Source organism: Lepus europaeus, chromosome 19 (assembly GCF_033115175.1).
Source record: "Lepus europaeus isolate LE1 chromosome 19, mLepTim1.pri, whole genome shotgun sequence".
NCBI lineage: Eukaryota > Metazoa > Chordata > Mammalia > Lagomorpha > Leporidae > Lepus > Lepus europaeus.
Genome location: NC_084845.1, coordinates 11,566,406 through 11,634,795, shown reverse-complemented (window position 1 = coordinate 11,634,795; position 68,390 = coordinate 11,566,406). Strand labels below are relative to the sequence as shown.

At 51.7% G+C, this 68,390-nt stretch overlaps 2 protein-coding genes and 1 long non-coding RNA gene across 3 annotated transcripts; 1 reads left to right on the top strand and 2 right to left on the bottom strand.

The window, feature by feature from the left end:
* Positions 1-5,287: 5,287 nt before the first annotated feature.
* LOC133748341 (cytochrome P450 2A11) lies at positions 5,288-11,052 on the bottom strand. Its single transcript, XM_062177071.1, has 9 exons — positions 10,831-11,052; positions 10,489-10,651; positions 9,571-9,720; positions 9,271-9,431; positions 8,076-8,252; positions 7,029-7,170; positions 6,442-6,629; positions 5,998-6,139; positions 5,288-5,578 (listed from the first exon to the last, which is right to left on the bottom strand). Exons 1-9 carry the CDS (start codon positions 11,008-11,010, stop codon positions 5,397-5,399), a joined length of 1,485 nt encoding a protein of 494 aa, XP_062033055.1. The 5' UTR covers positions 11,011-11,052; the 3' UTR covers positions 5,288-5,396.
* A 36,777-nt stretch (positions 11,053-47,829) lies between these two features.
* On the top strand, positions 47,830-63,428 carry LOC133747804 (uncharacterized). The gene is made up of 3 exons (XR_009864408.1): positions 47,830-47,966; positions 62,949-63,039; positions 63,190-63,428. It is a non-coding gene; the product is annotated as an uncharacterized LOC133747804 (long non-coding RNA).
* Positions 57,059-67,350, bottom strand: LOC133747803 (cytochrome P450 2G1). The gene is made up of 9 exons (XM_062176142.1): positions 67,171-67,350; positions 66,460-66,622; positions 64,684-64,833; positions 62,898-63,058; positions 62,543-62,719; positions 60,954-61,095; positions 58,941-59,128; positions 58,698-58,839; positions 57,059-57,240 (listed from the first exon to the last, which is right to left on the bottom strand). Exons 1-9 carry the CDS (start codon positions 67,348-67,350, stop codon positions 57,059-57,061), a joined length of 1,485 nt encoding a protein of 494 aa, XP_062032126.1.
* Positions 67,351-68,390: the final 1,040 nt, after the last annotated feature.

Here is a 68,390-nt window from a genome sequence, read left to right as displayed (position 1 = left end):
AAGATCAATTTAGTATACATTAAGTAAAGATTTCAACAGTTTGCACCCACATAGAAACACAAAGTGAAACATACTGTTTGAGTACTAGTTATAGCATTAAATCACAATGAACAGCACATTAAGGACAGAGATCCCACATGAGGAGCAAGTGCACAGTGGCTCCTGTTGTTGACAAATAAACAAATCTTTAAAAGGAGGACAAGATGAAGTTAAAGACAAAACCCACACAGCAGCAGACAATCCACAGAAATTTGCAAAGAAGAAATGAATTTTGTCCCTGTCCTAATTCAAACGAGAGAAACACCACAGAGATCTAACCAGCTCAGCTTGCACAATTCTGACGGAAATAATAATAATAATAACAACAATAATAATAAGTGGACCAAGCTTCCAGTCACTGGGAGCCAGCGCTGTCCTCAGGCGGCGGTGCAGACAGGAGCCGAGCTTCCCACGGGACTCGCACACCAGCGGGGGCGCAGTCCTAACATTTCCTAAACCTGCAGGCCAGAGACGAACCCCGGCCTCACCGTGCGCGCTGATGCCAAAGCACAGACAGCCACGGCCACCGCCACGCGGGAGCTGCCAGGCGGCCGAGGGGGCGGCCAGGAGCGAAGGTCGCGGCCGCGGGTTCTCGTGGGGGCTGCAGTCTCCGTTTTGTTAACTTTACGGAGCTTTGTTGTGACAGTATTCTGTGTGCACGGAACCCCAGAGCGGTGGTGCGAGCGGGAGCGCGCAGCCGCGTGGCCGTGCACAGGTGAGGAGCCGGAGCTGCACCCTCGCTGGCCGTGGGACCCCAGCCGGGCTCCTCCAGCCTGCCGGCCCCCCTACCTCCCTTGTACAGGGAGACAGCAGCCCCCCCCCCACCCCCGCCCCGCTGCCGCAGTGACTGGTGCAGAACAGGCTCCCGGAAAGCTGCTCACCGGAGAGAGGAGTCCAGGAGCGGTCGGCGGTGGGCGGCTGTGCCCTGCGCACAGGGCCGCCCCTGGGAGCCCTGCTGGAGGAGTTTGGGAACCAGATGTCAGGCGGTGGATGCCTAAAGCTCCTGAACTGTGTTCTCGCGTGCTCTCTCTCTCTCTTCTATTTATTTATTTTTAAAGATTAATTTATTTTACTTGAAAGTCACAGCTACACAGAGAGGAGAGGCAGAGAGAGAGGGAGAGGTCCTCCATCCACTGGCCCACTCCCTAGATGGCCACAATGGCCAGAGCTGAGTGGATTCATAGCCAGGCCAGGAGCCACTTCCAGGTCTTCCACGTGGGTGCAGGGGCCCAAGGTCTTGGTCCAGCTTCTACTGCTTTCCCAGGCCACAGCAGAGAGCTGGATGGGAAGTGGAGAAGCCGGGACTCGAACTGGCACCTGTATGGGATGTCGGCGCTTCAGACAGTGGCTTTACCCGCTAAGCCACAGTGTCAGCCCCGGTGGTGGCTGTTTTGACGTGTCAACTTGTGGTCTATGGCCATAACACCCTGACTGGGCTGATCCTGTCTGATGTGTCAACTCATGTCCATCACCGTAGACCTCAGGTGGCAAACACTGATCCAGGTGTTGCTGGGAGATTTGGCAGGTTTGTTCACTTCTCAAAAACTCACAACAGCTGGGTCTCAGCCAGGCTGAAGCCAGGTTCCAGGATCTTCATCCAGGAGAGAGATCTTCTATCTGCTGGTTCACTCCCCAAACAGCTGCGATGGCTGGGACTGAGCCAAGCCAAAGTAGCCTGGAACTCCACTCGGGTCTCCCATGTGGGTGCCAGGGGCCCAGGCACTTGGGCATCCTCCGCTGCTTTCTCAGGTGCATTAGCAGGGAGCTGGATCACAAGTGGAGCAGCCGGCACTCAAGCCGGTGCTCATTTGGGATGCTGGCACCCCAGCGGTGGCTTAACCCACTGTGCCACAGCACCGCCCCTGCAAATGACTTTGCTCCACGCCCAGGGTCTCCCTGTGAGCATCTGCCAATAGGGAATGTTGGGGGATGGGGGTGGGGCGAGTGGAATCCTGGTGGAGGGACAGACTTCACTTCCTATTGCCTGTTACTGCTGTCAGCGTCCCCTTCCCTTCATCAGAGCCCGCAGACCAGAGGGCTGGGGCCGAGGTCGGGAGGCACACGGGAGCCAGGCACGGGAAGGGGATGTTTGGTGACCTTGGGGCAGGAGCTGCCTGGAGCTGCGTGGTGAGGAGTGGGCTCTGGAGGGGGGCAGAAGTTGGGGGAGGGAGGGTTTCTGGAACAGGTGCAGTGAGTTGAGAGTTCACCCCAAGTCCCCTGCCCTCTCAGCTACAGGGGATGATCCATGAACAACTCAGAAAGCGATCAGCAGGGCCAGCGCTGTGGTGCAGTGGGTTCAGCCGCTGTCTGCAACACCGGCATCCCACATGGGCACTGGTTCCAGTTCCGGCTGCTCCACTTCAGATCCAGCTCCTGTGGCCATTTGGGGAGTGAACCAGCAGACAGAAGATCTCTCTCTCTCTGTCTCTCCCTCTCTACCTGTAACTCTGCTTTTCTTTTCTTTCTTTTTTTTTTTTAAGAATTATTTATTTTATTTAATTTGAAAGTCAGAGTTACAGAGAGAGGAGAGAGAGCGAGGTCAGTCAGTCTTCACTCCCCGATTGGCTGCAATGGCTGAAGCTGTGCCGATCTGAAGCCAGGAGCCAGGAGCCAGGAGTTTCTTCTGGGTCTCTCATGCGGGTACAGGGGCCCAAGCACTTGGGCCATCTTCTACTGCTTCCCCAGCCCATAGCAGAGAGCTGGATCAGAAGTGGAGCAGCTGGGTCTCGAACCAGTGCCCACTGCAGGTGGCGGCTTTACCTGCTATGCCACAGCGCCAGCCCAACTCTGCTTTTCAAAAATATAAATAAATCCTTAAGAAAGAATTGTGAGACAATGCATTTCTGCTGTTGAAGTCACTCATAGTCACGCAGCCCTAGTACAAGGGGCTTAACGTGGTGTCTGGCGCGTGACAGACGCTTAGCAACATGCTTCCTGCTGTTGATTCATAGCAAGAACATGTGTGTGCATGTGCACATGTGTGTACACATGTATGTTTTGACTCTGTAGATTCTGAGCTTGGCAGAAAGGGGTGGTGAGGAGCCAGCTACCCAGAAACACCACCACTGCCCCTTGCACCCTCGAAGTCTCTGAGCTTCTCGAGCTCTCCAGCCCTGGGCTCCATGAGCAAGGAGCTGAGGAGTAAGCAGCAAAGCTTGGCCGGAGGGCAGGGCTCCTCTCCCATCTCTGCCCGGCGCGTGTGCGGGGAGCCGGCCCCGCAGAGCTCCAAGCCGGCAGCGTCCTCATTGGACAGGGGAGGCTGGGTGTGCGGCTCCTCTCAGCGCCTCTGATGACGCCCTGGTGGACTGCAGGCGTGAGTCTGGGGACCAGGGGGATTGATCCTCGTCCTCTCTCCCTTCCTCTCTCCTCCCTTGCAGGGCAGAGCCCTGCCTGCCAGTCTGTCTGTCCTGGAGGTGTCTCCTGGCGAACCCTGCCAGCTTCAGCCCCTACTCCCCTCTCTGCTCTTTCTCAGAAGGAACATTCCGCTTGCAGGACCCAGCTCGGAATGCTGGTCCCAAAGGAGCGTGCAGGGAGCCGTGGGAAAGCCCTGAGCACTGGGAGTCCCGAGCACCGGGGACCCAAACACACTGAGTCTGAGGTTCTGGAGGTCGGAGATCCCAAGCCCCACGCTTTTGAACGGCGCTCAGAATCGTGTCCAAGAGCTGACAGCTTTGTTTCTCCACAATTCTAAGATTCCCTGAGTTGAGATTTCTGGAAGGCTCTTAAGGAGACACGCACGTGGATGGACGTGCTTCAGTTCTGACCCTGGGCTCGGCCAGGGTGGCCCTGTGCCCTCACCCTCATCCTCATCCAGGGAGCTGGAAGCAGCCTCTGCGTGGAATCCAAGTCACAAAGCACACAATGGAAATGGCAAACACGTAGGGGTCACAGGAGCGTTCCCACCGCTCGATCTCAAACGCCAGTCCCCAAGGAGGACTGTGTGTGTGTGTGTGTGTGTGTAGCATTTAGTTTAAGAAACATGGAGGGGGCTGGTGCTGTGATGTAATAGGTAAAACCACTGCCTGCAGTGCCAGCATCCCATCTGGGTGCCAGTTCGAGTCCCGGCTGTTCCACTTCCCATCCAGCTCTCTGCTATGGCCTGGGAAAGCAGTAGAGGATGGCCCAAGTCCTTGGCTCCTGCACCCACATGGGAGACCTGGAAGAAGCTCCTGGCTCTTGGCTTTGGATGGGCCCAGCTCTGGCCATTGTGGCCAATTGGGAAGTGAACCAGTGGATGGAAGACTTCTCTCTCTCTCTGCCTCTCTGTAATTCTGCCTTTCAAATCAATAAATAAATCTTAAAAAAATAAAGAAACATGGAGGCCCAAGGCTGATGGGTACAGGTGTTCAGGTTGTGCACTGCTTAATGCCACTTCTAAGGGGACACACACTGACTAATTTGAGAGTCGGCAGGTGATCCTGAAACTCAGATCAGCAGAGTGAGCCCATGACAGGGCGGGCGTTTGGCCTGGTGGTTAAGCTGCTGGTTGGGACACTCATAGCCTGGGTTTGAGTCTTGGCTCTGCTACCGATTACAGCAGCAGGTGATGGCGCAAGGGACTGATTGGGTCCCTGCTCCCCACACAGGGCACCTGGACTGAGTTCCAGGCCCTGGCTCTGATCTGGCCCAGTCCTGACCATGTGGTCATGTGGGGTGGATGGGACCTCTGCCTACGTCTCTCTCTGTCTCTGCTTCTCAAGCAAGGAATAAGGAACCTACAATGGTGCATTCATGGTACACTCCAGGCAACACACAGTCCTACCCTTGCACACATGTGTGCACATGCTCTCTCTCTGACACACTCATGGCCCATCCAGAGTGTGCAGGCATTCTCTGAGAGTGTTTCTCCCTCACCCATGTCACCAAGAGGCCGTCCCCAGGCAGACTCTGGATTGGACCAGCCGCCCTACGTGGTGGGGCTCGGCCTGGGCTGCCCTGCTCCGGGTGTGTGCAGCAGTGGGCACAGGTGTGGTGAAGCCTGCCCAGCTGGGACCCCACGCACCCCAGCCAGGGCCCTTCGGGTCATGTGCGGATGCTCTAAGCTGCCTCCCTTTCCAGAACGAGCCCAGCGCGGGCAGAGAGGTCTGTGTTCAGGCGCTCGGCTGGACACTCGGGCTCTGGGGGACCTCGGCAGAGGCTCAGCTTTGTCACCTGTGAAATGGGCCTGGGTCCCATCCCCCCGCCCACTCCCACCCCCCACGGCGAGGGGAGAGAACACTGCTCTCAGCACGGCGCTGACACGGAGGACTTGCTCAATAAATAATAGCTGTTATTAGAATGCGGTGCGCGCATCTCCAGCAAGGCCCACCCCCAGGCACTGGCCCTCGCCCCGCCCCCTCCCGCAGCCCCGCCCCTGCCTAGCGCGGCACGAAGCTCATGGTGTAGGTTCGCGGGATCGTGGCGAAGCCCACGTGCTTGGGGGACACGTCGATGTCCTGGGGCGCCTGCTGAGAGCGGAAGCGGAAGTTCTGCATGATGGTGGTGAGGAAGAGGAAGAGCTCCATTCTGGCCAGGCCTTCTCCGAAACAGTAGCGCTTTCCTGGAGCGGAGAGGCGGGCGGTGAGGGCCGAGCCCACGGCCGCCCCGCGCCCGGCGCCCCGCGCCCCGCGCCCCGTCCAGCGCGCAGGGTCAGGGAGAACTGCGGGGACGGCGCTCGGAGCCTCACTTTCCCCGCGTGGGAAGTGCGGACGCCACTTCCCCTCGCCTACAAGTTCGCGGAGCACGGGGCTGAAAGATGGCTGTTCGCTGCAGTATTTGAAATCCATGTATAAACTTTGCTCCTCGTGTGCATTTTCCCGTGACCCTTGGAAGACCCCTCCTACGCCTGGATTTCAGTTTTTTTGTTTGTTTGCTTTTTGAGTGCCCAAATAATCACATCTTCCAATCCTGTTTTCCGGGAACTGTTTGACGCCCCCTCATCCCCTGGGAGAGGCCTGGCCGCCCTCCATGGTCTCTTACCGATGGAAAAGGGCACGAAAGCGTCGCTCTTCTTAAACTGCCCCTTCTCATCCAGGAAGTGCTGGGGGTAGAATTCCCGGGGCTTGGAGAAGAACTTGGGGTCTTTCAGCACGGAGCCCAGCATGGGGAACACTTCGGTGCCCTGGCAAGGGGGGGGGGCAAGTAAGTGGGGGGTTGCCCAAAGGGGCTGGCATGGGGGTCGGGGCCTCTGTGAGGGCAGCTTTGGCAGATAGAAAGCTCCTGTCCCTGAGAGGAGATTTGGGGGGTGCAGGGTTCGTGTCCTAAGGCAGGAGGTTCTAGGGAAATGGGCCTGGTGTGTGTGTGTGGGGATGTGGGATCCAGGAATCCCTGAGCTTAGTGAAGTCTTTGCAGGAGTGGGACAGGGGCTGGTACGAGGGGGTGGGGGGGTGGCTGCAGGTCCTTCCTGGCTGGGCGGGGCAGCACCTTGGGGAGGAGGAAGTCCCGGAACTTGGTGTCCCTGGTGACCCTGCGGGCCAGGCCCATGGGGATCATGTCTGTGAATCTCTGGATCTCGTGGATCACCGCCTCTGTGTAGGGCATCTTTGCCCGGTCCTCGATCTTGGGCTGCCGGTTCCTGCCAATCACTCGGTCGATCTCCTCGTGGACCTTGGCTGGGGGAGCAGAGGTGCGGGGTTTAGGGACTCACAGGGCTCGGTGCAGGGATGATCGTCCCAGTACCAGCACAGCAGGGGTCTGCGTACAGCCCGGAGCAGGGTCTGGTTACCCTGGCCAGGCTGGGGCCCTCGGGGGTGTCACGGGAAGGAGTGGGCCGTGGGTACTCAGTGGGCTCAGCCCAGGAGCGACTTGCTGACGGCTCACACGTGCCCAGCATTTTACCAGCTGGTGAGAGCCTGGTGCCCGCCAGCTGAAGATTGCCCTGTCGCTGGACAGCAGGGTGTGTCTGAGGGTCAGGGGTGCTGGGGACGTGGGGACCCTGCGGCAGGCTCAGAGGAGCTTTAGGGCCCTTGGCCCCCACATTGCTGCCCCCCCCCCCCCCCCCCCCGCCTCACCCTCCACATCTGGGTGTTTCATGAGCAGCAGGAAGCCATAGCGCATGGTGGTGCTGACGGTCTCCGTGCCCGCAAAGAAGAGGTTGAGCGTGGTCAGCACCAGGTTCTTCATGTGGAACTCCGACTTGGGGTCCTTCTTCTCCTGCAAGAAGAGCAGGGCTTCCAGCTGAGCCCACTCCCCAGACCCGGGCACCCTTCTGGGTTGCCACCTTTCAACCCATCTCTCCTAGGCCCACAGCTACGGTGGGCAGAGGGCCTGGGGACCTGTCAGGCTTTCAGCTCTGTGCCCCAGCTGCTGGCTCCACCTGAGGTTCTCCTGCTGTCCTCTGTGTCTGGCTGACCGTCCTTGGGGGGTCAGCCTAGTTGTCACTCTTTAAATGGTAGGGATATTTAGAGAGGGATCGAGAGAGCGAGAAAAGAGGACCGAGGTGGCAGGTGTGGTGAGGCGGAGAGAGATCTCTGGGGCTGCAGGTGCACAGAGGCAGCACCATGTCCTCCCACTCCCCAGACGTCCTGAAGAGGCTTCCTCCCTAGAGCCTGCGAATCTCAGGAGCCATAAAGCCCCTTTTCCTATCCTCACACAGGGGGACTGACCTCCAGATGGGGGTGGGGACCCTCCAGTGTCACCCAGGAAAGCCAGATGCCCTGTGCTGGCCATGTAGGCATCTCTGATAAACAGGATAGGAAAGGCCAGAGAACCAGGTGGCTAAAAGCACCAGCCCCAGGGTCCAAGGGGCCAGGATCTGAGCCAGAGCCACTGCTCCCTCGCTGGAGGACCCCACACAAGCCACTCACACCCTCGGGCCCTCGGTTTCCTTATTTGTAAAACTGGGGATGTAGCAGAACCTCGTCCAAGAGCCTCAGTGAGTTTTCCCAGGGGAAAACCACAATGCACGCCGAAGCCTGCGGAAGCGGCTGTGGCACAGGAGGATTTGCACGCACAGGTCCTGCCCCCGGACGGTGAGCTGGGATTACAGGGTTGATTATGATGAGGGCTCGTTTGAATGTTCTCCCCCTGTCCCCCCGGCCCCGGCTGCTGGGGCGCACCTCCTGCATGCGGATGAGGAAGGAGTCGATGAAGTCCCGCGGGGAGTTGGGGTCCAGCGTGCGCTGGTTCCGCTCCACCTTCTTGGCTATGAAGTCCCTCAGCCCCTCCAGCTCCTTGAACGCCTGTTGCTGCGGCCCTGGCAGGTGCTTCATCACTGAGTAGAACATCTCGTAGAGCTGAGGGCAGGCAGAGACGGGGCAGGGAGGGGCGGCCTCAGTGGGCGGCACCTCACGGGGGCAAGGCAGGCAGCGGCTCAAGGCACCTGTCCATCGTTTAGGTGCTGGGGGTGGGGGTGGGAACACAGGTTATTGAGCTTTTGCGTGGTTTGCACGTGGGTGCCACTGTCCAAGAACTTAGACGAGATGGGTGGGGACACACATCTGGGTGTTCAGATATTCAAGTGAGATTGGGTGGGAGTTTAGCTATCCAGGTGAGGCTGCCATCGGACAGGGTCACCTAGTTAGGTGTTTAGGCACTGGGGAGGGCTTGGTTGGAGACAAGCTGTCCAGATACTTATTGGATCCGTGGGTGGGTGGGTGGGGCTTCTGTGCCGATGCTCAGGTGTTAAAATGGGAGAGATACCTGTTCAGGTGTTCAAGTGGGCCGCAGAGAGGGCACCTCTGTGAGGTGAGTCAGTGGGCTGGGTTGGAGGACACATATTTGGGTGTCTGGGGAGCCATGTGCCCCCCAAATATTCACGTGTTGAGGATTCTGTCCAGGCATTCAATACCTATGTGGATGGAGCAGATATCCCAGGGGGCTGGTCTTGGACACCCATGCAGATGTCAGATTATTTTGCAGGGCTGGGTTTTGCAGTGCCAGGGGTTCAGGAAGTGGGTTGGAGCAGCTGCTGGTGGGGGGTGGAGCTACTCAGATGGGGCAGGTAGGGAGCCTCCGTTAGATGTTACAAGTGAGCACCACCTCAAGTTGAAGGTGGAGTTGAAGACATGTATCTTGCCTGCAGCCTCTGTTTTGGGGGGCACCTGCTGAGATACCCCGATGTCCCTGGAGACTGAATTGGGGCATCTGTCCCGGGTTTGGGAGCAACTGTCCAGTGTTCCAAGAGTGGGGGCTGGCTCTGCCCGGGGGGCCATGTTTGGAAGCAGATAGGAGTTTGGAGCCACGGGTGCCTCCTGGGTGGGCAGCTAGCAGGTGGCGGGAGAGGCGTGGGAGGGCCAGGCCGCTCTGGGTTACCTGCCCCGTGGACGTGGCTGTGAACTGGAAACTTCCCAGCATCATCCGCAGCAGCGACAGGAACTCCTTGTCCTCGTAGTCAAAGCGGTCCCCGAAGACAATGGAGCTGATGACGTTGGAGACCGTGCGGCTCAGGAAGAAGGTGGGGTCGATGAAGGCGCCTGCGGGGGGGGGGGGGGGGGAATGGAGGTCGGGGTGGGGCGTCAAGTCGGGGACCGCAGCCCCGTGCCGCATCTCCACCCCATCCCCAGAGCAGCCCCTAGGGCAGGGCAGAGCGCGCACCCCTGGACCCCAGCTCACCGCGCGTGTCCCGGAAGGCCTCGATGAGGAAGCCCGCCTCCTCCTGGATGCGCTCCTCGATGCCGCGCTTGCCCACGCCGAAGTCCCGCAGCGTGGAGATGGCGAAGCGCCGAAGCGGCCTGGCGCGCTCCCAGGTGCTGAACGCCACGCCTGGGGAGGTGAGCGCGGGGGCTCGGGGATCAGAGGGCAGCAGGGCACTGAGCAGCCCGGAGGGGCGCCCAGGAGGCGGAGGGGAGGGGAGGGGAGGGGAGGGGAGGGGAGAGAGAGAGAGAGAGAGAGAGAGAGAGAGAGAGAGAGAGAGAAACAGACACAGGCTGCTTCTCTCCGGGCCAGGCGGAAGCAGCGAGCCAGGAGCTCCGTGCGGGCTCCCAGGTGGGTGGCGGGGCCGGCTGTGCTTAGCAGGGAGCAGAGGTAGGACTGAGCCCAGAATCTGTGGTGGGGGATGCAGGCTCCCGGGGTGGGGCGGCTTAGCTGCTGCCCCCACAGCTCCGCCTCACCTGGGGGGATTTTGAAGCACACCCTGCGAGGGGTCACCAAAGAGTGAGTGGAAAATGGGTGCGGTGGGAACACCGTGCGTGGAGTTCCAAACGGTCTTTTAGGCCAAACCAAACATCTTTCAGTTCTGTTCCCCAGAAACTTAGGGAAGCCCTCTGGCGGTGCGGGAAAGTAAGACTGAGGGAGAAGAGGGGGGCAGGGAGAGGGAGAGCAGGCAGCTGGGGAAGCCCAGATCCTGGTGAGAGAGGCCGGGAGAGATCAGCATGGGGATGGAGACACAGACAGGCGAGAGAGTCAGGCCTGGGAGAGGGGGCAGGGGATGGGGCGGGGGCTCAGCCACAGCCTCTGCTGGGCAGGAGAATCCCCCGGGGAGAAGCCTGGGGAAGCTGGGGCCGGCTGCTTCCTTCCTGGGGTCCCCCTCACCGTAGCCTTTGAAGAGCCAGTCGAAGGTGGCCTGCTCGCCACGCCCACTGAAATCCTCAGCCTGGTCCACCAGCGCCTCCTTCACTGCCTCCTGCCCGCACAGCACCACGATGCGCCGCGGGCCCAGGTGGATGGTGAACACTGGGCCGTAGCGCTCGCTGATCTGATGGAGGCGGGGGGGTGGGGCAAGGTTAGGGGGAGCCGTCTCCACGTACCCGAGGGGCTGACACCCCAAGATCTGGCCTTTCCTGGCGGGGACCCTCAGACAGAGCATTTTTTCCCAAGACCCTGGTCCGTTCCCAGCCTCCCTGGCCGCCCGCACCCGGCTCCTGCCCGTGGTACCTTCATGAGGGAGTCGTACATCTGCTCTGTGTTCAGCTGCAGATAGTTCCCGATGAAGGGCAAGGGGGTGGGCCCAGGGGGCAGCTTCCCCCAGAGCTTCCTCTGCCGCCAGACGGACAGCAAGATCATCACGGTCAGGCATGCCAGCAAAGCTGCCAGAAGCAGCCCAGAGGCCAGCATGGTGGCAGTGAGAGTGACAGTCAGATGGCAGTGGCCGGGATGGCTTCCCTTTATACTGCTTGGGGACAGAAGGGCGGACTTTGATCCTGGTTATACAATGGTTTCATTTGACCTCCCAACTACGCCCCTCGCCCTGCACCCCGCCTTGCTTGGGATACAGCCAGCAAGGGGGGTGGGGACACGGGGTACCCGGGCAAATGAACAGAGAGAGGCTGCCAGACTGACTTGGTGGCGCCTGCAAGGAGACCAAGGCTGTGGATCTGGGGGAGGGTGTAGCAGACACGTTCCAGACTGAAGATGTTTTTTAGATTTATTTATTTTACTTGAAAGGCAACAAGAGAGAAAGAGGGAGAAAATGAGATTTTCCATCTACTAGTTCATTTCCCAAATGGCTACAATGGCCAGGACTGGGCCAGGTTGAAGCCAGGAGCCCAGAACTCCATCCGGGTCTCCCATGTGGGTGGCAGGGGCCCAAGCACTTGGGCCACCTTCTGCTTTCTTCCCAGGTGCATTAGCGGGGAGCCGGCACCAGAACTGAAGATTTTGGACACAGGGGAGCACCCGAGCTTCGGCTCTGTTGGTCTGTGAGAGTGTCGGAAGGGAACCCCGTAGTTGTGGGGAGAATTAGAAGGTCTGAATGGTTTCGGGATGAGACAGGATGCATGGCTTTTGGTGAGAAGGGACATAGGTTTAGGGGTCTCGGGAGGGCGGGTCCAGAGGTGTGGATTTGAAGCTCTGGGGGCACGGAAGGGCCCAGTGCTGTGGAGTCCCGGGAGGAGAGGGGAGAGAGCTCTAGAGTGAAGCTACTTTTTTTTGACAGGCAGAGTGGACAGTGAGAGAGAGAGACAGAGAGAAAGGTCTTCCTTTTGCCGTTGGTTCACCCTCCAATGGCCGCCGCTGCCAGCGCACTGCGGCCGGCGCACCGTGCTGATCCAAAGCCAGGAGCCAGGTGCTTCTCCTGGTCTCCCATGGTGTGTAGGGCCCAAGCACTTGGGCCATCCTCCACTGCACTCCTGGGCCATAGCAGAGAGCTGGACTGGGAGAGGGGCAACCGGGACTAGAACCTGGTGCGCCGGCACCACTAGGCGGAGGATTAGCCTATTGAGCCACAGCACCGGCCTCCTTTTTTTTTTTTTTAAAGATTTATTTTATTTATTTGGAAGAGTTACAGAGCGAGGGAGAAACAGGGGTGGGGGGGTTTCCATCCACTAGTCCACTCCCCAAATGACCACACTGGCTGGAGCTGTGCCAATCCGAAGCCAGGGGGTTCTTCCGGGTCTCCCACCTGGGTGCAGGGACCCAAGGACTTGGGCCACCTTCTACTGCTTTCCCAGGCCATAGCAGAGAGCTGAATGGGAAGTGGAGCAGCTGGGACTTGAACCAGTGCCCAAATGAGATGCCAGTGCTGCAGGCCGGGGCTTTATTCCTTGCAGGGGGGCCAGGGCGGTAGAATCCCCATCACCATCTCTGGCTGGGAAAGGGTGGATGAGCTGAGCACATTTTGGTGGAACTTGTCCCAGAACTGGAGAAGACTGACTCATGGCCACAGCTGGCAGAGGTGCCGGCCACACATCGGCAAACAGCAAAAACAACCACTAACATGGCGGAAAAGTCCCAGCCGCCCCGAGGGTCATAATTAGCTGGTTTCCCACTCAGGGCTGGGCTCATGGTGTCATTGCTATTGTCACTTTTTTATTACCAGCGTCTCCTGCTTTCTGGCCAAGCGTACTGAGGACAGGAAAGAGAGAGAGGACAGGGGGCGCTGTGAGTGCCCCTTAAGCCAAAGGCCTTGCACTCCCGGCGCTCCCACCCTGAGCCCCCAGCGTCCCCGTTCTGGGCTCTGCTTCCCCGACCTGTGGGAAGGGAGTTTTGGGGAAGCGAGGGCCTCGTCTCGTCCAGGGATGACCCCTGGGTTTTCAAGAGGCTGCTGTGGGCAGGCAGAGGGAAGTGTCGCAGGAGAGGTCTGGGTGACCCCAGTGCTGGGAGCAGCGTGGACCTGGGCCACGAGGGTGAGAGTGGAGAGGGGTGAGTGGCTCTGCTGGCTTCCTCTCCTCGCAGTTCCTCCTTGATGAGGACACGGCCAGAGCTTGCTGTACTGCGGGAAGACAGGGTCCATGTGGGCGGGGTCTTACAGAATCTTTGTAACAACAGGGCTGGATTGGCGCCATCCCCATGGGGTGCCACAGGTGGCGAGGGAGCTGGGTGGGGGGCGCTCTCTTGCCCCTTCTCCCTTCACGGACTGCCCAGCCCACGTGAGGACCAAGCTCAGCAGCAGCAGGGGACACAGTGTTAACGCTGGCCATTGGTTCTCCCCAGGGAGGGGACTGGCATGGCACATTGGCGCTGGACTTGATGCCAGGAGCTATTGGTAGAGGCAAAGGCCCTGGTGCCAAGGGGGCTCTGGGTGCGGGCTCGGGGGGCCAGTCGAGAGGGCGTCAGGGCACGGTACCGTGTTGTCTGACATGAGCGTGAGGCAGGTGCTGGGATGGGTAGGTGCTGTGTGGGCTTGCGACTGGCTTCAGCTCCACCCCAAGAGGGGCCCCTGGTGGGCCCGGGGCAGACGCTGGGGTCAGGCTCCTCAGGTTGCATCCTGCCTCAAGGCCCCTAACTCTGGACGTGTGGTGTTGGGTGAGGTTGGCACTCCCCAGCCTGGCATCCTATTCAACGTGTTCTGAGGTCTGTGGGGAGGGCACAGGGGGCAGGGCATGAAGCAGGAAGAGGAAAGCTGTTGATTCTGGAGGGGGAAGAGGTGGGGAAGGCAGATTAGCGCGTGCAGGTGTCAGTCCCCTAATCCTGGTCAGCAGCCTGCACCTGTGCTGGCTCTCAGCCTGGGTGCCTCCTCTCCCCCTGGAGCCTCAGAAAGCAGGGAGGGGGGACCCTGGGGAGTCTGTTTCTTAATGAAGTTGGCACCAGGAAGGGAACCGAGTGTTCAAACAGGCTGCTGGGAGCTGGCCAGGGAGGGGGCGGGGGGCGGGACGGGAGAACTTGGGGACAGTGAGGTCAAGAGGGTTTGTCCTTGTTGATGAGCTCAGTGCCTGCAGTCACATGGGAGGGACAGGTGCCGGTCTGCAGGTGACCGAGGGACTGGCTGCTGGTATGGGGGACCCAGGAAATCCTTTCCCCTCCTGGGGCCTCAGTTTCCCCTTCTGGATGAATGGGTAAGAGCAAGGTTCCCTGTTGCGACTCTGAGCAAGCCACTTCCCATCCTAATGACAGAGCGTGCCAGGGGCTTCGGGGAGGAGTGCATGGGCGGATGGGTGTGGGTGCTGTCAGCCTGGAGGAGAAAGGGGATGAGGTGGGCGCTTCCCAGAGCCCCCTCTTGGCTTTCGCACCCTCCGCCCTCCAGGCGAGGGGGAAGGGAGAGGGGCTTGTGGAAACGTCTCTCCCCACACCTTCCTCAGCACGGCCAAGCCCTCCAGAGCTCTAGGCAGGTGCTGAGCAGTGATCATCCAGGCTCGGAGGCTGACGCTGGAGCAGGCACCACCTAGGAGGGTCCGTCAGTGCTGGGCCCTCAGACTGAAGGAGCCTGGGGTGCGGGACTTCCTCCTTGCCTCTGTCCACCGTGGCAAGTCAGTCCTGCTCTAGCTCCCGCGTGCTCCTGGAGCTTGTGTGTGTGCTGTCTTCTCCCAGGTGCCCCTGTCGCATTCCTCCTTATCTATGCCTCTGTGTGGGCACTCCCAGGCGCGTGTGTGGCGTGTCCACGTGTATGTTTTGGTGTGTCTGTGTTGGCAGGTGAATTTGCTTGTGCACCAGTCTTCACGGGGTGTGTGCTTGAACATAAGTGGTCTCCAGGCCTGTTTGTGTCCACTGGTGTCCCTCTGAGCGCACGTGTCCATGGTGGTGTCCCTGAATTCCTGCCAGTCTCTGCAGCTGTCTGTCTGTCCAAGTGGGTAGCCTGAGGACACACGTGCTTTGGGCTTTGCCTGTTGGGGAGCTGTCTCTGGCGTATGTCTCCGTGTCCAGCCTGAGGAATGGCTGCACCCTCCCATCTGTGTGTTCACATGAGCCCGTGGGTGGTGTGTGTGTGCGCGCGCCCTGTTGTGTGCATGTGAGCGTCTGAGACCTGCCTGTGCCTGTTCAGATTCTCACCCGGCCTGGCCCAGCTCCATCTCTCATCTTAGAAAAGCAAACAGCTCCTTCTGTTTTTCAGAAGGTTGCCTTCCCTCAAGGTCACACTGAATGGAAAAGGCCTCCAGGGGAGGTGTGTCCTCAGGGTGGACACATTGGAATATCCTCTCTCCCACGGTATCGCTGCCAGCCTCTTAGTGTGTAATCGACACGGCCAACAGCGCCAGTGGAGCAGTGCTGAGAGCGCCCGTGCAGGCCAGCCCTGTGCCGGGTGACACAGAGGTGACACCGAGCGCCCACTCCTGGGGGAGGCGGGTTCATCTGCAGACAGGGACACCAGGGGGACAGTGCTGAGGTGGGGTGGCCCCAGCTGAGAGGCTGGGCCTGCCGTGGGGAAGGGCAGGTGCTGCAGGAATCCAGGACTGGCCCCTGACTGGGCCTCTGGGGTGCAGGGGAGGCCACTAGAGGGCAAGGCAGGGGTGCTCTCTGGAGAGGTGGGGTTCAGAGCTGGAGTTCCAGGTGGGGTGGAGGGAGCTGCCTGGACAGACCCCTGGGACCTTGTTCAGCCAGTTGTCACGGATTTGGGAACCCATGACAGAACAGACTTAAGGTAGCAGATGTGAGGTCTGGTTTGGACAGGTTAGAGAAGCAGGCCTGGTCACTGTTCTTTCGGATTTCTTAGTCCAGTGGGAGAGCACACCCAGATAAACTAAAGCCTCCAATGATACTATTACTATTTAAAAAAAATTGGGGGGGGGGCCGCTCTGTGGCGTAGAGGGTAAGGCCGCTGCCTGCAGTGCCGGCATCCCATATGGGTCCCAGTTCAAGTCCTGGCTGCTCCACTTCTGATCCAGCTCTCTGCTGTGGCCTGGGAAAGCAGTAGAAGATGGCTCAAGTGCTTGGGCCCCTGCACGTGGGAGATCCGGAAGAAGCTCCTGGCTCCAGGCTTCGAATCAGCTCAGCTCCAGCCATTACAGCCATCTGGGAAGTGAACCAGTGGATGGAAGATAGCTTGCTCTCTTGCTCTCTCCTCTCTCTCTGCCTCTCCTTCTCTGTAATTCTGACTTTCAAATAAATAAATAACCTTTAAAAAATAGGATGAAATTAATATAACCTAGAACGGCCTTGGAGCGCGCAGTTCAGGAGCTTTAGGCATCCACCGCCTGACATCTGGTTCCCAAACTCCTCCAGCCGGGCTCCCAGGGGCGGCCCTGTGCGCAGGGCACAGCCGCCCACCGCCGACCGCTCCTGGACTCCTCTCTCCGGTGAGCAGCTTTCCGGGAGCCCGTTCTGCACCAGTCACTGCGGCAGCGGGGCGGGGGTGGGGGGGGGGCTGCTGTCTCCCTGTACAAGGGAGGTAGGGGGGCCGGCAGGCTGGAGGAGCCCGGCTGGGGCCCCACGGCCAGCGAGGGTGCAGCTCCGGCTCCTCACCTGTGCACGGCCACGCGGCTGCGCGTTCCCGCTCGCACCACCGCTCTGGGGTTCCGCGCACGCCCCGTCGGCTCTCTCAGGACACTGTCACAACAAAGCTGTGTAAAGTTAACAAAACGGAGACTGCAGCCCCCACGAGAACCCGCGGCCGCGACCTTCGCTCCTGGCCGCCCCCTCGGCCGCCTGGCAGCTCCCGCGTGGCGGTGGCCGTGGCTGTCTGTGCTTTGGCATCAGCGCGCACGGTGAGGCCGGGGTTCGTCTCTGGCCTGCAGGTTTAGGAAATGTTAGGACTGCGCCCCCGCTGGTGTGCGAGTCCCGCGGGAAGCTCGGCTCCTGTCTGCACCGCCGCCTGAGGACAGCGCTGGCTCCCAGTGACCGGAAGCTTGGTCCACTTATTATTATTGTTGTTATTATTATTATTATTTCCGTCAGAATTGTGCAAGCTGAGCTGGTTAGAGCTCTGTGGTGTTTCTCTCGTTTGAATTAGGACAGGGACAAAATTCATTTCTTCTTTGCAAATTTCTGTGGCTTGTCTGCTGCTGTGCGGGTTTTGTCTTTAACATCATCTTGTCCTCCTTTTTAAAGATTTGTTTGTTTGAAAGGCAGAGTTATGGGGGCCAGCGCTGTGGCATAGCGGGTAAAGCTGCTGCCTGCAGTTCTGGCATCCCATATGGACGCTGGTTCAAGTCCCGGCTGTTCCACTTCCAATCCAGCTCTCTGCCGTGGCCTGGGAAAGTAGTGGAAGATGGCCCAGGTGCTTGGTATTGCACCCACGTGGGAAACCTGGAGGAAGCTCCTGGCTTCAGATTGGCTCAGCTCTGGCCATTGTGGCCATTTGAGAAGTGAACCAGTGGACGGAAGACCTTTCTCTGTGTCTGCCTCTGCCTCTCTGTAACTTTCAAATGAATAAATAAATAAGTCTTTTTTTTTTTTTCTTAAACAGCAGAGTTACAAAGGGGTGTGGGAGAGAGGGAGGGAGAGAGGAGAGAGATCTCCCATCCACTGGTTTACTCCCCAAATGGCCACAATGGCCAGGGTTGGGCCAGGCTGAAGCCGGGAGTCTGGAACTCTCTGGGTCTCCCTCATGGGTGTCAGGGGCTCATGGACTTGGTCCATCTTCCCCGTTTTCCCCGCTGCATTAGCATGGAGCTGCATTGGAAACAGAGCAGCTGGGACTCACATTAGCACCCTGATAATAACCCATGCACCACAACATAGCATCTGTGTTTTGCTTTTGTAAAATGGCTTTTGGTCTGAAGGCAGGCTCTGGGCTGTGCCAGAGAGAAACTTGCAGGGCAGGTGACTGCCACAGCACTTGCTGGCGGTGGTGGTGGCATCTAAAGGACAGAGCCAGGGATGAGTCCTGCATCCCATGTGTAAGCCCTGTCCCAAGTTGTGACGGATCGTGGGACTGTTTACGCGTTAGAAACCCCAAGGTCCGTAGCTAAAGCTCAAAGGACTGGATTGAAATCTCAGAGCTCGGAGAACTTAGCCAAGGTAACTGACTTCTGAAAAGAAATACATAGTATTTTCAACAGAACTTAAGAGAACCCAGAGTCTTTACCACGCGTCACCTGTCATAACCAGGGTCACGTCCAAGATTAGTGGGCATGGGAGACACAGGACAATGTGACCCACACCAGAATAGACCACTGCTGGAGGCCCGTCCTGGACGACCCTCATGTTGGATTTAGGTGGTAAGATTTTAAAAAATATTTACTTGTTTATTTGAAAGGTAGATTTACAGAGAGGCAGAGGCAGAGAGAGAGAGAGAGAGAGAGAGAGAGAGAGAGAGAAAGAGAGGTCTTCCATCCACTGGTTCACTCCCCAAATAGCCACAATGGCCAGAGCTGCGCTAATCTGAAGCCAGGGAGATTCCTCAGGGTCGCCCACGCGGGTGCAGGGCCCAAGGACTTGGACAATCTTCTACTGCTTTCCCAGGCCACAGCAGAGAGCTGGATCAGAAGAGGAGCAGCCGGGACTCGAACTGGTGCCCATATGGGATGCTGGCACTGCAGGCGGTGGCTTTACCTGCTATGCCACAGTGCTGGCCATGTGATAAGATTTTTTAAAAGTTGCATTTTTGCTTAAATGAAAGGCAGAAAGAGAGAGAGGGAGAGAGAGACAGAGACAAGGATGGAAACAGAGAGAGAGAGACAGAGAGAGAGAGAGAGAGAGAGAGAGAGAGATCTTCCATTATTTCACTTCCCAAATGCCTGCAACAACTAGGACTGAACCCAGGAGCCAGGAACTCCAGCAGGTCTCCCACGCGGGTGGCAGGGACTCGAGTACTGGTGCCGTCATCTGCTACTTCTCAGGTTGCACGTTAGCAGGAAGCTGGAATTGGAAGCAGAGCTGGAACTGAAAACCAGGTGCTCCCGTGTGAGCTGCAGGCGGCCCAAGCAGCCTCTTAGGTGCTGTGCCAATGTCTGCCTCTCTGAGAAGGTTTTGAAATCAGCCATTGTATTTAGGGTCAAGGATATAGAAGTGGTGCTGAGGAGCACAAGGATTTGATCCTTGACCCTACCTCCTGACCCTGCAGCTCGCTGGAGGTGGCAGAATGAGCAGCCCTCTTCGGAGAGGATGTTAGGGAAAGCCATGCTCCTGTGAGAACAATCCTAAGCAATACTGGGAAATGGAGAGCAAGTTTGCACAAGCAATGGATCTATTAAACAAATATTAAGGGATCATTTGCCCGTGCCAAGCGTTATCTATCTGCTGGCGATATAGTCCTCAACAAAGCGGTCCAAACTCCAATCCCTCTGAACAGTGTCCAGGAATTTAGATCAAAGAGTATTCTGCAAGAACATACTTTGGGAAACAGGCACGGAAACAGAGGGCCTTTGCTGGTTCACTCTTAATGCTGATCATGACAGCATGGGCTTTCTCCAGTATCTCCTTCAAGAGTTTCCAGGGCCAGCAGTGTAGCACAGTGAGTTAAGCCGATACCGTGACGCCAGCATCTCATATGGGTGCAAGTTTGTGCCCTGGATGCACCACTTCCAATCCAGCTCCCTGCTGATGACCTGAGAAAAGCCATGGAGGATGGCCCAGTCATTTGGGCCACTGCCACCCACGTGAGAGATCCAAATGAAGCTCCTGGCTTTGACCTTGCCATTGGGGCCATCTGGGGAATGAACAGGGGGCTGGAAAATCTCCCCCGCTCTCTGTCCCTCTCTCTCTCTCTCTCTCTCTCTGTGACTCTGATTTTCAAATAAATAAATCTTTTTTTTAAAAAGAATTTTTTTAGGCTCTACCTCTTATCCAGTCCCAAAGCCACTTCTGCATTTTAGGTATCTGTTATAACAACACCCCACTCCCGGGCCACCCTGGTACCAACCCACAGCTGCCAGGGCTGGGCCAGGCTAAAGTCAGGGTGCTGGAACTCAATTCAGGTTTCCATGGTAGAGAGCAGGGACCCAAGTATTGAGTCATCACCTGCTGCCTCCCTGGGTGCACATTAGCAGGAAGCTGGATTGGAAGTTGAGGCAGGACATGAACCCAGGTGCTCCTCTATGGGAGATGAGTGTCTTGGGATATGACAGAAGGCACCCGCAGAAGGCACCCAGTTAGGAGCAACAAACTTGGATATTTGGTGGAAGAAATCTAAGCAGCAAAATTTTGGAGTGCCGTATGCTTTTCCTAACTTTTTGGTAAAAAAAAAAAAAAGAAAAAGGAACCAGGTATCGATGGAATTCATTATCAAAAGGGAAGTGGAGGCTGGCGCCGTGGCTTAATAGGCTAATCTTCCACCTTGCGGCGCCGGCACACCAGGTTCTAGTCCTGGTTGGGGCGCCGGATTCTATCCCAGTTTCCCCTCTTCCAGGCCAGGTCTCTACTGTGGCCCGGGAAGGCAGTGGAGGATGGCCCAAGTCCTTGGGCCCTGCACCCGCATGGGAGACCAGGAGAAGCACCTGGCTCCTGGCTTTGGATCAGCATGATGCGCCGTCCGCAGCGGCCATTGGAGGGTGAACCAACGGCAAAAGGAAGACCTTTCTCTCTGTCTCTCTCTCACTATCCACTCTACCTGTCAAAAAAAAAAAAAAAAAAGCCAAAAGGGAAGTGGAACATTAATATTTGGAAGATTCTCCATCTTGGTCTCCATTTTGGAGAGAACACCAAGGGTGTGGCCAAGCAGCCATTTGCTAGAGATTAGTGGGGCTGGAAAGAACTCAGGTATTGTTCAACAAGATGGGGGTGTGGGTGACCCCAGAAGGCTGCCATGCCCATCACAGGCCCAGCATGCCGGGCCCTGATAAGAGAAGGATTTCCAGTGAGGGGAGCAGGACGCCTGCGGGATCTTGGCTCTTACCGCTCAGGGCCACCCCATGTCTCTCCAGGGCAGTGGACCTTGGCTGCCCCAGCGCAGCAGACCTTGGCTCAGGGGAGGCTGCACGTGGCTTGGGCTGCTGCTGTGGAGGGCACACGCGGTGAGCCGTGGCAGCCTCCGTGCTGTCCTGGTCCTGCAGCTGTGCAGAGTGCATGACCCTGGAGGTGCGGCTGCCTCCCCCTAGGGGTCAAAGGACGCTTCTGGAAACCACAGGGCCCAGGTAGAGACCAGCCTCGGGGGTGGGGACTCCCAACCATGTCACGGTTTTACGCTCGCCCCATCGGCAAACTCTAACCATGTCGTTAGCAGCGGCAGAGAGGGCGTGAGGCGGTGGAGACTGACGATGCTGTGATCGTGTTGGGACAGTCTGGCTTTGCTCTGCAAACCTGGCTCAGGCAACTCCTGTCTAAATCCGTGAGCCTCAAAGACACTCTTGCAAGAAAGGTGCGAAAGAACCCGAGGTGTCCATTGATGGTAGAATGCGTCAGTAGACAACGGTGTTTTCATAACGTGAATCCACTCACATGACAGTCATCCACGAATGAAACGAATATGGCCACACGTGTCAACAGGGATGGGCTGAAGAGACAGACGACTGCACACTGATGCATTAGGTGATGCTTTTTTTTTTTTTTTTAATATGTGACAGGTAGAGTTATAGACAGAGAGAGAGACAGAGAGAAAGGTCTTCCTTCCGTTGGTTCACTCCCCAAATGGCTGCTATGGCCTGCGTTGCGCCAATTCGAAGCCAGGAGCCAGGTGCTTCCTCCTGGTCTCCCATGCGGCTGCAGGGCCCAAGCACCTGGGCCATCCTCCACTGCCTTCCCGGGCCACAGCAGAGAGCTGGGCTGGAAGAGGAGCAGCCGGGACTAGAACTGGAACCCATATGGGATGCCAGCACTGCAGGTGGAGGATTAAGCAAGTGCCGGCCCGGTGATTGCTTTTATGTAATTTTTTTAAAGATTTATTTATTTTACTTGAAAGTCAGAATTACAGAAGCAGAGGCAGAGAGAGAGAGAGAGATCTTCCATTCGCTGGTTCACTCCCCAAATGGCCGCAACAGCCAGAGCTGGGCTGATCCGAAGCCAGGAGCCAGGAGCTTCTTCCGGGTCTCCCATGCTGGTGCAGGGGTCCAAGGACTTGTGCCATCTTCTTTTGCTTTCCCAGGCCAAAGCAGAGAGCTGGATAGGAAGAGGAGCAGCCGGGACTCAAACTGACGCCCATATGGGATGCTAGCGCTGCAGGCTGGGGCTTTAACCCACTGCGCCACAGCGTCAGCCCCTAAAGATTTTATTTATTTATTTGAGAGGTAGAGTTATAGACAGAGAGAGGGAGAGACAGAGAGAAAGTTCTTCCACCTGCTGGTTCACTCCCCAAATGGCCGAAATGGCCGGAGCTGAGCTGATCTGAAGCCAGAAGCCAAGAACTTCTTCCAGGTCTCCCACATGGGTACAGGGGCCCAAGCACTTGGACCATCTTCCATTGCTTTCCCAGGCCATAAGCAGAGAGCTGGATGGGAACAGGAGCAGCTGGGACTCGAACTGGTGCCCATATGGGATGCTGGCACCGCAGGCAGACACTTAGCCTACCAAGCCATAGTGCGGGCCCCAGAGTTCATGCATGTTTTATACACTCATCCATGGGTCAGCTACATGTAGTGGGCTGAATGGTGGCCCTAAGGATATGCTTCTACTCATTTCCAGAGCCTGCAGAAGTGAGTGTGTTTGGAGAAAGAGTCTTTGTAGTGTAATAGGTTAAGGATTTTGAGATGGGATTGTAGGGAAAAAGGTATTTATATACTTTTCCCACCTTAGGCTTTTTGCTGAGGCCCTATAACCAAACACAGATTATAAAAAAGTTAAAATATTTATGTACTTAATTGAGAGGCAGAGTCAGAGAGAGGGAGAGATCTTCCATCCACTGGTTCATTCCCCAATTGGCTGCAATAGCCAGGGCTGGGTCGAGCGCAAGGCAGGAGTTCCATTCAGGTCTCCCACATGGGTGCAGGGGCCAAGCACTTGGGCCATCCTCTGCTGCTTTCCCAAGTGCGTCAGCAGGGAGCTGGATGGGAAGTGGAGTCGCTGGCACTTGAACTGGCATCCACATGGGAGGTTACAGGTCGTGGATGAACCCTCTGCACAATGCAGGCCCCCAGAAACAGATTAACAAGGGAAAGAATCCGCATGTATCAAATGCAAGTCGCCAGCGACCTGAGAGGCCTCAGAAATGCAGCCAGAGAGAAATGGCGAGGAAGGAGCCGAGTCCGGGACAGTGGACTGTAATGGCGACACACGGCGGGCAGCTCGGCAGGCCCTGTCTGCTCAGATCCCCGGCCTTTGTCTCCTTGGCTCCTCTCCGTTGGGTGTGAGGAAGGGGCATCTTTAATAGGAGTCTCAAGACTTCTCAGAGAATCCTTCCTGGGTTTACAAGCTACTTGGGGCGGGAGGGGAGTGCTTTGCCGCTGTTTCCTGTCTTCTCGAGTGCCAGGGTGCCTGAGTGTCACCGTCGTCGTCCCGCAGTGCAAGTTCCTTTATAGGACGCGGGCAGAGAGACCAGGGACAGACACAGGGGAGTAGCTCACATGGAGATGGAGGCAGAGGTGTCGGATAAGCTGCCGAGAGCCGGAGACTGCGGGGCCTGCCCAGGGCCGGAGAGAGGCGCGCGATGACCTCTCGCCCAGACCCTTGAGAGAGTGTGATCAATTCTTTCTTTCTCTCTTTAATGCTTTCTTTCTTTCTTAGATTATTTATTGACTTGAAAGGCAGAGTTATAGAAAAAGAGGGAGAGACAGAGAGAGAGAGAGAGAGAGAGAGCGTTCGTTCTTCTATCCACTGGTTTATTCCCCAAATGGCCACAACAGCTGGGGCTGGGCCTGGCAGGAGCCAGGAGCTTCATCTGAGTCTCCCACGTGGGTGGCAGGGCCCCAGTCACTTGAAACATCCTCTACTGTTTTCCCAGGCACATTGACAGGGAGCTGGATCAGAAGTGGAGCAGCCGGGACTCAAACTGGCGCTCATATGGATTCCGGCACTGCAGACAGCAACTTGACCTGCTGTGCCACAACACTGTGGCTGAATGGGGAATTCAGACTCCTGGACCCCAGAATGTGAGGGAGTGAATTTCTGTTGTTCCAAGTCACCTAATTTGTTCGTGGTCATGGGTTATGACAGCCTCAGGGAACTAATATGATAAACTTTACCAATAAATTAACTATCTGAGAAGTGGATGATAATAGATGCATGTCAATACTGACCAGCTCTCTTTGACTTTATTATTTTTTCCCTGATGATAGAATGATGCACACTTGCTATAAAATAATTTAAGACATAGAGAAACAGATAAAGGAGAAAGTCAGAGTTCTCCCATGGTCGACTGTTTTTCAGAAGTAGGTGCTCATGGACCAGAGGACATCCTCACACCATGACTTTGGCCTTGGCCCTGCGGCACTGTGAGTCATGGATGTGGAGGGGCTGATGTAGGCAGGAAGGTAGCTGGGAGGAGAAGCTGACCACTGCCCACATGTGTGCTGCAGCCCTGTGTACACTGCCCAAACCCCACCCCTTTCAGTGCAGACCACTGCCACCCAGTTTCGCTGCTTAAGAACCAGGTAGAGGGGCTGGCGCTGTGGTGCAGAGGGTTAAGACCCCAGCTTGCAGCTCCAGCATCCCATATGGGCACCAGTTTGAGTCTTGGCAGCTGCACTTCTGTTCCAGCTCTTTGCTGTGGCCTGGGAAAGCAGTAGAAGATGGCCCAGGTGCTTGGGCCTCTGCACCACTTGGGAGACCCAGAAGAAGCTCCTGGCTCCTGCCTTTGGATCAGCTCAGCTCTGGCCATTGCAGTCATTTGGGGAGTGAACCAGTAGATGGAAGACCTCTCTCTCTCTCTGGCTCTACCTCTCTGTGTACCTATTTCAAAAAAATAAAATAAATCTTAAGAAAAAAAAAAAAAGAATCAGCTAGAAATATCCAAGATGGTTGCACTGCTTTCCCACAGTGACTTTCTGGTCATCATAATATCACTGAAATGAAATTACCATGGTGGACATGCCTACTCCCATCATGCGCCTGATGCCATGGCACCTCCAAGATGTCCAAAAAAGGGCATAGAAAGTGGTGATGGAGCCCCGGATCCTGGCTTTGCATTGGTGCAGCTCCGGCCATTTGGGGAGTGAACCAGTGGATGGAAGACCTCTCTCTCTCTTTGCCGCTCTTCTCTTTTTGTAACTCTGACTTTCAAATAAATAAGTCTTAAAAAAAAAAAAAAGGAAATGGGTGATGCTAAAGCCCCGCCCCCAAGCCCCATGCTTTTTGAATATTCAATTACACCCCACCCAAGACGCCCCCCACTGTGCCTCCAGACTGTATGGAAGGATGCCCTGAACTCTGATCATAACCCACTCCTGAGTGTGTACTTTCACCTGCAGTGACTTGCTTTCCTGCTCACATTTATCCAGGTCCCTTCTTTGAATTCTCTGTCTCGGGGAGAGAAGAACCCAAACCATGCTTAGCCAGACTGACCACAGCCTGGAAAAGCAATTGAACAAATGGGCTTTCACTCTTGTGTCCGCTGGACATCAGGAGCCACCCAGCTGAGCCCAACATAGGCCGGCCGTTCTCTAGCCCATCCGCTGAGCCCTGAGCTAATGTATGCTTATTGTTGACAGTGTTTATATGGAAAAGATGCTGTTACATAAAATCCCTCACGCCACGGAGACAAAATGTGCTGTTTAGGATAACTCTCCCAGACTTTCTTGAATGCACTTACATCTGCTATTCCTTTTTTTCTGGAATGTTCTTCACATCTCCTTGTGGTAGGCTACTTCATGATAGTCTAGGCTTATCAGAAGCTGAGTTTTTATCAGAGAGGTTTGTCCTACCTACCTAATCTCAGAAACTTTCTCGTTCCTAAGCATCTGATTAGAGTTTTGTTTTTTTTTTTTCTGCCATCTGGCCTCCTGACTAGAATATGTCCTTTAAAAAATTTTTTTTTTATTTTCTGAAAATGTTTGATTAGCAATTAAGTACATTTTTTATGAGGTAGCGTGCAATATTTCAACATAAGTACACAGTGTAAACTGATCAGATCAGGTGATTAGTATGTATGTCAACAGCTAATGCCTCGAGCAGCTCACAAGGCTTCGTTGTGATTCATTGCTATTTCAATACCTAAAAGCGCCTGATGTTCTACAAAGTTGCCGTTCAGGTTTTCAGGCACGTTCCAGGGAGAGCGGCAGGGCCCAACCAGCTGCACTGGTCCCTTCCCTCCTGCAGAGCAGTGCTTTGCAGACGGCTCAGAAAGTGTGTGAAATACCTCTGCTTCGTTTTATTTGTTTATTTTTCTAAAGATTTATTTATTTATTTGAAAAGTAGAATTACAGAGAGGCAGAGGCAGAGAGAGAAAGAGAGATCTTCCAGCTGCTGGTTCACTCCCTAAATGGCCGCAGCAGCCGGAGCTGAGTCGATCTAAAGCCAGGAGCCAGGAGCTTCTTCCGGGTTTCCCATGGGGTGCAGGGCCCAAGCACTTGATCCATCTTCCACTGCACTCCCGGGCCACAGCAGAGAGCTGGATTGCAAGTGGAGCAGCCGGGACCCGAACCGGCGCCCACATGGGATGCCAGCACTGCAGGCGGCAGCCTTACCCGCTACTCCACAGCACCGACGCCATCCTCTGCTTCATCTTAGTACTAAGATCTTTACCCCAGGAGGAGCTGAAGCCCCATCACCCTAACATCGCGATCTCAGGTGACACATGTTTCTGTGCTGTGCCTGTGTGGACGGGTACCCACCCCTACGTGTGGTGATGAGAATGTCCCCTCTTACAGATTAATTTACTCCAAAAATTAAAGCTCTCTGTTTTTCCTGTTCATGGAGTTATGTCTTTGGAAATTCTTTACTATGGTCTCCTTATTTGCTCCAAATAAATCACTTTTTGAGACAATTCCTTCTGTGTGTGTGTTAGAACTTGCCAGAAAGTGGGCTCACAATGTTGGACGAGTAACATTTCCATCAGCTTTTCTTTGTTTGGAACTTGCCAACCCCCTCAGTTCTTTATACAGTAGCATAACACATTGTTGTGAACTATAGCTCCCCGCTCTGCAGTAGACCACCGAAGCCCAGTACTTCTTCTTCTTCTTCTTCTTTTTTTTTTTTTGACAGGCAGAGTTAGACAGTGAGAAAGAGAGAGAGAGAGAGAGAGAGAGAGAGAGAGAGAGAGAGAGAGAGAGAGAGAGAGAGAAAGGTCTTTCTTCCGTTGGTTTACCCCCCAAATGGCCACTACAGCTGGCACACTGCGCTGATCTGAAGCCAGGAGCCAGGTGCTTCCTCCTGGTCCCCCATGAGGGTGCAGGGCCCAAGCACTTGGGCCACCCTCCACTGTACTCCCTGGCCACAGCAAAGAGCTGGACTGGGAGAAGAGCAACCGGGACAGAATCTGGCACCCCAGCTGGGACTAGAACCCGGGGTGCCGGCGCCACAGGCAGAGGATTAGCCTAGTGAGCCGCAGCACTGGCCAGCACAGTACTTCTTTTAAAAAATGTATATTTGAGAGGCAAAAGGAAAGAGGGAGAGAGAGTAAGTCCTTTTGCTGGTTCACTCCTCAAATGTCCTCAAAGGTCAGGGCTGGGCCAGGGCCAAAGCCAGGAGCTAGAAGCTCAGTCCAGCTCTCCCAGGGGGGTGGTAGGAACTACTTGAGCCTTCACCACTACCTTCCAGGATCTGCATTAGCAGGAAACTGGAGTCAGGAGCTGGAGTTGAGTATCAAACGCAGGTTCTATGACGTGGGACACGGGCATCCTAACCACGTCTTCATGCTGGGCTCAACACCCACCTCAGAACCTGTCCTGTGTAATGGTGCTTGTCGTGAGCGTCACTCGCCACGCAGCTCAAGAAGGCTAATGTGATGTGTCGGAGCACGGGGAAGAATCACACAGAGTCAATATAATTTCAATATAATTCATTATTCAATATTCAATACCACTCAATATATATATTCGATGCACACATCTAAAGCTCAATACCACTCAATATGTTATTAGTCCACAGGCCATAACACACGTCCAGGAATAAGACAACTTCTAGGAAATATCCAGCGATAGTAATACGTGTAACACATACACAGTGTAGAAGCATAGCCAATCTAAGCACTCATGGCAAAGGTGTTATATGAATGCTGCATTCTCAAGGTTCCTGTCATGGTCACGAAAAGTCAAAGTCCAAAGTCCAGAGCTCAGAGTGTCCGTTACCACTCGGAGAGACGGATTTCAGAACAGTCACTTATGGACAGACAGCAGTCGTGGGGTGACTGGCACTCTGGGCAGTAGGCTCAATGGTGAAGGGTTGAAGTCACCGATGAGAAGTCTGGTCCGGCTCTGATGTCAGCTCCGGCAGTGGTTGGGACGTCCAGGCGAGGTGGGCTCCAGCGAGTGGGGAGCAGAGCTTCAGTCAGTGGAGACGCGGGCAGAGTTTCACTTGCACTGAGCCGTGGTCCCCCAGGGGATGAGAGCAGATGTGAGGCCTGCCTTTCTATCCCCCTCTGGGGTAGGTGGGCAGTGAAGGTGCCCTGGGGTGTCACTAATCACAGACTCAACTTGTTGGGTGTCACCAACCAGATGTTGGTGTCTGGGAGTGGCCAATGGTGTGTTGGGGGTCTCCTGGGTGTGACCGATCATGGTGCAGTAGTGTGGGTGAGGTAGCCAGCTGATTGGCTTCTTCTTAGGATGGAAAGTCCCCCAGTCCTCATCAGGCCTCACCGCCTGTGTCTGTTCTGACAGATGGTCTGGGCAGTTGCGGGTGCTTAGTGGCCTTAGCTTAAGTAACTCCATTTTGGTTTTGCTTTTTCGCTTTCTTTTCGGGTTAGTGGTGCTCCGTAACTCTTTTGGGACTCCTGTGGGATTCCACACAACGCTTTGGTACTCATTATCCAAATCTCTTCTTTGCCCCCTTCTCCCATCCTCCCCAGCTTCTAGGTATTCCTGTTTTCAGTCCAGGTAGACATTTTAAAACGTCCATGCATGAGAGAGGATATATGGTATCTGTCTTATTTCACTTAACATAGTGATCTCAAGTTCCATCCATGTTGCTGCAAATGTCAGGATTTCATTCTTTTTTATGGCTCAGTAATATTCCACTGTGCTTGTATACCACATCTTCTTTATCCATTTATCCATTGGTGGATTAGGTTGATTCCATGTCCTGAGTACAGAGAACAGTGCTGTCGTGGACATGGAGTGTAGGTGTTTCTTTGACAGCCTGACTTCATGTCCCTGGGTACCTACCCAGAAGTGGGGTAGCTGGGTCATATGGTAGATCTAGTTTTAGTTTTCTGTTCTCCACACTGGCTCTACCAATTTGCACCCCTATTACCTGTGTGTAAGCGCTCCCTTTCCTCTACATTCTCACTGGCATTTGTTAGTTTTCTCTTTTTGATAATAGTTGTTCTAGCTGGAGTGGGATGATAGCTCATCATGGTTTTGATCTGTATTTCCCTGATGGCTCGTGATACTGAAAATTTCTTCATGTACTGTTTGGCTTTTTGTGTTCTTCAGATCCTCCATCTATTTCTTAACTGGAGTGTTTTTCTTGTTGTTGAGGGTTTTTTTAGTTCTTTATAAATTCTGTATATTAATCTTTTGTCAGATGAATAGCTTAAAATATTTTCACCCATTTCTGTTGGTCATCTCTTCATCAGGGCAACAGAGAGAGCGAGAGTGAGAGAATCTTCCATCCACTGGTTCACTCTACAAATGGATGCAGCAGCCAGGTCTGGGGAAGACCAGGAACTCCACCCTGGTCTCCCACGTGGGTGTCGGGGTTCTAAGCACTTGTGCGTCTTCTACTCCTTCCCAGGAGCATCTTCAGGAAGCTGAACTGCGAGCAGGGCAGCCAGGACTCAGTCTGCAGTCCACTGTGCGATGCCAGCATCACAAGTGATGTTCAACCTGCTAGGCCACAGTATTGGCCCCAGAAAATACAACTCCTGATGCTGAGGAGAATGCTTCTGAAATAACCCAGTCAGACAAAAACAAAGAAAAAAAATCAAAAGAACAAAGAAAGCCTACAAAACACATGAGACACCACTAAGCTAACAAATGCTTGTGTTGTGGGTATAGCTGAAGGAGCGCTGAGGAAAAAGGCATTGAGAACCAAAAAAAGTTAAATAATTAAATAATTGAAAATTTCCAAGTCTTGAAAGAGGTATAGAAATTCGAATTCAGGAAACTCAAAAGACCCCCAACCATAATCAATCAAAAATAACCCCTTCAAGGCATTTTTACTCCAAAAGTCTCAGGTACAGACAAGGAGAGAATTCTGAAAACAGAAGAGCATCAAGTTACATATAAAGAAAGCTCATTAGGGAGCATACTTCTCAGTGGAAATTTTACAGATCAGAAGAGAATAAGATGATATAGTCAAGGTCTTTTTAAGTGAAAGAGAGAGAAAGACCCTCCATCTGCTGGTTCCCTCCCTAAATGTCAGCAAAAGCCAGGGCTGTTCCAAGCCAAAGCCAGGACCCCAGAAATCTGTCTGGGTCTCCCAAGAGGGTGGTAGGGACTCAAGTATTTTGGCCATCTTTTGCTGTCTTCCCAGGAACATTAGCAGGAAGCTGGATTAGAAGTGTAGCAGTCGGGACTTGAACTCCAATATGGGATGCTGGCATCACAAGTAGTGTCTTAACCTTTTGCACCACAATGCTGGCCCTATTCAAGGTCTTGAAAGAAAAAAAAAGTACCAACCAACAATACTATATCCAGAGAAACTATCCTTTAGAAATGAAGGTGAAATAAAATCTTTACCAGAGAAGCAAAAACTGATGGAAATCACCACCAGGCCAGCCCTACACAGGGCCAGCACTGTGGTGTAGTAGGCTAAGCTTGTAACACTGGCATCCCATATGGGTGCTGGTTCGAGTCCCAGCTGCTTCACTTCTGATCCAGCTCCCTGATATGGCCTGGGAAAGCAGTAGAAGGTGGTCCAAGTCCTTGGTCCCTGCACCCTACACCCTGCCCTGGGTCTTGCTTAATCCATTCAGCCAGTCTCTACCTTTTGACTCAGGAATATAATCCATTTACATTCAAGAATCATATTGACAGATAAGAACTAGCTCCTTCATTTTGTTGACTCTTACTGATTGTTTTATATATTCTTTGTTTCATTCTGACTCTCTTTTATCTTTGTGTTTTTTATTACTTTTATGTGGGAGACCTGGAAGAAACTCCTGGCTTCGGATCGGCTCAGCTCCAGCCATTGTGGTCATCTGGGGAGTGAACCAGAGGATGGAAGACCTCTCTCCCTCTGTCTCTCTGTCTCTCTCTCTCTCTGTCTCTCTCTCTCTCTGCTTCTGCCTCTCTGTAGTTCTGCCTTTCAAATAAATAAATAAATCTTTTTAAAAAAATTAGAGCAGAAATAAATAGAAATGAAAAAGTAACAAAAACTTAACATAATGAAAAGTGTTATTTTTAAAAGATAAACAAAATAGACAACTTTTAGCAACAGTAACAAAAAAGAAATCTTACATAAAAAATTAGAAATGCAAAAGAAGACATTAAGGCTGAGATCACAGAATGCAAAGGATCAGAAGAGACTGCTATAAACAGCCATATGTTAACGAATCGAAAAACTGAAGAAAAGGATGAATTCCTGGGCACATACGACTTTCCAAGATTAAATCGAGGGTATGTAGAAAATCTAAACAGGCCAAGAACAAGCGATGAGGTTGAAGCAATGATTAAGAGCCTCCCATCAAAGGAAAGTCGAGGACCTGGCTGTTGGGGAGAACCACACCTGCCAAGGGGGAGGAGTCTGCGTGTGACCAAGAGCATCGCCCTTGCTGTGGGCTGGGTCCCTCAGGCCGGAGAGAGAGTTCTAATAGTTGCCTCCTGGTGAGCAAAGTCTTCTCAAAGAATAGCAGTCCCAAGGGCTGCTCCTTCGCCTGCTGATGCCAGCCCAATGATATCTGATGGACAGAGACGCCATCAAACATTCACCCCTGTGGATGTGATAGTTGTCATTGCCTTGGTGAGAAGTTCCAAGAGAGGCTTGGGTGGACTGCGGACCACTGAGCTCAGACGGGGAGTGTCTGAAGATTGTGCAGCATTCGGGGGGCACTGAGTCTTAAGAGCATGGAGGCATTTCCAACTCTCAGCACCAGCTTTACCTCAAATCTGCAGTGAGGAGAAGGTATGCCCTGTATGTGGTGGAATGAGAAGGTGAAAAGGTCATATCAAGATGGCCGCTGAAGTGAGAAGGTCATGCCAAGATGGCGGCTGACAACAGAAACTGCCTGGCAACAGGCTATGATTGGATGGCTTCGGAAACCACATGACAACAGAGCCTGACTGGCAACAGGCAGTGATTGGTGTGGGCATAGACCACCCCTTGACCGGATTGGCTGCCTTGGCTATATAAGCAGCTGTAGCAACTGAAATAAACGAGTCTGCAGGCTGCTTACCTCTGGCCTGCTTTCACCTGACTCCCGGGGTCTGTGTGGTGACTCTGAACCTCTTGCCCCCACCACACTCCTCCTCTCAGAACGAATCCTCACAGAAGAAATCAACTTCAACACCTGTAGACCTTCCCTGATTTCTGGCAGCCGTGGGCTGTGGTCGGTCTCCATATGCCAGGTGTTGGTGGAAAAACCCAGGGTTAAAGTCACCCCCCGATAGAACATGACTGATTCCTCTATCTACGGTGCCCCAGTGAGTGTAGTTTGGGGTGCAGTGGGAAGGACTTGATGGAAGTGTGGTGTCTGAGAAACATTCGTGTGGCCTCATTATGAGTTCCTTGCTTGAGGGAGGACATGGGGTGCAAGAAGAGGTGCTGCACTTAAGAAGCAGAAACAGGGGCTGGCGCTGTGGTGCACCTGCAGTGCCGGCATCCCATATAGGCCCTGGTTCGAGTCTCAGCTGCTCCACTTCCAGACTGGCTTCCTTCTGGTGTGTCTGGGGGAGCAGTGGAAGATGGCCCAAGTGCTTGGGCCCTTGCACCCATATAGGGGACCTGGGGGAAGATCCTGCCTGGCTTCAGACTGGCCCAGCCCTGGCCATTGTGGCCATTTGGTGAGCAAGCCAGTGGATGGAAGATCTCTCTGCCTCTCCCTTTCTCTGTAGCTCTGCCTTTCAAATAAAATAGGTCTTTTTTTTTTAAAAAAAGAAACAAAGGAGGTTTTGGAGGAAGACAGATTTCCCAGGGGTTGGGACCTATTGGGTGGTTGGGGATCATAGCCTGGTTCCTCACTCTTAGGTCTTGCACAAATCTATTTGCCCCATCTGACTTCTCTACAGGTAGAATGAGTGAGGTACAAGAGGACTGATATGGCCTTAGAAGCCTGGACTTGAGAACTTTGAGATTATGGGTTGCAGTCCCCATTTGGCCTCGAGTCAAACATTAATCCCTTAGCCATCGACACAAGACTCTGGGGTTTAAATGTCTGCATGAATTTTGGGAGCAAAAGTCTGTTGAGATCATACCATTTGGTCATATTTATCAAGTTTATTTTTTATTGTCCATCTTCCTCTCTAGACTATAAACTGCATGAGAACAGGGGGTGTTTTTTTTTAATCTCTTTATTTACAGATGGATTCCCAAGTACCTGAAAAGTGTGCTGGTCCATGTTGGGGTGTTGCGGTTGATTTCTTCTGAGATGATTTGTTCTGAGTGGAGGAGCGTGGTGGGGGCAAGAGGTGCGGAGTCACCACACAGACCCCGGGAGTTGGGTGAAAGCAGGCCTGAGGCAAGCAGCCCGCAGACTCGTTTATTTCAGTTGCTACAGCAGCTTATATAGCCAAGGCAGCCAATCTGGTCAAGGGGCGGTCTATGCCCTAACCAATTACAGCCTGTTGCCAGGCAGTTTCCAAAGCCATCCAATCATGGCCTGCCATCAGTCAGGCTCTGTTGTCATGTGGTTTCCTCTGTTGTCATGTGGTTTCCGAAGCCATCCGATCATGGCCTGTTGCCAGGCATTTTCTGTTGTCAGCAGCCATCTTGGCATGACCTTTTCACCTCCTCATTCCACCACATTGGGGTATTCGATAAACTTGTTAGAGTAAATGAATATGAGATGAGTCTTCCATCAGCTGGGCACATTGATGGCATTTGGAAATGGAATAATGGTAGCTATGAGCAATTTAAATAGTCTTCAGTTTGGAGTAGGGAGAATATGGAATTGGTTGTGATGGTGAGAGCACCTAGGGAGGCAGGTTTAGGACAAATGATGAGGTCAAGGGCAAGGTAGGGGCAGCCAGAGGGTCAAGCGGGGGAGCACACAGTGTGGCCAAAGAGTGGTAGCCAGTGCGGTTGGTCTGATGGGAAGGGAATGGGTAACAGGGAGGTTGAAAGGTTATAGCTCAAGGTTGGCGGTGCCCCACAGTGGTGCTGTACCATGCAGCACTGGTTTCACGGCTGCAGGACGGTCAAAGAGAAGCAGAAATCTGTTGAGTGCCTCAGAAATTGTACAGAACAAGTTGCTACACACACAGTGTGTCGTGAGCTGAGAATGGAGCAAATTGCTGGACTTTTATCAGTATCCCATGGGCCTTGAAAGATTCCAGACTGACCAGTCCGTCCCTGGCCTTGACAGTTCTCTGGCTTGCAACATTGCTAACCACCGTGATTAGTGTCAGGTTCCAGCACCAGGTTCCGCACGCACCCTTGCTGGTCTCTCAGAATCCTGGGCCGTCCTCCCATCGTTCCATTTTCTCCCAGTCAGAGTCCCAGTGACCCTTCCCCTTGGTGAAATGCAAGTTGGGTTTCTAACAGAACAGAAATTTATTTATTTTACTTGAAAGAATTACAGAGGCAGAGAGAGAGAGAGAGATGTCTCTCATTGCTGGTTCACTCCCCAAATGGCTGCACGGGCTGGAGCTGGGCCCATCTGAAGCCAGGAGCTTCCTCTGGGTCTCCCCCACACACAGGCGCAGGGGCCCAAGGACTTGGGCAAATCCTCTACTGCTTTCCCAGCCATAGCAGAGAGCTGGATCAGAGATAGAGCAGCTGGGACTAGAACCAGTGCCTATATGGGATGCCGGCACTGCAGGCAGAGGCTTTACCCTGCTACGCTATAGCACCAGCCCTAAAACTCCTTACTTTATGTTCACTTCTTTTGTGATCTTAGCTCACCATCCTGGTGATGAGCATGGATTCTTGAGGGAAACCCAGTGGTGTCCCTCCAGCCCGTGGGACCTGGGATGGTGTCAGATACCAGGAGCTCCCTTTTCCTGTACGAAGCCCCAGTGGCTCAGGGACTTCTGTGGGTGAGCCTGGTCCACCCACTTTGGGTTGAGGCCCATTTTCTGCAGGCGTCTCCCTCTGGGAAGGAATTCCTTCATCAAGGGTGAGGTGGGTCTTCTGGCCATCTTCAGGGGCGGTTCCCCCAGGTAAGGTTTGTTTTTCCAGCTGGAGCCATCTGTTTTCTTGGTGAGAGCTTGGCAAAGATAAATGTCACTTTCCTGTATCCTAGGGAGTGTGTAGGCAGAATGCAGCTCAAACCCACCTAGGGGAGCTGTGCCTGCCAGTGCTAGGCAGATCCCCACACTTACCTTCGTTTCTGCTTCATAGATCGAGCTCTCTGTGACATCCTGTGGACATCTCCAAAACTGCAACTGGAAATTTTGCGTTGCTTGTGTTGAGCAACAAACAAACAAAAAGATGAGGGCATTGGAAGACAAGAGGCCCCCACTCCTCTGACTCCCCAGGAAAGGGTTCCTAGGAGACCAGAAACCTCGCAGATGTGGGAATTCACAATCCCTAACACACAGAGGCCACAAAGGGATCTCCAGATAAACACATTGGTCTTGTAGGTCAGAAGGAACAGTCCTGGCCCAACAGTTAGGTGCCCATGGGAGACCGGCCATCCCAGCGCCTCGGCTCCCACACACCACGCAGAGGGTGGCTATCAACCCAGCTGGTGACACTCCTGGGAAAGGGGCGCCTGCAGCAGCGCCTGTCACAAGGGACTCAGCACTTGGGGTGACTGAAGTGTGCGTGGCCCACTTGGGGATCTTTCAGTATCCTCAAGTTAGTCTGTTTGTGCACTGGATTGGAGAAACCAACGAAAACAAAGCACCTGTCCCAAACTCTAAACAATCCCTGCTCAGGGGTACAGGATTTTCTTTGCTATCAAGAGATTGACAAGAAGCACAATGGGTTACCCACACGTTAAAGGATGCACAGGTCCACTTCTGGGAGCTCCAGCTGGATGTGCCCTGCTCTCATGCACATTGGGTTTTTAAAGTCAAAGAGAATTTTTAAACTACAGTTATAACGTTAGCATGAAAGGGCTTTTTAGTGTCTCTCTCTCTCTGCCAATTTTGAATCTGCTGACTTACATTAAGATAATTTTGTGGCCGGCACCGCGGCTCAATAGGCTAATCCTCCGCCTTGCGGCGCCGGCACACCGGGTTCTAGTCCCAGTTGGGGCACTGGATTCTGTCTCGGTTGCCCCTCTTCCAGGCCAGCTCTCTGCTATGGCCCGGGAGTGCCGTGGAGGATGGCCCAAGTGCTTGGGCCCTGCACCCCGTGGGAGACCAGGAGAAGCACCTGGCTCCTGCCATCGGATCAGCGCGGTGCACTGGCTGCAGCGCACTGGCCACGGCGGCCATTGGAGGGTGAACCAATGGTAAAGGAAGACCTTTCTCTCTTTCTCTCTCTCTCACTGTCCACTCTGCCTGTCAAAAAAAAAAAAAAAAAAAAAGAAAGAAAGAAAAAGGAAAAAAAGATAATTTTGTTACTTGAGGATGTGTGGAAGTTTGCTATTTCTGTCAGTTTTGGCTAAAACGTCAAAGAATTGACTCCTAAACCCACTTGAGATTGAAAAAAATGGAAAAAAAGAATAAAACAGGCGTTGCCACAAGCCGAGGTGCTGTGGGAAGCGCTCTACCTGACCGAGTGGCCCACAGCCTTCCTATGACCCCATGTCGGAGCAGATGGTCACCTTACAGGTTAGCCTTAGCGGCAGGTGACCTTACCCTGTCCCAACTGTCACGAATAGAATTTGGGTTCAGCTGTCTCTTTATAAAGTGCTAATTTTATACTACTCTATTTTTCTGTCTCATGGCTGAAATTTTAAAATGTAAGCTATCAGATCTTCGTGTGTGTGTGTGATGTATGTGAATGTGTTATATGTATTTTGTCTACATGGTAAAACCCTTAAGAACTTTGCTCTGAATTGGCTCTAAGTAAACGAGGGCCTACATAAATTAAAAGTATTAAGGTTCTGGCCGGCGCCACGGCTCACTAGGCTAATCCTCCGCCTTGCGGCGCCGGCACACCAGGTTCTAGTCCCGGTCGGGGCACCGATCCTGTCCCGGTTGCCCCTCTTCCAGGCCAGCTCTCTGCTGTGGCCCAGGAGTGCAGTGGAGGATGGCCCAAGTGCTTGGGCCCTGCACCCCATGGGAGACCAGGAGAAACACCTGGCTCCTGCCATCGGATCAGCGCGGTGCGCCGGCCGCAGCGCGCCTACCTCGGTGGCCATTGGAGGGTGAACCAACCGCAAAAGGAAGACCTTTCTCTCTGTCTCTCTCTCACTGTCCATTCTGCCTGTCAAAAAAAAAAAAAAAAAAAGTATTAAGGTTCTAGTAAGTAACCTGAACACCTCCTTGTTCACATGAAAGACTTTTGATCTATAATCTGGTCTTAAATTTTCTAGTAAAATAGAAATAAAGATGTCTCCAGAATTGTTAGCATTTATTTTTGTCTGGGCTTGCTGGCTAGATGTGGCTGTGTTTATCTGTCAGTTGTTTAAGATCAAAAGTAACTTTGACCCAAGAGTAAATATACAAACAAAGCACAGCACAATGTAGTTCACTGCTTCCTGGGTTTCATGTGCAAAGATGTCAAGAAAATAATTGGAGATGATGACTGTGCTTGTTCATAAGTAATCTAAGTATAATTGTTAAAAATGTATCTTGGCAATTATAACCGAGATAAACATTTATAAATTAACTTTTCATGTAATTTAAATTATTAAAGTTATGTTAAATTAAGTAATACACATAAAACTGCTGAGTCATTTCAAAGTATGTTGAAACACTGAAACATCACTTTCCAAATATAAAGTCAAGTCATGTTTCCAGAAATTATGAAATATGTTTTCATAAATTGTTGGTGCCTGGCAAACAATTCAAGATTTCTGTTTTCCTTAGGTCTTCACTGGAAATTAAGGTTACTAATGGTTAAAAATCCAAATTTATATTTGTAATATTAGAAAAAAATTTAGATGGGATTTTGATGAGAAAAAGTATAGGAAAGACATAAAAAATGTTTTTTTCCTTGAGAAAAAGAGTAATTTGGTCTAAATTCAGAGATTTTTAAAAAAGAATAGCTCCAAATGTAAATTTTTTAAAGATTTATTTGTTTATTTATTTGGAAGTCAGAGTTACACAGAGAGAGGAGAGGCAGAGAGAGACAGAGGTCTTCCATCAGCTGGTTCACTCCCCAATTGGCTGCAACAGCCGGAGCTGTGCAGATCCAAAGCCAGGAGCCAGGAGCTTCCTCCGGGTCTCCCAAGTGGGTGCAGGAGCCCAAGAACTTGAGCTACCTTCTACTGCCTTCCCAGGCCATAGCAGAGAGCTGGATTGGAAATGGAGCAGCTGGTCTCGAACCAGTGCCCATATGGGATGCCTGTGCTTCAGGCCAGGGTGTTAACCCACTGCGTCACAGCACTGGCCCCTAAATGTAATTTTTTAAAAAGATTTATTTTATTTATTTGAAATAGTTACAGAGGTAGAGACAGAGAGAGAGAGGTCTTTCATCCATGGTTCATTCTCCAAATGGCTGCAACGGCCAGAGCTGAGCCAATCCGAAGTTAGGAGCCAGGAGCTTCTTCCAGGTCTCCCACATGGGTGCAGGGGCTTAGTGAGTGCAGGGACCCCAGGACTTTGGCTGTCCTCTGCTGCTTTCCCAGGCACATTAGCAGGAAGGTGGATTGGAAGTGGCGCCCACGTGGGATTGCTGGTGCTGCAGGCTGAGGCTTTAACCCACACACAAAGTCAGCACCTGCCAATGTAAATTTAAGGAAGGAAATAAAGACAAAGCAGAAGGTAGGGGAGAGAGATGTGAAGGAAGTTATGAGGATGTCATTTTCGTGAAGGAAGTTAAAAAGAGAAAGAATTCTTTTTTTAAAAAAAATTTATTTATTTATTTGAAAGTCAGAGTTACACAGAGAGAGGAGAGGCAGAGAGAGAGAGAGAGAGAGAGAGAGAGAGAGAGAGAGAGGTCTTCCATCCACTGGTTCACCCCCAGTTGGCCACAATGGTCGGAGCTGCACCGATCCGAAGCCAGGAGCCAGGAGCTTCCTCCGGGTCTCCCACACGGGTGCAGGGGCCCAAGCACTTGGGCCATCTTCTTACTGCTTTCCCAGGACACAGCAGAGAGCTGGATCAGAAGTGGAGCATCCGGGACTCAAACCAGTGTCCATATGGGATGCGGGCACTGCAGGCAGTGGCCCTACCTACCACACCACAGTGCTGGCCCCTTTCCGCTTTCTTGAAAGCTCCCGTACAGGTCTTCCCCACCCCCTCCAGTTCTGTCTCTTGTTATTGTGGCCTGATGCTAAAAGCATTTCTCTAAAAAGCCCAGGAAAACTTGATTCTTTGCTTTTCTTGGTATTAAGAAGCTATCACCTTGCCGGAAAAGTTCAGAGCTTTTTACCGTTCCCAGAGTCACACGCTCCCCTGCACGAGGTACCGTTCCCCTGTCTACCTCGCCTTGGAGGACGGTGTGGATACCTCACTGTCCTGCGAGGTCCGGCTGCCCTTGCCTTAGGTTGGCTTCCAGGTTCAGTGAGTTTCTTGTAAGGAGAAGTAATCACACGCAGAAAATATTTCTTTACCTTTCAGTATCTAGCCTAGAAAGCACAGATTCTGTGTTCTGTCTCCCAAATGAAACTCTACATTCAGTCTACTTATTTATTTATTTTGCTTGTGCATAGGGGACACTGTGATATATCGATATACGTGTCAAATGTGTCCTGATCAAATCAAGGCAGTTAGTGTTTCCACTTCCCTATCGCTTCCTTATGTTTGGAGCCTCTGGGCTCCTCTCTGCTGGTTCCTCGTGCACACTGTAAGATGTTACCATGAATTATTGTCACCCCCTGTGCGGGGACGATAGAACATTTTCCTCTCTCTAACTAGGCCTGTTTCCAAATTCTCCCTCCCCCACTTTTTTTTTTTTTTGACAGGTAGAGTTATAGACAGTGAGAGGGAGACAGAGAGAAAGGTCTTCCTTCCGTTGGTTCACCCCCCAAATGGCTGCAATGGCCGGTGCCTCCACTGCCCCACCCCGGGCCACAGCAGAGAGCTGGACTGGAAGAGGAGCAACCGGGACTAGAACCCGGCACCCACATGGGATGCTGGCACCGCAGGTGGAGGATTAACCAACTGAGCCACGGCGCCGGCCGCTCCGTCCCCCACTTACCAGCCTCCAGTAACCACTGTTCTATGTTTGGATGGACTTCTTAGCTTCCACACATGAGGATACTTCAAAGTTTGTGGAAAAATGGAATTACAAGGTACATTCATTTTGGTGCAAAAAAATGAAATCTATGCACAAATTTTTTTATAATGCACATTTCTGTGAACTTTTTGAAGATCCCACATGTGAGAGAGAATTTCCAGTATTTGTCTGGGTCTGGCTCGATTCTACCTAACATGGTGCTCTCCAGTTCTATCCATTTTGCTGCAAATGACAGGATTTCATTCATTTTTTATGGTGGAGTCATGCCCCATTGTGTAGGTATGTACACAGGGATGTGCCGCCTTTTCTGTATCTACCCTTCCACGGGTGGACACCTGGACAGACTCCTTAGGCTGTCGTGATAACCATGGGAGTGCAGGTGTCTCTTTGGATATGCATTTCCTTTGGATATGTACCCGGCAGTAGGCCTGCTGAGACATATGGTAGTTCCACTTTCGGTTTTTAAAGGAGTCTCCCTCCTGGTTTCCATAGTGAGTGTACTAATCTGCATTCCCACCAAGAGTGAGTTCCCCTTCTCAGTGACCTCACCAGCACTTGTTATTTTTAATCTTTTTATTAGTAGCCATTCAATTTATTTTCTAACTGAAATTTCCAGAAGGTCCATATTAGACTTAGTTGATTTAACTTATGTGAAAAGCATTTATTTTTTTTTGAAGATTTATTTATTTTGCTTGAAAGTCACAGTTACACAGAGAGAGGAGAGGCAGGGCGGGGGGAGGTCTTCCACCCGCTGGTTCACTCCCCAGATGGCCACAAAGGCGGGAGGTGCGCCAATCCAAAGCCAGGAGCCAGGAGCTTCTTCCAGGTCTCACACGCAGGTGCAGGGGCCCAAGCACTTAGGCCATCTTCTACTGCTTTCTTGGGCTATAAGTGTGAGCTGGATCAGAAGAGGAGCCCATATGGGATGCTGGCACCACAGGCAGAGGCTTAGCCCACCATGCCACAGTGCCGGCCTCTCTGTGTATACTTTTCTCTCAATATGCATTTCCATGAACCTTTTGAAGTCCTCTTGTATGTGTCAGTGTTGACTGGTACACATTCTCATGGGGTTGACTCTTATAGAGGAGTCACGGTTATCAGAATTAGTAAAGTGTTTCCTGAAAAGAAAAAATTGTCCAAACTGGGAAATCCCATAGAGTTACAGGATGACAGAGCTTCTCATCTTACTGGAGAAGTTCTAGGGAATATATTATTTTTGGTGGAAAGGAGTAAAACACTTCAAACAAAGGGTTTCAGTACATTTTTGACTATATGTTGGTTTTGCATGACATGACTTGTTTTGGTGTTGTTCTTGCTCTTTGAGAATAATGTGGTTTCTCATGTCAAATTTGATATCATCTTGGCTAGTAATAGGTCCAGAGTATTATGCTTTCCTCCTCCTGATGGTTTCTCATTGCATGATTTTAGGTATGCTAACCAGATGTTTCTGGAACTCCAACAAACTTACTAGATCTTTCTTTATTCACAAATTTGTTTTAATAATCTATGCATTTATGATACATATCAATTATTCAAGTAAACAAACAAACAAAAAGGCCATGAGAGCTTTTCAGGCATGGAAAGCCAAGACACTGTAGCAAAAAATGATCTACATGAGGGATCTTGAGTGAGATCCCAGTGGAAAGAAGGGGCCACCAAAGAAGGAGGTACCTTTCTCTGCACTTCCACTTTGGTTATGGCCCTGTGTAAATACAGACGGAGTTTGTGGACTCAGAGGCTTCCATAACCTTGGCAGCTCATGACAAGAGCCTCGGGTGATCACTGACGTCATAAATAAGAGTGTCAGTTGTTAAATCAGCAACAGTAGTAACTTACTGCCCATGTTTACTTACTTCCCATGTAGGATCTCTGTCCTTAATGTGTTGTACTATAAGAATTAATGGTAAAACTTGTTTTCAAACAGTACTTGATACTCTGTGTGCCTGTGTGGGTGCAAACTGTTGAAATCTTTACTTAATATAGAGTTGGTCTTCTGTATATAAAGATAATTAAAAATGAATCTTCATGAAGAATGGGATAGGAGAGGAGTAGCAGGTGGGACGAGAGTGGGTGTGGGAGGGCAAGTAAGGGGGGAAGAACTGTTATATTCCTAAAGCTGCACCTATGAAATTTGTATCCATTAAATAAAAGCTTTCTAAAAAAAGAAAAAGGGGGCCGGCACTGTGGTGCAGTGTGTTAACGTCCTGGCCTGAAGTGCTGGCTTCCCATATGGGCGCTGGTTTGAGGCCCAGCTGCTCTGCTTCCGGTCCAGCTCTCTGCTGTGGCCTGGGAAAGCAGTGGAGGATGGCCCAGATCCTCGGGCCCCTGCGTCCACATGGTAGACCTGGAGGAAGCTCCTGGCTCCTGGCTTTGGGTCGGCGCAGCTCTGTCCATTGTGGCCAGTTGAGGAGTGGACCATCGGATGAAGGACCTCTCTCTCGCTCTACCTTTTTCTGTGTAACTCTGACTTTCAAATAAATAAGTAAATCTTTAAAAAGAAAAAGTTTCCAAAATTCTATGGAAGATGCTAGTTTTGTCACTCATTTCTGAAAAGGAGTGCTATTCTACAATAAATATTTGTAATTTTCCATCTACCATACCAAAAAAAAAAAAAATGTGCTTCTGGCACTTACTGTGTAATTACCTAACCCTTGTTATGTTTGGTTTAGTCATTTGGAGATTAAGTGAAACACGAGATCAAGGTGATAGCCAATGCAGAGTATTTATAAAAGAAACCTATGACATAGAAAGCACATTATAAATATTTAGGGATCATTGTTATTGTTGCCTAGCATGACTTTTGAAGCTTTGCTCCATTGGAGGCATTTGCCCACAGCCCCTGAATTCATCTGCTTACCTGTTAGAGCTAACAGGATACATTGAGCAAAGACAGAGCTTCCGGAGAACTTGGGCTTTAACTTTGAAAGTGTCCACCAGGCACATTGTGTACTTTGCTCAAGCCCTTATGGCTGCTCACGTCTTACGTTCCACCACACGCACCGGCACTCATACCTACGCACGGCAAGTGCCTAGTGAAAGTACCTGGAAGACAGAAGGAGCATTAGAAATACTCCATTACTGTCGCTACCTCCCACAGTCTTGGCATTTTGGTCTGCAGAAGGCATTGGTCCAGGGCCGCTGAAATCATCCCCATGGTGCTCACGGCCTCCTTAATTGTTTTGTGTCCACATCAAGCTCCTCCCAGCTGTGGACTTGTGCACGTGGTGATTGGAGCACATGTAGATTCCATTTCAGGAGTGGAGAGGGTGGAGGCGTCAGGAGGGTAAACATGCAGAAATAGTTGAGAAAGGTGAGCCTGGGCGTGGGAGGACTGCTGGGGGCTGGGGAGGAGAGACCACCCCCGCCCCAGTCTTGGGTGTCCTCCTCTGTACTGTGACAGATTTGCTTTAGGAATCCAAAGCTCACCCCACCCCCACTCTGAATTACTGAATTCCTAAGATTTCGTGATGTTGAGTCTCCATGTTCTAAGAGTACCAGAGTGCAAGAGCCCTTGTCTTTAAGAATTTCAAGGATTCCGATTCCGAAGTCCTGTGGTTTCAGAGTGTGAGTTTCAGTATTTGAAGAGTGTGTGTTTGGGATTCCAACATTCTAGTTTGACAGCTTTGTTTTTCCAAGGGACTACATGTTTCAAGCTATAGGATTAGTTGCTTCCAAACCCCTGATGAGTTAGATTCACCGTCACAGGAGACTGGAGGGTGGCGTCAGTGAAGACCTGCGGCAGGTGCCCCAGGAGTGGCACTGGTGTGGGACCTGGGGTCAGCTTGGGCCTCCTGTTGGTTAGTTTCTGGGAAGTGAGGATGAGCAGGAAAGACAAGCAGAGTACCAGGAAGGTGGAGAAGGCCCCTTTCAGCTCCGTGGTGCCTGAGGTTTGCATCCAGGGTGCCTGATCCTGTCTAAATCAGTTATGGGAAATAAGGTATGGATGCCGTTAGGGGAAACATTGCTTTTAGCAAGTGTGTCCCTGTAATCTCCTACTTGAGTAACAGAGGACTGAATCCATTCTCTGCTCAGATTTCTGGTCATTGGCTCTGTTCTTCTAGGTGTAAAGATAGGCTAGTGATTTGAAACAATTCTTTTTTTTAAAAAAAAGATTTTATTTATTTATTTGAGGAATAGAGTTACGGACCATGAGAGGGAGAGACAGAGAGAAAGGTCTTCCATCCACTGGTTCACTCCCCAAATGGCCACAACAGCCAGAGCTGAGCCAATCTGAAGCCAGGAGCCAGGAGCTTATTCCGGGTCTCCCACGCAGGTGCAGGGACCCAAGGACTTGGGCTGTGTTCTACTGCTTTCCCAGGCCATAGCAGAGAGCTGGATTGGAAGTGGAACGAACGGGACTAGAACTGGTGCCCATGTGGGATGCCAGTGCTGCAGGTGAAGGATTAACCTACTGGGCCACAGTGCCGGCCTCGAAACATTTCTCATACAGGCTTTCAACGTCCCTCTGAGCACTGCTGTTGCTGCGTCCCACACGTCTTGGATTGCGTTCAGTTCAAAGTGTTGGGGAGAATCTCTCTTGAGATTTCTCACTTTTCTCCTTGCCACGACAGAGAAGAGGGGATGGCGGCGACGGCGTCGCTTAGCACCCGGTGCCACTCCTGCTGTGCAGAACGTGGCTCTCTACGCTGATGTCAGTGGGAGGTCAGCCCCTGCCACCTGAGAAGGGCCCCAGGTCTCCACGGAGGTGCGGTCTACTTCCCGGCCTTCAGCGCAAAGCCCCGAATCCGGGCCCTCCCTGCTTCTTTATTGAATAAACAGGCACTGGTGTCGACAGCACCATGTTCAGGCCCCGGGGGGAAGACGAGAAATGGTCACTTGACCATTTCTCATCCATTGTGTGTTGTGGCAGCTATGATAATTTGACACTTACAGGAAGTAACTGATATCAGGCTTAAGTCTGTTGTTACCTAGGGTACAGTTTTTATGGTTTTGATATATCTAAGCTTGTTGAGGGGATAATTTGAAGTCTGGAGTGAGTTCTATTGTATTGGGGTTCTACAGAGAGACGGAATGAAGAGGCTATGTGTACAGGTAGGGGAAGGGAGACTTATTAGGGGAATTGGCTCACATCATTATGGCAGCTGCAATGTCCCAGGACCAGTTGTCTGCAGCGTGGTGGCCCTGGGGTACCAGCAGCATGGCCCTGTCCCAGTCTGAAGGCTGCAGACCAAGGGAAGCCAAGAGTGAGCTTCCTAAGGTGTGTGTTGAGTTCCCAGAGGGTTGGGTTTGTGACAGCTACACCCACATTTCTGGTCGTGTGGGATATGCAGGAGACTGCCGGATAAGACAGGGTGATGTCGGGGCTTGTGGCAGCTTAGCTGTGCTTAGAGCAGTGATGTGGGTGGGACCTTCTCTAGCTCCTGCTGGGTACGCGCAGTTGGTGCGGGCACTTATAGGCCTGACAGTCCGAGCTGCATCACTCTGGCACGTGAAGATGACTTATCCAGTCGTACAGGGTGAACACGGTGTGTGCTGGGGAGTGGCCCTGGCGGGTGTGGGCCTGGAGGTGTTCCAGGTCCTGCAGGGCAGGTAGGACCCGGACTCTGAGGAATGTGCACAGACAGCTGCGGGGCAGGAAGGGACCTTGTCCGGGTCCCACTGCTGGTTTTTCTGCAGCTTAAGCTCTGACAGCCGTGGACCTGCAGCCGTGGATACAGAGAGCACCTCCCACCGGTCTCACAAGGCAAAGCAGGTCTTCCTGGGGCTTCCAGAGCTGACCATTGCAGCCCTGGCACTTCAGGGCGCAGTGGAGACCTTACCCAGGTCCCACACTTCACATGCAAGTTATGCTGGGGGTTGTGCCCTGGCAGACATGGGTCTGGAGCAGTGGGATACAGACAGGGCCCTCCTCAGGCCTCCTAAGCAAGCGCAGGTGTCCTTGGGACTCCTAGAATAGTCACAGACCCAGACCTGCTGGACGTAGTGCAGTCCTTTCCTGGGTCTCTCAGGGTGACCTCGGGTGACTGGAATACGGGTCCAACCAGCACGGTCCAGGAGCTGCAGCGTCCTGGGAGTCCTCACCCAGGTCTCACAGGGCGAGTGCCAGCTATGTTAGGGACAGTGGACCAGCAGCTGCTGGCTTGAAGCAGGGGAATGAAGGCAGGGCCCTCCAGATCCCTCGGGTGAATGAGCTGCCCCAGGCATTGTAGCAGCCACAGCCACAGCCCCAGAGCTGCAGGACACAGAGAGGCTGCCCCCCGATTCCCACAGTACACACAAGGGTGATGCTCGGGCTTGTGCCCTGGCCACCCAGCTCCCTGCGCTGAGACGCAGAAGGGGCCTTCCTCGGTCTGGCTTGTGCAGTGGCTGCCGCTGGCTGATAGCCCTAAGAAGCAGAGGGGAACTTTCCTAACTCGCGTAAAGTGAGTGGGGTGGCTCTGGGTCTTGTGCCCAGAAATTCCACAGAGCCAGGATGTAGGGGCCGTTCTCTGCCTGTGAAGCACCCTGCCGCTGGCTCTGGGGGCCGTGAAGGGGCTCTTTGCTGTCTGCTAAGACAGATGGAACTTAGCAATGGCTGTAGGGCCGCGGTTTGGGTCCAGGGCTTTGCAGGTGGAGAGAGGTGATGTGGGTTCCTGTTTTTTCCTGGGGCACAGTAGTTTCTCAGCCCCTGTCAGTGTTCTAGGCTGGATATAAAGCCGGTGAGGGCCGTGGGGTGGTCCTGTGGCTGGAGCTGCTGCGATGCCGGAGTGGCAGAACTTCCCATGCACCTTTCTCCTGGCGAGATGGCGCCTGCCCACCCCGGGGAGCCAGGGCAGGAGCCGCTGCATGTGTGTTCCTCTCTCTGGGGCCTTCAGTCTCCGTGATGTTTGCAGCTCCCCTCACTTCTTTGCTGAGGTTTTCCCTCAGTCATGACCTTGAGTGGAAGTGGATTAAATTCTCCAATAGAAGACACAGAGTGACTGAATGAAGACACAAGGCCCTACTGTGTGGTGCTTCCCAGAAACCCACTTCACCCTAACGACATGCACAGATTGAAAGTGAAAGGATGGCGCTGGCGCCCGTGGTGTAGTGGTAAAGCCACCCCCTGCAGTGCAGGCATTTCCATATGGGCACCGGTTCGAGTCCCGGCTGCTCCACATCCAATCTAGCTCTCTGCTATGGCCTGGGAAAGCAGTAGAAGATGGCCCAAGTCCTGGGCCCCTGCACCTGCGTGGGAGACTCAGAGGAAGCTCCTGGCTCCTGGCTTCGGATTGACTCAGCTCTGGCTGTTGCGGCCATTTGGGGAGTGAACCAGTGGATGGAAGACCTCTCTGTCTCTGTCTCTCTCTGTAACTCTACAAATAAATAAATAAACTTTTTTTTTTTTTTTTTTTTTTTTTAAGAAAGACTGTTGGGGAAAACACATGGAAATCCTAACTCCTGTGATACTAGGAAAGCATTCCTTCCCCAAGGCTTTGCAACTTACTTGCAAAACCACAGACTTAACTAGAACTCCAAAGTCCATTCCTCTCTCTCCTAATCACAGAATTCCTGTGATGCAACAATTTCCTGACATTGAACCTCAAAGTTCCAAGACTACCAACACTCAGATCCTGTGTGTTTGAGTTCAGGCATTTAGATTCCAAAGTGCCGAGGTTTTCAATGTGTAGGTTCCAGTGTTCCAGGGGTGTGAGTTTTGAAGATGTGACTGCTCCTGGATGGGAAGGTTCTACAGCTGGGTAAGTCTGTCGTTCCGGGGTCTGCGTGTCAGCAGTCACAGAGGTCTCCACGTTGCTGAGCCCAGGATTAGCCGCTTCCAACCCGCAGCGCAGGTAGACAGACTCAGCTTCAGGAACGACTGGCAGGCGGCGTCCGCGAACACTTGCGGCAGCTTCCCCAGGAAGGACATCGGCATGGGACCTGGGGGGCAGCTTCCCCTCCTCATCTGTTCGTTTCCAGGCAACAGAGTGACAAGCAGAGCATCAGCAGAGGGTGCAGGCTATTGCCAGCTGCATGGTGCCAGACGGAGATTCTGCGTCCAGGTCACCCGTCTGTTAAACACCCTGGCAGAGCAGGCACAGAGACCTGATACGAGAGCATCGGGGAAGATCGCCCTCTCGGGGGCGTTTCTTTGCATTTATCTTTATGTTTATTTAAACTTGCACCTGTTTGAGGGCTGATTGAGATCAGCCAGAAAACTACTCTGGGGCCATTTCCCTCTGTTCATATTTGTATTACCCAAGTTGTTAGCCCCCATGTGAAATGCAAGATTTCTGTTTTGAGACTTTTCGTTCTTTCTTTTTAAAACCAGTTCTGTGGCTAGTAACTGAGTTTCCCATTTTAGTCTATGTTTTCTGTTTTTTTTTTTTTTAATTTTTGTGTGGTACATTTTATTGTGGATAATTTTTATTTATTTATTTGAAGGCAGAGATACAGAAGGGCAGAGGCAGAAAGAGAGAGAGAGAGAGAGAGAGAGAGAGAGGTCTTCCATCTGCTGGTTCACTCCCCAGATGGCGGAAAAAGCTAGAGCTGAACAGATCTGAAGCCAGGAGCCTCCTCTGGGTCTCCCATATGGGTGCAGGGTCTCAAGGACGTGGGCCAGGTTGTACTGCTTTCCCAGACCATAGCAGAGAGCTGGATCGGTAGTAGGGCAGCCAGGACTCGAACTGGTGCCCATATGGGATGCCGGCACTGCAGGCAGTGGCTTTACCCGCTGTGCCACCGCGCCGGCTCCTGAGGCTTTTTTCTACATTTGCTTTCAGTGTCATAGAGCTCGCTCGGTGACTGCTGTCGCTTCAGCCCACAAGGCTGAACAGTTAGATTTGCACTCAGTTCAAGGTACAGTGGTGCTTCAACTGTTAGGAAGAAGGGAATTAAAAGGTTATTTGGGTGAAAAATTTTGAAATCCATACACTTTGTCAAAATACACTTTTCTCTGAACTTTTTGCAGATCACCTATTTTGAAAACTTCTTAAGATGTTTTTTCTTTGATCATATCTTATTCCTATTTTATGATTTAATCTTTAAACATCTGAGGGTTTCCTATGTGTCTTTCTGATACTGCTTTCTAGTATAATTCTGCTTTTATATGAAAGTATGCTTTATATTATTTGAATTATTTTAAATTTGTTGGGGCTATTCTGAAGTCCAGAATATTGGCCACCTTGAGACATATTCCACATGAATTGGAGAAGACTGTTTTATCTGCCGTGGTTGGATGAAATAGCCAATGGATATCAACAGACCAGGTGACTTTCGGTGCTACGTGGTTCAATGACAGCCTCACTGATTTTCCATCTGTTGCATCTGTTAGAAACTGAAAGACAGTAGTTGAAACACCCACGTGTAATCGTGTATTTTTAAAATTTCTCGCTGCAGTTTTGTCACTTTTCCCCTTGCATATTAGGACTTTCTCCTGATAGGTGCGTGCACATTAAGGGTTGTCATATTGTCTTGACTAATTCACTCCTACGTCATTATATAATTCCCCTGTGCATCTCTGATATTCACACTTGCTGTGAAATCTCTATTTGAAAATCATACAGGTTCTCCAACTGTGTTTTAATTTGTGTTAACATGGTCTATCTTTCTGATGACCTGCATTTTTATATTTGAAGGGTGTATCTTATGGTCAACACTAAGTAGATTTTTTTATCCACTTTGACTTTTATTTGATGTGTTTATTGCATTAACATTAAAGTATTGTTGATGCAGTTGTGTTAGTACCTGTGATATTAGTAACTGTTTTCTACTGATTTTTTTTCTCTTATACCCTTACTTTTTTTCTCTCTGGTCTTGAATGAGCATTTTTATCTGCTTTCACTGTCTCCCTCTCTTTTTTTCTTTTTTAATATTTATTTATTTGAAAGGCAGAGTTGCAGAGAGACAGAGGCAGAGAGAGAGAGAGACAGAAGTCTTCATCTGCTGGTTCACTCCCCAGCTGGCCGCAATGGCTGGAGCTGTGTAGATCTGAAGCCAGGATCCAGGAGCTTCTTCCTGGTCTCCCACATGGGAGCAGGGTCCCAAGGACCTGGGCCATCTTCTACTGCTTTCCCAGGCCATAGCAGAGAGCTGGATTGGAAGTGCAGCAGCCAGGACTCAAACCAGTGCCCACATGGGATGCTGGTACCGTAGGTGGCAGCTTTACCCACTCCACTACAGCTTCGGCCCCCTGTCACATATGTTTTTAGGAAACTGCTGCTCTGGCCAGTACCATGGCTCACTTGGCTAATCCTCCGCCTGTGGCGCTGGCACCCTGGGTTCTAATCACAGTTGGGGTGCCGGGTACTAGTCCTGGTTGCTCCTCTTCCAGTCCAGCTCTCTGCTGTGGCCTGGGAGGGCAGTGGAGGATGGCCCAAGTGCTTGGGTCCCTACACCCACATGGGAGACTGGGAGGAAAACCCTGCTCCTGGCTTTGGATCGGCGCAGGACTGGCCGTAGTGGCCATTAGGGGAGTGAACCAACGGAAGGAAGACCTTTCTCTCTGTCTCTTTCTCACTGTCTATAACTCTCTCTCTGTCTCTCTCACTGTCTAACTCTGCCTGGCAAAATAAATAAATAAAAATAAAAAAGAAAACTGCTGTTCTTTCATAAAGCAAAGCTATTGAGACATTTTACAGTCCTGTCAGCAATATATGAGACTTCTAATCCTTTGCTGTCTTTGCCTATGGTTGCAATTTTAAATTGTCTTTATCTTGGCCTTTTGATAATGTTTAGTATTGTTTTCTTAAAGGTTAAACTTGTGTTTCTCTAAGAAATAATAATATGAAACATGTTTTCTTGTGCTATCTGCCACCTGTATGTGTTCTTGGGTGCAGGATGTGTCCAAATCGTCGACCAATTTTAAAAGCTGGACCGTTCCTTGGCCGGTGCTCCGCCTTGCGGCGCCGGCACACCGGGTTCTAGTCCTGGTCGGGGCGCCGGATTCTGTCCCGGTTGCCCCTCTTCCAGGCCAGCTCTCTGCTGTGGCCGGGGAGTGCAGTGGAGGATGGCCCAAGTGCTTGGGCCCTGCACCCCATGGGAGACCAGGAGAAGCACCTGGCTCCTGCCTTTGGATCAGCGCGGTGCGCCGGCCGTAGCGGCCATTGGAGGGTGAACCAACGGCAAAAGAAGACCTTTCTCTCTGTCTCTCTCTCTCACTGTCCACTCTGCCTGTCAAAAAAAAAAAAAAAAAAAAAGAAAAAGAAAAAAAAGAAAAAAAAAGAAAAAAAGCTGGACCATTCCTCACTCTCTCTATTTCATGAATGATAACATTTGTGTGGGGCATTTGACCCGGTCACCCGTCCTTGGGATCCGTCTAATCCCTTAATCTTCTCAGAGATCTTGGCTGGTGGTAGAGAAGATCACAGCATTAAGTGTGACCGGTGGTGCAGGTAATAGAACAGTTCTTGGCAAGGCACCATTGACAACAAATATGTGGTTATTTATATTAGCAAAGGTCAGGCGATGGAGGTGAGCCTGGAGAAGTTGAGTGGGCATAGTTCGTCTCTTCCACTGTATCTATCAGGAGAAAGTTAATGGCTCGTTTTAACTTGTGTTTGACAGGAGAGGGGGCAAATTTGGGGAATTATCTCTAGAATAATGATGAGCTCTTCTTCTCTGGGTCTACCCAACAGACCCTGGTGACACATATTGGAACTGGATTTTAGTCATCTTGGACACTAAGTAGACAGTTAAATCAAATGGGGTTCCAGTGTTGGGACTCCAAGGCTGTCCCTAGATCAGAAGGGTCTAAAGGGTGGGAGTCAAAGCAGTGAGATTCTAAGACTTGCAGAGTTCGCCTTCCTTCCTGGGAGGAGTGGAGGCCTCGGGGAGTATTTGCGCTCATCCGTCTTCCACCTCAGGACACAGCGCAGCAGTGGGTGGGGCTGGGGCCAGCAGAGGAGAGCTCCAGAGTGGTGAGCTTGAAGTTCTTGAGGTCGAGTTCGGGGCGGATTATTTTTATCCTGAGAGTGAGGGGGATGGTAAACGTGTTTGTTTTGTCTTCTTTCCTCCTCCTGGTCAGGGAAGCATTCTGGGGAGGAGCTGCTGCTGGATAAATCAAGCTGGTGCCTGGTTAAGAAGCAGCAAGCAGGCAGGGCACAGGCCCTGAGGCAGGGGCGGGATGGCAGAGGAAGGCCTTGGCAATTTAAGAATCTGAGGACACAGGGCTGTGTGGTCCCAAACTTTGAGGTGCTGAGTCTCTGCCATATAAAAACATTAAATTCTAAAATTCTGATGTCCTCAGATTCTCTCAGTTGTATTAAACTTTGATATTTCTTTTTTTTTTTTAAGATTTATCTTATTTATTTGAAAGACAGAGTTACAGAGAGAGGTAGAGACAGAGAGGTCTTCCATCCGCTGATTCACTCCCCAATTGGCTGCAATGGCTGGAGTTCTGCTGATCTGAAGCCAGGAGCCTCCTCCGGGCCTCCCACATAGATGCAGGGGCCCAAGGACTTGGGCCATCTTCTGCTGCTTTCCCAGGGCACAGCAGAGAGCTGGATCGGAAGAGGAGCAGCTGAGACTAGAACCAGCACCCATATGGGATGCTGGCACTTCAGGTCAGGGCTTTAACCCACTGTGCCACAGAGCCGGCCCCAAGCTTTGAAATTTCTAAATCACTTAGATTGAACTCTTTTTTTTTTTTTTTTTGACAGGCAGAGTGGACAGTGAGAGAGAGAGACAGAGAGAAAGGTCTTCCTTTTTGCCGGTGGTTCACCCTCCAATGGCCGCTGCAGCTGGCGCACCACGCTGATCCAAAGGCAGGAACCAGGTGCTTCTCCTGGTCTCCCATGGGGTGCAGGGCCCAAGCACTTGGGCCATCCTCCACTGCCCTCCCTGGCCACAGCAGAGACCGCAAGGCGGAGGATTAGCCTATTGAGCCGCGGCGCAGCCTAGATTGAACTCTTTAACTATTTCAACTTATCTAACACTAAAATCATCAGTCCATTATCCTTTGATTTTTAAATGTTGGACCTATATGTTTAGGTTGCTGTAAGATTTTAAATCTCCATGATTCTACACTTTTAAGATTTAGTTTTATTCAAAGATATTCAAGGAGTTCAAACTTTAAAATTTCTGTATTTTACCTCTAGTTCAAGCTAAACTAGGTAAAACTATATGTGTTGTTTTCTACCTGAAATATTTACAAATGATTTTAGAGTGCTTGAAGTGTTCTTAAAGAACAGAGGAAGGGCTGGGCTGTAGTGTAGCGCACCGATGCCCGGAAGCCAGGGCCAGTTTGGGTCCCAGCTGCTCCACTTCCAACCTGGTTCCCTGCTAATGTGCCTGGGAAAGCAACACATGATGGCTCAAATGCTTGGACACCTGAGTGAACCAGTGCATAGCAGCTCTCTCTCTGCCTTTCAAATAAATAAATAAATCCTTAAGAAATAATTTCCATGGCAAGCAAATATTAAAAGAATGAATCACCACCACACTGGACCTACAAGAAATGTTTGGGAGCGACCTGCACAGAAGGAAATTGATGAGCTCGCTCCATCAGGACTCAGCAGAGTGCAAACCCGACAGAGCAGATACACACAGGAGGATGAGAGGTGGCTGGCGCTGTGGCGCAGCGGGTTAGCGCTCCAGCCTGAAGCATCCCATATGGGTGCCGGTTCTAGTCCCAGCTGCTCCTCTTGGATCCAGCTCTCTGCTATGGCCTGGGAAAGCAGTAGAAGATGGCCCAAGTCCTTGGGCCCCTGCACCTGGCTTTGGATTGGCACAGCTCTGGCCATTGTGGCCAACTGGGGAGTGAACCATCGGATGGAAGACCTCTCTCTCTCTCTCTCTCTGTAACTCTGACTTTCAAATAAATAAATAAATCTTTAAAAAAAAGAGGATGAAAGGAAAAACCTAGTTTCCTGTATTTTCTTTCTAATTTTTTAAAATTTTAATTGGACGTGATTTGCTATACATTGTAGTAAAGCTTTTCCACCTATCTTAGTGAAGACTGTAGTTCTGTGATTTTTTTCTTGTACTCACTAGGTTTTGATATCTGTATTATGTTGGTCTTGTAAAATGACTTGCAAAGCATTTGATCATTCTCTGTTTTGAAGAAATGTGTGATTGAGCTACATTAACTAATTTTTAATGCTTAGTGCAATTGCACCTTCTATGCTGATTCAGCACTCCAACTTTCCCAGGGTGCACCTGAGCCTCCCCCGTCATGAAGACACCATGATGAACACATGGATGCTGAGCTCCAAGTGGAGAGGCCATAAAATGTTCCCAAAGGTCACCTCACCTTTGCATATCCTGTGAAGGTGCCACCCCATAAAGGGGGAACAAAACTGGGGTGCAGGTCTCCTCAGGAGGCTACCTGCTTCTACCTCCAACTGGGTCCTGTCTCTTTAAGTAAATCCTGCCAACTGGGTCCTGTCTCTTTAAGTAAATCCTGCTTCCCGTTCTTGTGCCCTGTCTTTGTCTCTGCTTTGAACTCCTCTCTCCCATGGAGACCAGAACTCAGGATAGACCCAGCTGGAGTACCCTGGTCCACAACGGACAGTGGCAAGCCAGCCGGGAGAAACTGGGGAGTATGCAGTGCACACCAGCGCTGGCACGTGCATTCCCGTCTCTGTTCCTTGCACAGAAAGGCTTCTGCTGTGGCTGTTTGAAAATGTGTTATTTTTGCTCCTCAGCTCACACCTCTGGGCGGGCCTTTGAAATGCTTCCATCTTAAGAGCTTAGCTACAGGCGTGAAGTCATGGAGCAGTTACCAGGGCAGCCAGGTGTGACCCGGGGAAGCCGGGGAGAAATGTGTCCAAATGCGTGGCTGCTTCCCCATTCCCCGGAGCGCGAGAGCCAGCAGGGAAAGACAGCTGCCTCCTGGCCAGTGGGCGCATACATGGGCCGGGAGTGCGAGGCCACACGACCCATCACCGCCCGGTCCCTGGAGCCCGCACGCGGGATGCCAGCCTTCACGGGGGCTGCCCAGCAGTGGTCTGCTACTGCTTCTCCTCCCCATTTTGCTAAGCTGTATTCTCTTCTCTCTCTTTTTTTTTTTTTTACTTTTAACTTCAGAATACTCTTTTTTAAAGATTTATTTATTTATTTAAGAGGCAGACTTATAGGCAGAGAGAGGGAGAGATACAGAGAGAGGTCTTCCATCTGCTGGTTCACTCCCCAAATGGCCACAGCTGAGCCCATCCAAAGCCAGGAGCCAGGAGCTTCCTCAGGGTCTCCCACACAGGTGCAGGGGCCCAAGGAGTTGGGCCATCTTCTACTGCTTTCCCAGGCCATAGCAGAGAGCTGGATTGGAAGAGGAGCAGCCAGGACACAAACCAGTGCCCAGATGGGATGTTGGGGCCGCAGGTAGAGGCTCAGCCCACTATGACACAGTGCTGGCCCCTCAGAATACTTTTAAATTTACAAAACAAAAGTGTGAAATAGTGCCAAGGCTGCCCACGTAGCACACACACAGCCTCCCCCATTATTACTGTCTCATATCAGCAGAGCAGATTTGTCACTATTAATGAACGACACCCAACTTCCTTTACTCTCTCTCTCAACTCCCTCCACCGCTCCCACTCTTCCCAGCCTCTAGTGATCAACATTCTGTGTTCAGATTGAGGGGTTTTGTTTTGTTTCTTTGTCTTGTTCTGTTTTTTTTGTTTTGTTTTGTTTTGTTTTAGCTCCTATGCGTGAGGGAGGACTGAGAATGTGCAGTTGTGGTCTTGCTGTCTGGCTCATTTCATTCAACTTGATGTCCTCCAGTTCCATCCATTTCACAGATGGCAAATAAGAGGACCTCATTATTTTTTATGGATGAATAGTATCCCCTTATGTGTATAAATCACATTTTCTTTATCCATCCATCTGATGATAGACACTGGTTGATTCTGTATCTTGGCTATTGTGAATGGTGCCGCAGTTAACATGGTGGAGCAGGTATGTCTGATACAATGATTTCATGTCTTTTGGGTACATGCCCAGTGGTGGGATTGCTGTGTTATAACGGCAGCCCTATTTCCAGTTTTTAAAGAAATTTCCAGGGGCCAGCGTTGTGGTGTAATGGGTTAAGCTGCTGCCTGCAGTGCTGGCATGCTGTGTGGGCACCTGTTCAAGTCCCAGCTGCTCGGCTTCCAGTCCAGCTCCCTGCTCACGTGCTTGGGAGAGGCAGCACAAGACAGCCCAAATGAACTCTGGGGGAGGTTTTCATCAGCTGAGCAAGGCGGTGGAGTTTGGAACTGGAGTGAGGGAGGCTATAACTGAACTGTCTTTCAGAACGGAGTGGGGAGAGTTTGTCCCTAAGAGTTGTGATGAGGGTAACCAGGAAAACAAGTCTAGGAGAGGAGGTGGTGGAGGGGCGGCGTGGCGTGGGCTGGCCCGGCCACTGGGAAGTCACTGGAGGCCACGGAAAGGTCAGTAGGAGCCAGGGAGCCCAGAAGCCCCTGCCGAGGTGTCTGCTGTCCCCTCCCCTGGTGTCCCACACGATACACAACAGGCTCGCTGCACTCGGCGCGCTTGAGTTCTTTGTTGGCTGCTTTGGTGGGAGAGGTGAGAAGCAAGAATAAAGGACAGGATGTGGGCCACATTCTGCGATAATATCAGCGCAAAGACAAAGGGACGACATGAAGACAGATCTACAACCAGAGTCTGGGTACTGGCAGGAAGCAAAGCAGAGGCCAGCACGCATTAAACCTACAGGCTTCGGCCAAAATCTTGGAGAACGTACTGGCTGGAGAAGACACCCAGCTCCGCATCTTCAGGTCAGCTTCCCACGCGGTAGTAACAGTGCCTTCTCTCCGGTTTGTTGTGAGAACGTGGAGAGTGAGGACTGTGGCCGGGCACGACATGGGCAGAGCTCCGTTCTCCCCCACTTCTCTCTCTGCCCCGGGGAGGCTGCTCAGCGCGCGATGAGGCAGAGCTCATAGGTCGGAGGGATGTTGCCAAACCCCGAGATCCTGGGAGTGATGTCAATGTTGACAGGCGGCACCAGCGGGTGCAGAGAGAAGTTCTGGAGGATGGAGGTGAAGTAGAGAAAGAGCTCCATGCGGGCCATGGCCTCGCCCAGGCAGATGCGCTTTCCTGCAGACATGGGGGGGTGGGGGGGTGGGGGGTGAGTGACAGCTGCGCAGGTGACGGGGGCGTGGCAGGTGTTCTGATCCGACTACCTACGGGGCCCTGGCCGCCTGGCATCTCAGGGGCCGTGACTGCGCCCACCTTCCGGGGTGTTCTGAAGGCTCACCGCCTCCTGTATTTGCAGCACGCGGCTACCGGCTGTCACCCTCGGGCTCAGTGTTGGCAGCTACTTCTCTGATGACTCAGATTCCATCAATTCCCAGATGGGCTGGTTCGGAAGAAGCCATGGCTTTCAGAGCCCTGTGCATTCCCTTTCCTCAAATGCCTGGTAGGTGCCAGACGCTGGTGAGGGCGCGGGAAAAGGAAGGCACACTTATGTAGTGCTTGCTACCTGCCAGGTGTTCTCCCGGTGGTGTGAAGGGATTCGTCTTCACTTCACAGGTGGGGAGGAAGTGACACAGCCAGGGCCCCCCATCTGTGGTTGGTGCACGGGGGTCCGCTTTCCCAGCCACCGCACCGGCTCCCAGTCACACGTGGCTTACATTCAAAATGCGGCTGCACCCAGGCCGTGGATTAGCCAGTTACTGTCTGTGGGACAGGCTTGTTCCTGATGACCAGGAAACTGAGAACGCTTTCTACAGGTTGAAATGGTGGAACTCTCTGTGTCTCTCTGCCTTTCAAATACAGTGAAAATCAATCTGTTTTTAAAAGGGGCGAGGGTTTAGAGCAGCAGTGAAGATGCCCGTGTCCCGTACTGATGTGTCTGAGTTCGAGTCCCAGCTCTGCTTCAGATCCAGCTTCCTGCTAATGCGGGCGCTGGGAGGCCCCAGTGAGGGCTCAAGCACCTGGGCCCCTGCCACCCACGAGGGAGACACAGATGGAGTCACAGGCTCCTGGCTTAGTCCTGGCTCACCTCTGGCTGTTGTGAGCATCCGGGGAGTGAACTAGCAAACGGAAGCACGTTCTCCCCACTCCTCTGTTCTATCTCTCTCTGTTTCTCTCTCACCCTGTCTCTCTCTCTCTCTCTGACTCTTTCTCTCTCTGCCTTTTGAATAAAATGAAAGCAAACAAATAAAAATGTTAAATGATTGAAAGAATCAAAAGAGGAATCATATTTTCTGATACGTGAAAATTAAATTAAATTTCCAGTGTTCATAAGCGATTTCCCAGCTCAGTCTCACGCTCATTCACTTACATGTTGTCTGTGGCTTCCCTAGCGCGATGGCAGGAGTGAACAGCTCACTCTACGAAGGACCTATCTGAGAGCCCTTGGTTAATGCTGTTACTGTTCTAACGTATTTTCCCCTCTAGTTAGTGTAGTAGATGGTTCTAAAAGACCCTGCTTCTGGGGTTCTAGGATTTTATGATTCCATGACCTGGCCCTCAACTCCCTGTTCTGACTTGAATTTTAAGAAACAATCTGGCACTTAACCTGGGGGAGAGCGTGGACCATGGAAACCTACCAGAGGAAAACGGCACAAACGCTTCGTTCTTCTTGAAGCGGCCCTGCTCGTCCAGGAAGTGTTGGGGGTAGAAGTCGTCTGGGTGGCGGAAGTATTTGGGGTCTTTGAGGACCGAGCCCAGCAGGGGAAACACGTCCGTGCCCTGGGATGGAGACATGGGCAGTTGGAGAAGTCGGTATTGGACATGAGAAGGGGAACCAGGAGGAGAGAGGAGGATGGGGGCAACGGGAGGGGCAGCAGCACCTTGGGCAGAAGGTAGCCTCGGAAGTGAGTGTCCCGGATGACGTTGTGAGGGACGCCCATGGGCACGATGTCCGTCAGCCTTTGGATCTCGTGGATCACGGCGTCGGTGAAGGGCATCTTGACGCGGTCGTCCACACTTGGGATCCGGTGTGGGCCGATCACTTGATTAATCTCTTCGTAGATCTTGGCTGAGAAGGGCCAGAAGACAACAGAGCAGGAGTTAGGAGAGGGTACAAGGGGTTTCCACGACAGAAGCCCTGTCTCCAGCGGGGTCCTAAGGGTAGAGGTCATTTGGGATTTGATTGCCTTTTCACACTTAACAGTGGACACTCCCCTGGTGTCCAGTAAGCTCATCACACAGTCTAGAACCTTGAATGCCAACTGGGACATTTGGCCTTGACTGGAAGCATCAAGGAGCCATGGAAGGCTGATGATGATGTGCGGGGAGGTGTCCTGGTCCCAGCTGGGCTTTCACACACAGATAATTTTTACAAAATGCGAAGCAGACATAGTAGGTAGCTGGGGCAGGATTGAGGCCAACGACAGTCACACAATAGGAGGCAGAGCCTCACTGGTGGAGCAACACTTCGCTGCACTACACGGGCGAGTGACCTTGGAGCAAATGACTTTGCCTTTTGAGACTGTTTCTTCATCTACACAGTGGACGTGACGGCCTGACAGGCCATAGGAGTGGTAAAAATCACATAAACTCCAACCTGCCAGTGGCTAGGATGATACCTGGCACACAGCAGGTGTCTGGTGCATGTTTGATCATTGGGGTCCAGGAGAGGCCACTCAGGCATTGCAGGTGAGACTAGAAAAGTTTGAGTGGAAGCAGGTTCATGTTGCCCATGGCCTGCACCTGCAGTGAGAGACTGCGGCAGGTTTTGAACTCCCGCACCACCGTGAGCAGCCCACACTGCGGATTTCCCTTAAGCAAAAACGGAGCTCCTGACTTACTCAGCTGTACCAGGTTGTAATGTACTGGGGATGGAGTGGATGAAGGCACCTGGGAAAGTTTGTGGGAAATGCATATCGTGAGAAAGCCTGGCATGTATTTCAAACTTTTTCTGCTCTAAAATGAATATCGCTTAGTTTCGTTTTTCTATACACTTGTTGAAGGACCCCTCCACTTTATTTTGGCGGCGTGGTCAGCTAAACAAAGGCCATCACAGTTATCTACCTTCCGATCCCTGAAACCGGTGGATGCTGAAGAATGCAAGGGCAACTAAAGGCTACCGGGGGCTTTGCAGGTGCTGCGTGGTTTAGATGGACTCTCCAGAGTGACCAGCCCTGAACACAAACACAGGAGCCGAGGCGAGGGTGAGGTACAAGGGTCAGGTAGAAACGGAGAAGTGACGGTGGAAGCAGAGAGACCTGGAGATGCTGCCTGTCACATCTGAAGGTGGAGGAAAGGATCGGGAGCCCAGAAATGCAAGGGACGCAGGTCTGGAAAAGCAGGCATGCAGACCCCACCTTGGTTTCAGCCCAGAGGAAGCCTATGTGATTCTGAACCACAAAATGAAAGTCATAAGTGTGTGTGGTTTTTAAACTTCCGCGTTTCTGATCATCTGTGATGGCGGCCATAGGAAACAAGTGCAGGCACAAGATTAAGGGCGTATCAGAGAGCTGGCTTGAGTCCCGGTTAACCCGCTTCTTACCTACCTGCCTGCTGATGTGCCTGAGATGTAGCAGGTGATGGCTCAACTATGCGGGCCCCTGCCACCCACACGGGAGACTCAGATGGGGAGGCTCCTGGCTTCAGCCTGACCCAACCCTGCCTGTTGCAGTTCCTGGAGGAATAATGGAGGGATCTCCCCCCACCCTTTATTTCCTACAAGTAATTTTTTCAAAGTACAAGATTAAACTTGATGGCCTCCCAAGCCAGGAATTTCAAGATTCTGCATCCCGAGGCCATGGGAGTCTCAATTCTCAAGGTTGTGTCTTCCTCCCTGGTAGTAGAGGGAGGCGCTGGAGAAGCCGCTGGGCGGGGCGGGGGCGCTGGGCACTCACTTTGCACTTCAGGGTGCTTCATTATCAGCAAGAATCCGTAGCGCAGGGTGGAGCTCACTGTTTCCGTGCCAGCAAAGAAGAGGTTGAGGGTAGTGAGGACCAAGTTCTTGAGGTTGAATTCTGTGTGGGGATTATTCTTATCCTGAAAAGGAGTGGGGTGGTAAACAGAATCATCCTCTGTTGTCTTTATTTTCTCCCTGTGTGTAGCATGGGGCTTGGTGCAGGCACAATAGATGGATAAACCAAGTCTGAGAGAGGAAGCGGCAAGAGCAAATGTCCCGAGGTAGGGCCACGCGGTAGCATTAGAGGAACAGCAAGGCACAGGCGGGGAGGCTGGAGTGGAGTGAACACCGGGGAGAACGACAGGAAAAGAAAGAGTGCCATGTCAGCACCGAAAGTTCCGGAATTTTAGAGCACGCGTGTAAAACTACCAAGTACTGGCCGGCGCCGTGGCTTAACAGGCTAATCCTCCACCTTGCGGCACCGGCACACCGGGTTCTAGTCCTGGTCAGGGTGCCGGATTCTATCCCGGTTGCCTCCCTTCCAGGCCAGCTCTCTGCTATGGCCCGGGAAGGCAGTGGAGGATGGCCCAAGTGCTTGGGCCCTGCACCCCATGGGAGACCAGGAGAAGCACCTGGCTCCTGGCTTTGGATCAGCGCGATGAGCCGGCTGCAGTGGCCATTGGAGGGTGAACCAATGGCAAAAAGGAAGACCTTTCTCTCTGTCTCTCTCTCTCTCACTATCCACTCTGCCTGTCCAAAAAAAAAAAAAAAACAAAAAACAAACAAACAAAAAAAAACAACAAAAAAAAACTACCAAGTACTAAGGTTCTGCCACACAAAACTACAGGTTTCTAATATTCTAAGAACCAATGACACAGAAATAGGAAGCTTCTACATTTCTGTAGCTCTAAGACTTTAAACTTCTAATGGTAAAGATAACAGATTTTGGGGGCCAGCACTGTCATGTAGAAGGCTAATCCTCTGCCTGCAGTGCTGCCATCCCACAAAGGTGCTGGTCCAAGTCCCGGCTGCTCCATTTCTGACTCAGCTCCTTGCTAATGACCTGGGAGGGCAGTGGAAGATGGCCCAAGTGCTGGGGCCCCTGCACCCATGTGGGAGATCTGGAAGAAGCTCTTGGCTCCAGATCGGCCCGGCTCCAGCCATTGCAGCCATTTGGGGAGTGAACCAGCAGATGGAAGACCTCTCTCTCTGTTTCTGCCTCTCTCTGTCTGTAACTCTACCTCTCAAATGAATACATAAATCTTTTTTTAAAAAAAGATTGCAGACTCCATGCCTCTAAGTTTCTCAACTTCTCAGACTCTGAAAGACTCCTATACGTATACAATCATAGGTCACTGACCTGTGATTAGAAAGCTATACAATTTTAAGCTTCCATGTTCCTAAAATTTCTCGATCCAAATGCATTGTCAAGGTGTGAGAGTGTGTACTTTCACAGCTCTTGCATCTCAGCTATAGATAGAAGTGATTCATGTGAAACAACGCATGCTCTTTGGTCCTCAACATTTGCAGCTGGGTTTGAGCTGCAGGCACAGGGAGTGAGGAGGTGCGAGGGAAGGAGCTGGGTACCTGGTGCATCTTGATGAGGAAGCAGTCAATGAAGTCCCGGGGATTTTGAGGGTCGAGGGAGGCTTCATTGACCTTGACCCTGGCAGCAATGAAGTCCTTGAGCTCCTCTATCAAGTAGTAGATGCGGTTGTGTCTTCCTGGCAAATACTGCATGACTCCCGAGTACATGTCGTACAGCTGTGGGGAGACACAAAGGGTGCAGAGGGGCTGGGGATGCAGCTGAGAAGTGGGTGAAGCCCTTTGCCTCCTGGAAACCCAGGCATGCTGCTAGCCTCCCCCTCCCGAGGGGGCTACGGGCGAGCTCTAAGCTGACGGCCATGGGGGCAGGGTAGGCAGAGAAGTGCCTGTGGGGCACCTGCGCCCAAGGGGTGCTCATCTCAATGAAGCTCTCGTTGATCATCCTCAGCAGGCTCAGGAACTGCTTGTCCTCGTAGTCAAAGCGGCTTCCAAACACCACGGAGCTGATGACGTTGGAGACGGTGCGGCTCAGGAAGAAGGTGGGGTCGATGGGTGCACCTGCGCGTGGGGATTATGTTGGAGGTGCTGGTGAGGAGCCCGGCCCATGCATTCACTCCGTCATACATTTGAGTCTGGCTCAACCACTCCAGAGCTTGTATGAGTTACTTTATTTCTGTGTTTGAGTCTAGATTTCTCTACTTGTGAACTGAATTTAGAAACCACTTCATTGGTTCCTGAGGATTCAAAATAATCATCTGCATCACAACTTCCCATCCAGCTCTTCCTGCTAACGTGCGCCCTGCAGGCAGCAGGTGATGGCTCGGGTATTGTGTCCTTGCCACCTGGAGGGGAGACCCCGATTGAGTTCTGGGACCTGACTTCAGCCTCTCCCAGCCCTGGCTACCGTGGGCATTTAGGGAGTAAACCAGCAGGTGAAAGATCTCTCTCTCAAAAAAAAAATACATAAATAAATAAAATTGTAAAAAGAAAAAGAATGTCTGAATTCTGTCCAGCTTTACCAGTGATTCCACTTAGGCTATTAAGAAAAATCATTCTTTAGCACCGGGTTCTAGTCCTGATTGCTCCTCTTCCAGTCCAGCTCTCTGCTGTGGCCTGGGAAGGCAGTGGCGGATGGCCCAAGTGCTTGGGCCCTGCACCCTCATGGGAGACTAGAGAAAGATAGAAAGGGAGAGGGAGAGGGAGGCCTGCAGTTCCTGCATCCCATAGGGGCCCTGGTCTTCCAATCCAGCTCTCTGCTGTGGCCCAGGAGGGCAGTGGAGGATGGCCCAAGTCCTTGGGCCCTATACCCGCATGGGAGACCAGGAGGAAGCACCCGGCTCCTGGCTTCGGATCAGCTCAGCGCACCAGCCGTAGTGGCCATTTGGGGGGTGAACTGATGGAGGGAAGACCTTTCTCTCTGTGTCTCTCTCTCTCACTGTGTATAACTCTACCTGTCAAATAAAAAAAAGTCATTCCTTAGACTTCAGCAGCACCCTCTGTGGATCCGGGACAATCCCTTCAGAATCCTGTGCATATTCACGAACATACAACCACTGCACAAGTAACTTCTGAGAGAGCGTGGAAGTGCAAGGCCTATCTCTAGGCCCTGTTAATCATCCCCGGAGTCCAGGAGAGGAATCTCAAATTCAGAAGAATGTGTCTCCACCTCTTATCTGTTTGCCTCTGTATGCCTCAGCCTCCAGATCATTTCTCTATAGACCTCAGTGGTTCCAGAACTTCTTTTTGGGTGGGAACCAAATTCCTTTTAAAATACAATAAATTGGGTGCAGAGTTTCAGATTGGCAAGATGAAAAATTCTAAACATTTGTTTCACAACAATGTGAATACACTTAATGCTGCTAAGCTGTACACTTTACATGGTGAGGGGGTAAATTTAGTGTGCTGAATATAACAGAAATATCTACACATCATGAGACTGGGTCCTGTCTCCATAAGAAGACACAGATCCACAAACAATATCTGAGCTCCAACTCCCTGAGGTCCACTGATTGAAGTTTCTGGACAAATGGTCCCTCAAGGTCTTTGTGTTAACTGCTAGCAGGAAAGCTGGCTGGAAATCTCCAAAAAACCTCGATGTTTCCCATGCAGTCATGTTCCGGAACTTTCTCCCAGGAAGGCCCACCTTCCCATGACCAGGAGTGCGCCCCCGATGGCCCCCGTACCCTTGGTCTTCCGGAATTCCTCCAGCAAGTAGCCAGCTTCCTCCTGGATCCGCTCCTCGATGCTGCGCTTCCCCATGCCGAAGTCGCGCAGGATGGTCAGTGAGAAGCGGCGAAGAATCCGCCATCGCTCCCCGTTGGCCAGAGCTACACCTGTGGGGATCTCAGTGTCAGACTCCCGCCCGCCGCCCCACCAGCCCGCTCCCTGTGTCAGCTCTGTGCTGGACAAAGACGGGAACAGCTTATAAAAGCTCTTAGGGACCAGCGCTGTGGCATAGCGGGTTAAGCTGCCTCCTGCCACGCCAGCATCCCATATGGTGCCAGTTCGAGGCCCAGCTGCTCCACTTCTGATCCAGCTCCCTGCTATGACCTGGGAAAGCAGTGGAGGATGGCCCAAGTGCTTGGGCCCCTGCTACTCATGTGGGAGATCCAGATGAAGCTACTGGCCCCTGGCTTCGGCCTGACCAAACCCTGGCCATTGTGGCCATTTAATAATGAACCAGCAGATGGAAGATCTCTCTCTATTTCTCCCTCTCTCTCCATAACTCTACCTTCAAAGAAATAATTTTTTAAAAATAATTTCTTAACTCCATTCTCCAGAAAACCCCTTCTAATCTTCCAGGCTCAATAGGGAGATTAAGATAGAGCACCAGACTGGGGGGTGGGGGGGTGAGTATGTGCAGGATTGGCTTAGAAATGGTCAGGGGAAACCCAAGAGAGTGTTTTACAAGAGAGAAGGCACTGGAAAAATAGTTCCAGGAATGCTCAGGGAGGTGGAGGGATGCATGGGTAAATGCCAGGTAGGGCACCCTGGCATGAGGCGCTGCCTCTCCCATACACCACCTGGATTCCCGAGATGTGCACATATGTGTACACGGAACTTCACATGTGTACGTAAATATACCTTCATAAGGAGTTACCACAAAGTAAGATACATTGAGAAGTCACCAGACATGTAGATTGACCAGTTAGTGTTTAGAAATTTAATGAAATTATTTTGGTTGATTGATGAATGGAAGAGTTTATGACTGGAATGACGGATGAGATCCTGAATGAATGGGTGAGAGGCTAGTGGATTAGTGATCTGAGATGGGCGGATAATGGTTAGAAGAATGGATACACTGTAATATTAATAGATGTATGGGTGAGGAGAGGCGGATACATGGATGAATGGAATGACAGACAAAAGGAAAGTGAATTCTTAAGTGTGTAGATAATATGGAAGGAAGATGTTTGTATGGAAAGAACAATGAATGGATTTTTTTTGTAGACTTGTGGATCAACAGAAGGAAGAGGGCAGATTGTGGATTGTGTGTGTGAAGGGGAGGACGGAAGGATGAGATGAATGGGCTGAGCCTGCAACCAATTCGGGGATGGGATCGGTTCCACAGAGGTACATGGGTAACTGAAGAAGCAGATTTAGCTCCATGTAAGAGGCAGATAGTTATGGGTTAGACATGTGGATGTGTGCAGGAAGGTAAGAAATACAGTTGGCTATAAAGGCCTCAGTGGGAACACAAAAATTATCACTCACTAATTTGCTAGAAGTAAAATCCAAAATAACATAGCAGGTACTTTGAGGTCAGCTGGCTTATGTTCAAAATGAGTTGATTTTACCCCCAGGGATGAAACTGTACCCAACAACCTTCCTCACCCTCAGCTTCCTCACTTGCAAAGTTAGTCTGATGCTAACAGCTCTCTCGGGAGGCCAGTGCTATGTGTTCACATACAGTGCAGTCTGAGCACAGGGACTGCGTGATGACCAGCAGTGTTACTTACCATGACCTTGAAAATTCCGCTCCACCGAAGCCAGTTCTCCACGGCCACTGAACTCGTCGGCTCGGTCCACCAGGGCCTCCTTCACTGCTTCGTGTCCACATAGGATAACCACCGGCCGGGGGCCCATGTACACGGTGAACACGGGGCCATATTTCTCCCTGAGCTGCGAGGGAAGGAAGACATGGAAGGGGTAGTGGCTCCGAGGACCACAGACAGCCCCGTCGAAGATTCTAGGGGGTGGGGATCTCCAGGGGACGCAAAGGCACGAATAACACGTAGAGCTGAGACTAGATTCGGAAGGACTGTTGGGAAAAGGCTTTAGAAATCTTGATTCCTGTGAGTCTGGGAAGAACCCCACTCACACCCAGCAAGCCTTAGTTCCCTCGTCTGTGACATGGCGGCCCTGGGTTAGGGGAACTCCAGCGTTTGAGGTTCTCTTTCTCAAATGCCAAGTTTATAGACTCTTTAGCCTTCATGATACTGAATCTCAAAGTTTCAAGACAACCTGAGTGCAAGAGTCCTTGTGTTCAAGCAAATAAGGCACTGTGACCCCAAAGTCCTAAGGTTGGGAGGGTCTTATTCCTACGCATTAGGAGTTTGTGCTTTTGAGATGTGCAATTTTGGAATTCTAAGGTGTGCAAGATCTTAGAAGTTTTAGAAGTGCAATTCTGCATCGCTGGCTATAGATGTGGGAGGAGCCTGCCGACTCACCTTCAGGAACGACTGGAAGGTGGCGTCGGTGCGGACTTGCAGCAGGTTCCCCAGGAAAGGAATCGGAGTGGGGCCTGGGGGCAGCCTCCCCGGCTTCTGGACTCGTTTCCAGGCAATGAGGATGAGCAGGCAGGAGAAGCAGAGAGCCAGGAAGATGGTGAACGCCCCTCCCAGCTCCATGCTGCAAGCTGTGCCCTGGGTGCCGGGTCCTGCCTAAATAGCGCTGGGAGATCAGCTCAGACCGAAACCTGAACACCCTGGGATCTGAGTTTTCCGGGTGTGGACACCATCAGGAAAGAGATTGTGATGTCTGGGGGGTGGTTATGTAACCTGTAATCTCGCACCTGAATAAAGGTGAGTGGACTTCTCTCTGGAAAGTCCTGCGAGGCCATTCCCGATTCTTCACATTTCCAGGCCCCAGTCCTCTGCTCTCAGCTCAACCCCTGGGTCAGTGTTTTTCTGACTGAGGTTTGAGATGTGGTTAAATATCTTCCTGAGTTATTGAGTTCCAGATTCAGACAATCTGGGTTCATCTCCACTTTTTCTTCACTGGGCAAATCAGCTAAGACTCCTTTAGACAGTCTTTTCAAAATTTGTGTGATTTTGTATCATATAAAATTTTAGTTTATTTTTAATTGAGACATACGATTGTACTTCTTTACAGGGTACCATGTGGCATTTCAATACTGAACATTTCGTAGAGCAGCTGACATTACAACTGGTAACTCTATATGATTGTTGCCTACACCCAAGCCTCTGATACCTATAAGAAAACTCAACGGAATATGTCATTAAAATGTCAGTGTTTTTCTTGAGGATAAAAACATATTATGGGCAGCAAGTGCACTGGCAGGGGGCAGTGTTGTGGTGCAGCAGGTTAAGCCACCACTTGCAACATCAACATCTCATACTGGACAGAGCACCAGTTCAAGTCCCAGCACCCCCACTTCCACTCCAGCTCCCCTCTAATGCTCCAGGAAAGGCAATGGAAGATGGCCCAGCTGCTTGGGTCCCTGCTATCCACATGGGAGATCTGGCTGGAGTTCCAGGCTCTTGGCTTTGTCCTGGACCAATCCTGGCTATTGCAGCCATTTGCAGAATGAACCAGCAGATGGAAGATTGTGTGTGTGTGCCCCTCTCTGTTGCTCCACTTTTCAAATAAATAAATACAGTAAATCTATTTTTAGAAAGAGCATTGGCAGATTCCCCAGGAACTTCCC

What these genes read in the sequence shown, in the direction of transcription:
- LOC133748341 (XM_062177071.1), bottom strand. Translation starts at nt 11,010, where the DNA reads ATGCTGGCCTCTGGGCTGCTTCTGGCAGCTTTGCTGGCATGCCTGACC. An exon ending in GGCCTTCCGGGACACGCGCG is followed by an intron (nt 9,432 to 9,570) that starts GTGAGCTGGGGT and finishes CCCCCCCCGCAG; the next exon opens with GCGCCTTCATCGACCCCACC. An exon ending in TTTCGTGCCCTTTTCCATCG is followed by an intron (nt 5,579 to 5,997) that starts GTAAGAGACCAT and finishes TCTCCGCTCCAG; the next exon opens with GAAAGCGCTACTGTTTCGGA.
- LOC133747803 (XM_062176142.1), bottom strand. Translation starts at nt 67,350, where the DNA reads ATGGAGCTGGGAGGGGCGTTCACCATCTTCCTGGCTCTCTGCTTCTCC. An exon ending in TCCTCATCAAGATGCACCAG is followed by an intron (nt 61,096 to 62,542) that starts GTACCCAGCTCC and finishes ACTCCTTTTCAG; the next exon opens with GATAAGAATAATCCCCACAC. An exon ending in GAAGCACCCTGAAGTGCAAA is followed by an intron (nt 59,129 to 60,953) that starts GTGAGTGCCCAG and finishes GGCCCTTCTCAG; the next exon opens with CCAAGATCTACGAAGAGATT.